At 39.1% G+C, this 71,351-nt stretch overlaps 5 protein-coding genes and 2 pseudogenes across 6 annotated transcripts in view; 3 read left to right on the forward strand and 4 right to left on the reverse strand.

Annotated features, from left to right (window-relative positions):
* Positions 1-2,210: 2,210 nt before the first annotated feature.
* On the reverse strand, positions 2,211-5,320 carry LOC143566522 (uncharacterized). The gene is made up of 3 exons (XM_077053201.1): positions 5,299-5,320; positions 3,059-3,676; positions 2,211-2,475 (listed from the first exon to the last, which is right to left on the reverse strand). The coding sequence occupies exons 2-3, from the start codon at positions 3,638-3,640 to the stop codon at positions 2,272-2,274; spliced, it is 786 nt and encodes a 261-aa protein (XP_076909316.1). The 5' UTR covers positions 3,641-3,676; positions 5,299-5,320; the 3' UTR covers positions 2,211-2,271.
* An 877-nt stretch (positions 5,321-6,197) lies between these two features.
* Positions 6,198-8,572, reverse strand: LOC143566523 (uncharacterized). The gene is made up of 4 exons (XM_077053202.1): positions 8,040-8,572; positions 6,817-7,057; positions 6,610-6,727; positions 6,198-6,528 (listed from the first exon to the last, which is right to left on the reverse strand). Exons 1-4 carry the CDS (start codon positions 8,570-8,572, stop codon positions 6,437-6,439), a joined length of 984 nt encoding a protein of 327 aa, XP_076909317.1. The 3' UTR covers positions 6,198-6,436.
* Positions 8,573-10,134: 1,562 nt separating this feature from the next.
* LOC143566524 (exocyst complex component EXO70C1 pseudogene) lies at positions 10,135-12,241 on the reverse strand (annotated as a pseudogene).
* Positions 12,242-23,232: 10,991 nt separating this feature from the next.
* Positions 23,233-26,613, forward strand: LOC143566543 (serine/threonine-protein kinase PBS1-like). Its single transcript, XM_077053219.1, has 5 exons — positions 23,233-23,497; positions 24,185-24,405; positions 24,492-24,681; positions 25,387-25,778; positions 25,996-26,613. Exons 1-5 carry the CDS (start codon positions 23,374-23,376, stop codon positions 26,380-26,382), a joined length of 1,314 nt encoding a protein of 437 aa, XP_076909334.1. The 5' UTR covers positions 23,233-23,373; the 3' UTR covers positions 26,383-26,613.
* Positions 26,614-27,632: 1,019 nt separating this feature from the next.
* LOC143566525 (bidirectional sugar transporter N3-like) lies at positions 27,633-29,370 on the reverse strand. Its single transcript, XM_077053203.1, has 5 exons — positions 29,074-29,370; positions 28,779-28,992; positions 28,480-28,638; positions 28,258-28,377; positions 27,633-28,149 (listed from the first exon to the last, which is right to left on the reverse strand). Exons 1-5 carry the CDS (start codon positions 29,160-29,162, stop codon positions 27,892-27,894), a joined length of 840 nt encoding a protein of 279 aa, XP_076909318.1. The 5' UTR covers positions 29,163-29,370; the 3' UTR covers positions 27,633-27,891.
* A 30,869-nt stretch (positions 29,371-60,239) lies between these two features.
* Positions 60,240-61,221, forward strand: LOC143566545 (NAC domain-containing protein 83-like). Its single transcript, XM_077053220.1, has 2 exons — positions 60,240-60,774; positions 60,871-61,221. Exons 1-2 carry the CDS (start codon positions 60,355-60,357, stop codon positions 61,138-61,140), a joined length of 690 nt encoding a protein of 229 aa, XP_076909335.1. The 5' UTR covers positions 60,240-60,354; the 3' UTR covers positions 61,141-61,221.
* An 8,997-nt stretch (positions 61,222-70,218) lies between these two features.
* Positions 70,219-71,351, forward strand: part of LOC143566544 (uncharacterized protein At2g33490-like) — a 2,836-nt pseudogene continuing 1,703 nt past the window's right edge. Inside the window, exons 1-5 of the transcript XR_013141251.1 lie at positions 70,219-70,412; positions 70,733-70,805; positions 70,886-71,022; positions 71,106-71,174; positions 71,286-71,314. The product of XR_013141251.1 is annotated as an uncharacterized protein At2g33490-like (transcript). The remainder of the gene's footprint in view (positions 70,413-70,732; positions 70,806-70,885; positions 71,023-71,105; positions 71,175-71,285; positions 71,315-71,351) is intronic.

Genomic DNA, 71,351 nt, shown 5'->3' on the forward strand with positions numbered 1-71,351 from the left:
TCGAGGCAATTATGATGACTTCGTGCATGGTGGATGCTTTGGAGGATTCGAAACAAAACGATTTTGACATAAATTTGCACACAATAGAGTAGGAGACTATATTCTGTTATATTGTTCAATATTTTTTAATTGGTATGGTAGTAGAAATGGAAAATCAATTATGAATTAGATAGATTGGCTAAGAAAACCTTTATTAGTAATGTAATTTCGTTGGTTCCCGTCTAGCTTGAATACATCCTTAATCCTGAGCTGCATACCAAGAAACATGTCAGGTAAGGACATCCCGATTAGATTAAATGGGATGACATGGGCTCATGATATTTGATATGATTAGTGGTTATATTTCACCTATTATTTCAAATCAATAGCATAATTAAAATATTTGATTTTATTAGTATTTATTAATTGTATTCTTGTAAATAATTTATCTATTGTATTCATTGCAATTAGTTTATCAATAATACACGATATCTTTTTGAACAGTTTTCTTTATTTTCAATAATAATAATAATAATATATAATGCATGATCCCAAGAACAATACATAGATAGATTAATAGGATTAGGCTTGTCACGTATATGCATGGTCCCATTCAACATAACATGTTATTGAAATTCAAACTGTCCAAGTACACTAGAGTAATGTGGCATTGATAGTGAAGGGTTGATGGGAAGGATGGGTATTTGTTTAGTAAATTAAGGAAATGAAAAAAAAAAAAAAGTGTTATTCCAATTGATTTGGTTGATGATTTAGAATAACCAAGACTTCGATGATTTGGTGAACTCTCTCATTCTTAAATGACGGCTTTCATCGTTATGATAAGTGGTTTTAAAAGAGAGAAGTAGAGAATTTTGAGATATGTTTGGTGTGAGATTGAAGTGTTTAGAAGTGTTATGTTATTTAGAATCATACTAGCTGTTAAAGCATTTATTATTATTCTTATGTATGCTATAAAACTTTTAAGCTAGCCATTAAAGGCTTTAAAGTATTTTTTTTAACTATCTATAATTTTTTAATGTTTGAAGGGTTTTTATCGATCTTTTCTAGCAAGACCTCACTCGTTGTCCGCGAGTTTTAAGCAAAATTTAAAGAGAGATGAATTTATAGATGAATAAAGAAATTCCAATATGAATAGTAAGCATAATGGTTTTCGAAAACTTTTATTTTGTTTTTGAATTGCGTTTGAAATTACTCATAATACACCTAACTAAGTGAAACTTTCTAAAAATGATGTTAACCTCTGCCTATTTTGACGCTTTAGACCGGACTAATCCTAAAAAACCAGGGGCGTAGCTTTAGTTGGGGCCAGGGGTAGCCCCAGCCCCCTCTGTTTTTTCACTCGGTAGTGTAAAGTTATTATTTTTCGGATGAAATTTTTTATCCAGTGTAAACTTACCCGTTTTTGACCGAAATTTTGACCCCGGCCCCCTCGATATTTTGCTCGGTAGTGTAAATTCATCACTTTTTGCCAGAAAATATTTATACATAGTGTAAATTTACCCGTTTCCGATCGAAATTTTGAGCCCGGCCTCCTTTTTCTCGCTCGGCAGTGTAAATTTATCCTTTTTCAGCTGAAAATTTTTATACACAGCATAAATTCACCCGTTTCCGATCGAAATTTTTTGAGCCCGCCCCCCTTTATGAAATTTTCATTATACATATTGAGTCTGGCCATCTCAGCGTATATGTCCAAGCTTCGCCACTGTGAAACATCAAATACGATATCTATCATTGTGATAAGACCCCTCATGTGAAATCTTTCACTGTGATAAGACCTGAAGGTAGACTCATGAATCATGATCCAAAGGCTGAATTCGGTTCAATCCAATTATTTGTACTGTTTAGTGGGCCATATTGGAATATCCATAGCCCATCATGTTCAGCTTAATGTTATAAGTAGTTTATATAAAAAAGAATCTACAGCTCGTTCTGTTCTCCATAGCCCATTCTGTTTCAACCACACTCCACTTAAGCCGAATGTTTTCGGTTTAAGGTTCGGGTTTAGTTTTAGTTTTTAGCTTATGAAGCATGGGATCTACCTATTGCTACGACGACACACTAAGCAAAAAAAACACTATTTGAAGCGACGCGTTATATATAACCTACCATATATGCTCAAAACTATCTAGGTTTACCAATCAAATACTATTCGCGATCATGTTTTAATTTAAACCCACCCTTCTACCTTCAAACTGTCAGTTTTTACAACCAGAAAAGCATGAAACAAACATCAGATACAAATTACCTTTTACTTCCCATACATACATTTATCTATATAGACTTTTTATCTAAAGGTGAAGTAGCATGTACTTGCTTGTCCTCCGCCACCTTTCTTTGGATCTCATTTTCCTCCCTAAAGTATTGATTAAACGCTTTCGGGAGGAACCTTGGAATTAGAAACCCGAACATATTGATCGAAAAATATGCTAGGTTTGATAACGCTAGAACCCTTCCGAACCAGAACCATGCCACATCCTACTCCCAACGTTTCACAAAACCAAAACATCATCAAGTAATCAGTCACAAACCTTTTAACACACAAATATGTTAATACGGGCGTGTACGGTTAGTTTTAGGCTAAAACCGAACCAAAAACCAAAATTTCATTTTTTAAATTTCTAAAAATTGTTCACTTTTGGTTTTTTGGTTTCTTCGGTTTTACAAATATATTACTAGGGGCGTGCACAATTTTAGGCTAGAAGCGAACCAAAAACTGAAATTCCATTTTTTAATTTCTAAAATTGGTTCAGTTTTGGTTTTTTTATTTTCGATTTTTGTTATTTAAGCTTGAAAATTTTGAACAATGAAAAAATATTGGCCAAAATAATGAACATGCGGCTAAATTATATATATTTTTAATAACTAGTTAAGTATACTAAAGTAATTTACATATTTATTAAACTTTTATAATTAACATAAAGAATATGAATTTATAAATTCTTTCGGTTTTATTTCTTGCAAAACCGAAACAAAACCATAAGTTTCGTTGTTTTTGTTTTCGGTTTAGCTTTTTCGGTTTTTTCAGTTTCATCCACATCCTTGTATTAATGTATATTACCTTGATTTCTGCTTGTGGAGCGAGTGACTTGTTGATCCAAACATCTTGAACCCAATCCAAGATAACAAAGATCCTCCTAACCGTATACAACATGGGTACTAAAGCTCTAACCGGAGGCGAAAACAACGACAGCCCACTTATGATGTTTTCCGTTAGTATCTGACACGACAACAAGAACAAATGCGGTGTTGCCGACTGCAATGCATGTTCATCTCCCCTCGCAAATCCACCTAGCACATAAGCCAACGGTAAAAACAATCCAACCGTCGTCCCAAATACCACATACGCTCGGAATATCCGGCTTCCTTGGTATATTTCCTTCGAAGCGGTGGTTCCACCGTGGCTAGGAAAAGCTAGCCGTGAGAGGATAAGGAGGTAACCGGTGGTGAAGACGGGGAATGCGAGGTCGAAAAGTGGGACGAGACCGCTGGCTGAGAAAACCATGATGAAGGCGACCAGTTGGAGTTCGATTACGCGTAGAGATCCCATTACACCGCCTACCGCCGTGCTTTCTTGCCGTTTGGTTGTTGCACTTGCGTCGGCGTCGGACCGGGGACCCACCGCAAGGGATACGCCTGACATTTCTTGTGTTATCAATTGAGGTGTTTAACTATCAACCTGTGAAGTTGAAAGAACATCATCAGTGTGTTTTAACGGAACCGCGAAACGTAGAAAATCGTTGTCGAAAAGGCTCATAACTAAAGTTTGAATCAAATTTATAGTTGTAATATAAGAACAGAAACAACAATATAACATGTCCTTTGTCAAGTGCAAGTCTAACGCCTAATACTAGGCGTCTAACAAAACATGAACGCTCGTTTTGTTCATCTAGTTTAATTAAATGAATAAACATGAACACCTGTTTTGTTCATTTAATTTTATTCTATCGAGGGTTCGAATCCCTCTCTCTCCTTTTTGCTTGTTGAATATATTTTTTTATTTTATATTTTTATTTATTTGGTCAAAGAAAAACAAAAGCTATATTTAATTATTTATATAAAAATATATAAAATAAATATAAAAGAGGCTTATTTACATAAATTTATGTATTATGCTAAGTCAAGTAAAAGCTATATTTGTATAAAAGTATATAAAATAAATATAAAAGACGCTTATTTAAATACTTATATAGTTATGGTTAGTCAAGTACTATCATTTTTATTCGTTTTATGAACCATACGCTTAGGTTTTAAAGGAACAAACATGAACGCGCATAACACTTATGTACAACGGGACCGCCGTCTCCTTAAATTTTTGGCCCAAAGGGCCAGGGGGGGAAAAATTGGGCCGTATTTGAGTTGAGTAATTGGGCCTTAAGAATACAATTTTTCTTTTTTCAAAATAAATATATATAACTAGAGGTGTAAAAAAAACCGGTTTGGGACCGGTTTTAGGCAAACCGAACCGAACCGGTTTAAGTTTAAAACCGGTTTCACTCAAACCGGTTTTCAAACCGACCCTAACCGTCAGTTTCAGGACCGGTCCCCTTCAAATAAATCAAACCGGTTTTAAAACCGAACCGGTTTGAGAAAAACCGGTTTAAAACCGGTGAAACCGGTTTATAAACCGGACGAACCGGTGTGACCAGGTCGGCCTATATTGCTTCGAAACCGGTTTATAAACCGAACCGGTTTGAGTCAAACCGGTTTTGACCAGCCGTTGACCAAACCGGTTCGGTTTATAAACCGTTTCGGTTTGGGTTTAAAACCGGTTTTGTACACCTCTATATATAACTAATATTAAAAAAAATCGAACCTATCAGGGTGTTCCGGCCTAAGGAACAAGGCGGGCCGTATATAAGTTGAGTAATTGGGCCTTAAGAATACAATTTTTTATTCGGAAATATATATATATAACTAATATCAAAAAAATCGAACCTATCGGGGTGTCCCAGCCCTGAGGGACAAGGCCGTTTTCAATAGGGACAAGGCCGTTATCATTGAAAACGGCATGATCACAAAAAATTGTTCGATTATATGGATTATATGCTCGTGTTCGGTTAAACTTTTTTGAACTAACACAGGCAAGCTCTTGTCCGTGTTCGTTCGGACAGGCCTGCCTAAAACCGACTTCATAACATCAGCATACCAAATGAACTACTAGCAGCTAAAGTTAAATCAATTTATGACATAAGGTATTGAAAATCTAGAATTCTACAAATGTAAGACAATACAAACATGAACAATAGAAGCTGTTGGATAAAAGTAAAGTGAAAGAGCAATGATGAGATATATCTTTACTTGTTCCAAGCAAAGCAAAAATAATTAATTGTGAGAGACATGAGGAGATAAAAGGTCAAGGAGTAACAACTAATAAGAAAGTGAGGGTGATGTTAACAAACATACGTGTCATTTGTATGCAATATATGTGTCCACGTGGTGAGCATACACGTGTAGTTCAAAGATTCTGTCTCTCTTTTGATACTTATCATCATCACCTCCGGTCAAACATGCATTGCTTGCTTGTACAATCAGCTTTGCTACGTGTGCTTTATTACTAGGGGCGAAGCTTGCGCTAAACACAGAGAAAGTCAAAAGTATTTAAAGGCGACCGCACTTAATACCTACTCAGCGAAAAAACAGAGGCAGTGCCCTTGCTATCGGATCAGTTGGGTCTGGTCGAGAATCAGGAATGGAACTGATCCGATCCGGTTAAGTCTATTTCAATAGACCGAGAGGCTGGACCCGATTTCCAGTTTTTGTTACTTTTTCTTTTTCTAAATATCGTTTTAAGTGTTCATATAATTTTCAAAGTTATGAATTCGCAACTACATGTATTAATAACTCCCAACTAATTGTATAGTGTTTGAAGTTATGTAATATGTTGCTTCAATGGTTTGGAGTTACATTTGATGTTGGTTCGATTCAAGACATTATTGAGCTTCATAAGCAACTTTCGGTTATGGGACACAAAAGAAGAATGGTAAAGTCGATAATAATGGTGTATTTGAAGAGCTCGAAACAAGTTAACGTATGAAGACAAAGCGATAAAGATCAACAAAGTGCTTGCGGATATAAGTTTACTTGATCCACATATGTACTAACATTTATGCCATTAAACTGCTTATTACGGTATTGAAAAACAAAAACACAAGTGACAACAAAATACCAATTGAAGTAGAAGCCATAAAACAGCAGCATATGGCTAGCATAGCAGTCGGTTACAAGACGAAGCAATAAGACCCAAACCGATACAAAAAACAACTACCAATTAATTCTATACCCCTGCTGAACAACAAAAACAGCCGCCCAATACTACACTTACAAAAATTCATTCAATCTTCAACTCTCTAATCAAAAAACAAAACTTTCAATCAGAAAGAATCATGCCTAAACACTAATCCCAAAACTGCATACCCCCCAACGAGCGAGCGTTCGTTCAAAGTACCATTGCAACTTTCTCATGGGATACCACAGAAGACGAATGAGCTATCAGGGGCTCATAGTGATCAGCCCCGGCTCCACACCACCCTGCAACAACATTAACAATTCTATAAGATTAACCTTAAAACAAATCTTATGTTCTTAGATAGATAATATAATATAATATACCTGTTCCTTTCATGAACAGGAAGAAAGGCGGTCCACAAATTTCACTTCTTGGACGATGCGGAAGGAAAAACACGCAGTTATCTTCATCAACCATTGCATCCGATCCATGCACTTGCAACTGCAAATCAAATCAAAATTAAGCACCAACATTGCAGGTTGTAAGTGAAGTAGTGAAAAACAGAAAGGTAAAAAATAATAAATGCGTACCACGTAAATTTCTCTCTTGAACTCAGTAGCAATGCATTCGATTGCTATATCATCGCCAAAAGCTGCAGCGTGGCCTTCTCGGTTCTCGTCTACAGTCAATAAACCTTCCTCTGTATATTGCAAAGTGATGATGTTATACTCGTCATCTGGAGATCCAGATATGGACATGTACTTGGCCCAGTTTTGACCATTGTCCACTGCAATACACCTCTCTTTATAAATAGACTCTGCAGCCAATTCTCTGCAATCATCACCCAACAAATTATTACATTAGGATTCTAGATCAACAGATTCAAAATAAAGATATATAACTTTTGTTTTCTTTAAGCTATCCAAATAAACATATTTTCATTGCTAAGGTATACAAAAATATGTTGTTCAGATTCATAGAATGCATGATTATATTAAGCTACAAAAAGTTGTTAAAATAAACAAAAGCAAGTAATATGTTTCATTTGAAACGACGACTCCATTAAAAAAAGATGACCCTTTGAAAGATTGATACCGTAAAAGGAAAACGACTTTGACATTGCTTTACAAAAGTATTACATATCTGTATATAATTTCCACTAGGGGTGCGCAAAAGAGTCAGACCCAACCCGGATCGTGGGTCTGATCCGGTTTATGCTCACCCCACAGCAAAACGTCTACTGCCACTAAAATGTTGATTTTAAATATTAACCAAATAATCGCATTAACATCTTTGTGTGTTACCCTAAACAGAAGCTGAATTTCAATATAACTCATCATTATACATAAATCAATCTAATATATTTTTCATGAAATAATGAACAATCTAATATATTTAGCTTTTGTATCAGTTCTAGTAACTCTAAATTATACAAATTTTGTTTTAAAAAATGTGTCAAACGGGTCATGTTCAGGTTGACCCGTATTTATGTGCGCGCGGATTAGCGTTGAAGTTTTTGACACAAATAATAATAACCCGACACGATTTAACACCCCTAATATAAAATCTTTGTGGGTTATACATACCCTAAACAGAAGATATATTTCATTTCAATACATTTAACATCTTCACAGTTCTAATCAAATATATATATTTCAAGAATGAACAATCAATCAGAAAACCCAGATCTAAAAACTATAAATTTAACATTTTCAAAGAAAACCCAGATCTAAAACTATAAATTTAACATTTTTAAAGAAAACCCAGATCAGATCTAAATCAAATTTTGACATTTTTATTATTATAATAATACCTTTGCATACCAAGACTAACAAGCTCATCAATGGCCACATCAAGACTCTGCCGATCTGATTTCTTGGCAAGCAATTTAACCTCTTGAACCACATGTATACCCCACCCAGATCTCAGATCCGGCGAATACATATGCTTAATCGCCTCATCAATATTCATATTCATATTCTCAGACCCACCACCAAGATCTTGTAAAAACCTATTCACCGTCCTCCGCCGTAGATCTTTCGCATTAATACTCAGATTCATCGCCCGTTGCGACGCCGTGAATAAACAGTTCCCGTCGGCGTCCACATCTCCGCCGTGACTCAGCCGGAAGACCACGGACTCGTCGGATTTGTTCTTCCAGAGGACGCCTTTGGTGTGGAGGCGCTGGAGGTTGCGCTTTTGTTGGTCTTCTAGGCCGGTGACGTCATCCCAGGCGGTGGTGACGTCAGCAGGCGTGAGGATGTTGTTGTCGACGGTGGTGGGGTGTTGCCATGGGATTATGACTGGTGATGACGTGGCGGTTGAATCACAAATGAGTTTGCCCATAATGAATTTGAATTTGAATTACAACAAGAAGTGTAATAATAATAATATGTTTTGCCCTAATTTGATTCGATTGGAACTGAGAGAGAGAATAGGGTTAACGGATAGATCGAGGGAGTGGACACGTGGAGGGATTGTAGTGGTTGATTGGGGGTAGGTGTGTAATGTGTTTTTGGAATATTCGTTGCACGGTTACAAGTAACAAAACAATGGCGTGATGACTATGGTCTATGTTACGCGGGTTCGATTGAATTGTCAAAATGGGTTTTCAATAAAATAGTTTCGGGTCAAATGGTATAAAAATAGAGTGGGTATAAAGTGTATCATTATTATAAAGAAAAAAAATTCAAACTAACGGTTCAACAACCACATTTTTCATTGGTGAATACTACCCTAAGGCATGCACTGGTAGTTTTTTGAATCATAGACCCGTGAAACCTGTGGCACATACTCGAGCTTCACCCTAAGTTCTGTAATTAAAGACAGAGGAAAATGGATTTAAAGCAACTAAAAGTGTCTTGAATATAATAAGATTGAACTTTTGTAGAATTAACTTTTATTTTAACTTCAATTTTGTTTGCTCAAATTGTCAAAGTTTGATGTTTTGAGTTACCAAATCTGATGCATAAACACTCTAAAGCCACCTAAAGTATTAGAGCCGGCTACCAACTAGCGTTGGCTTATGCTTTGAGATGTCATCTTAAATTCCATTTTTTTTAATTTTCAATTATGCATACTTTTAATAAATGCAATATTCTTGTTTTTTCACTTCCCAAATTCCCACCTTTGGTGTTCTATATAAATTTTTTTTTTCTTTAACAATCCTTTTATATATAACACAAACCGAACTACATCTGGATAATGGGTAAGCGAGCAACAAGCTGCGCCGCTATCCCCTTTTGAATCGCAAAGCCTATTCTACTAAATATAAATCCTTGGTTCCTCGGGCTCTGCGAGTCACTGTGGACCACCTTCTGCACCCGCTCCAAGAAGTGAACCGCCTCGGGAGCTAGGGATCCAAAAGTGTCGAAGGCAAATGGAATGAACACGTGCTGATTCTCCAAACACGATGTCTCATGCTTAGCAACCTTCCTAGACTCCGCTCTCAAAACCGCCTGTCCCGGTACGAAGCCACTGTCTCTCAGCCCCACCAACGGAGACACCCCAGTGATAAAAGAACTGAAGGTTGTAACTAATTGTAAAACTGAAACGATTATAACTTTTCATTTTCATATGAAAATTTTAAACCAAAATAGTACATATTATAAGGGGATTGGGGCACCTCATTACAAGTTTCGAAAACGTTTGTCACTTAATCAACCAGTGTTTAATGTTTAATTTAACTTAAATTAAAGAAAAAACAAAAAAGTTATAGAATACTTGTGTGTATATGATGCTAGTGATTTTATAGTTTGTAGGTGAATGATAAAAATGAGATGATAGTGAGATTGGTCGTTACATGGATAATGCCCATAAATAAATTTCACTCCTTTAAAATAAATTTTTCTTGTAGAAATGATTTGGAATCCATCACTAAGGAAAACCAAATGATAGCTAGCATTTTAGGACAAACCAAATTATGAATCTTTGTGTTGTTATTAAATAATTAACAACTTGAAGACATACAACATGTACACATGAACTTTCAAATACAATGTAGAACCAAACATATATAATGGTTTAGGTTTTTAGAATCTCTTCCTAGACAATGAAGGAGAAGGGTTCCCCTCAAACAATGTCTCAATCAATGCCTCAATATCTTCCGGTTGATACTTTATATACTTGTCCATATTTTTCCCCGCCACAAAATGCTGCTTATATCTCCCTACAAACGACCTATAAGCCGGAATCACCACCGCAGATATCGACGCCCTGAGCTCCGACTGCAACTGCTCCTCACTCACCACCCATGGGCTTTGTGTCTTGTGTATCTCATCAAACATTGTGTTGAAATTTTTAAACTTCTCTTTCAACAACTTTTTATTCACTTTCCCATTTACTTGCAACCCTTCTTGTGTAATGCATTGCAATAGCCTCCCCCATGTCTCCCTTTGGTAGCTCTTATGGTATTGCCTCACCTCCGACGACCGCCGCCGACACCAATTATCCCCCATTAATTTCTTTATCTCATTTGAGCCTTTCACCTTTTGTAAAATGTACCTTCCATTGTTCATTAAAAATATGTCACGTAACGATGGGTCCTTGTACAATGTGGACTTAACCGCTAGGTTCCCGTCTAGAAGACTCATAACCGAGGCTATCTGAGCTGCCAGCGGCGTCTTCTCCATGTCCACGTCCTCAGACGACGAAGAAGACCACGTCGGCTGGCTAAGTTTCGAGTTTTGTTGAAAGATTTGGTCCAATGTGTCCCCATAATCACATGCATATTTTAAGTAGTTTAAAACATAACGTGTGAGCGGATGCACGGCTCCTCCGGGTACGGGTGTCTTCGCGGCGTCCTGCCGGATTGACTTCTTGAGGTCACCAAACATGTTAACGACCCCCTCGCCTATTCGTTCTGCTACCAATGTTATTTCCATGTTCAGATCGTTGTATGGTTGATCTTCTTTGGTTTCACTCGAGCTTGAATCGTTCATTGCTTCCTTAAGAGCAGTAAGCGACTCATACATATCAAGGAACTTGAATAATCTTTCAGCAGAACGGTTCATCATTGCAACAGTGGCTGCGTATTCAAGTAGTGAGGTTACGAGGCTGCGAATGAGGTTTATGGACACGGATCTGTAAACCGAGAAGTGATGAGCGAAAACGGCTTCGCCTAGCTTCTGTTCGGCCGGAATTAGAAAATGCGAGAAATGTTTAATGATTCGGATCCATCGAGAGATGTCTGCTTCAAGCCAGTCCCAGTTTAGCTTCTGGACTTCTTCGGCATTCAGCTTTTCGAAATCTAGCCGTCTGAGTTGCTCGTACAAGGCGTTGCCTCTCGCGATGCTGTAAACGTTTGAGCATTCGTTTTTGTAGCCTGATGATATCATGGTGTTGACGAGTTTGTTCATTTTGTTGATGTTTCCTCTGTGAAGCCTGGGTAATCCTGTTCTTTGCTCGGTTCGGGTAATGGACAACGCTCGGTTTTGAAGGAGAAATGTTTTGAAGAAATGACTTTGAGTTTCGGTTCGGATGAAGCGTTTGAATCCACCAGAAGAACGTGGAGTTCTTCTCCCATGAAAACCATGACTCTGTGCACGAGTTTTCCAACTCTGTCATGTGCTGACGTGTCAGAAAACTCTGCTAAAGCGGTTTTCAGCCTTGACAACCGCTGAACGGAGTCAAACAAAAACATGTCTTCATGAGGAGATGGTTTTCTTGTCTTGTATTTAATGATCAAGGAAAAGGTTTCCACGACGTCCGGGAGGTCGGGTGGGGTGGTTTTTTCGTCGGTTATGGAAACTAGATCGCTAAAAGCGTCGAGCTCTGGCAATATTTGGTCATGATCGACGTCGGGTAATGGCTTAATGGGGTCGTTTTGGTCGTCGCTGGATTCGGAAAGGTGTGATTCGGGGAGGACGGGGGATTTCTGGGAGGCGCGGTGGGAGAAGGAGGAGCGGGGGCTTTCGAGGTTGGATCGCCAGCGGTGTCGGCCGATGAAGCTGCCGGATTTGGCAATGTGTCTGTCCATGGATCGAATGAAGAAGAGAAATGGGAGGAGAGGAAGGGGTTGATTATACCCTAATATTATGGAGGAGGGTACCTCCATATTGTTTGTTCAACCACCTCTCCTTTTGCATGCATGTTTTGGGTTGATTATATATATATTTGTTTAAAAATAGCTGTTTAGATGTGTTTAATAAGGGAAAAGTTGATGGTTATAAGTTTTTCTAATATGTGCAAGTGAGAAATTGTAAAAATAGAACTTGATTCATACCAAGATATATGTTGAAGTAATTTGGATTTGTGTTTGTATGTATGTTTATATTTTATTTATGTTTATAAGTTTGTTTATATATTATCATATATATATTAATTTTCAACTTTCTTCTGCTGCATTGCTGTTTGTAGCTTTTGATGTCTATGTTGTACCTAGAGGTGGCAACCTTGACCCAAACCATTCTAAATGGGTCAATTTGGGTTGTTTTAAAATTCAAATGGGTTGATTTGGGTCATAAGTTTTAATTAAATGGGTCAAAATGGGTCACTTGAAATTCCACATTCTTATTTTTGGGTCAAAATGGGTTGACAAATTTAACTACATGGGTTGATGTGGGTTAGTGTCTTAATGAAAAGTGACATGTTTGGGTTGAAACGGGTTTTAGATTGGAACGATATCGGTTTAGGTTTCGGCTCGGATCAGCTTTCGTGCCGACACGAGTTTTAGCACTGGACGGGTTGGGTTTCGGTTTCCTTCGAGTTTTCGCACTAGACAGGTCGATTAAGGTTTTTGATTCGTTTTCGTCGACATTTCGGTTTCGGTTAATTTGTCGTTTTTTTTTGATGAACGAGGTTAACAGCGAAAATATTTTGGTTTTTTTACTTTTTTCGTTATTCGTTTATATTTTGAGTTATGATTTTTTATTTGTTTTTTTTGAATTTTTTTTGAGGGATTTTGATCTTAATAGAAATCATCAAAAAATATTAAAAAAAATTAATAAAAAAATCATAACTCAAAAAATAAAACAAAAACAAAAAATGTAAAAAAACTAAAAAGTTTCGTCTGTTGTCCTCGTTCAAAAAAAAATCGACAAATTAACCGAAACTGAAAAGTCGACAACAACGAAACAAAAACATGCTGAAACAAGCTGTTAAGTGATGAAAGGAACTGAAAAATCGCTAAAGCAAGCTGTTAAGTGCTGAAACGAGATGAAAAATCGCTTAAACGAGCTATTAGATGCTAAAACGAACTGAAAAATCGCTTAAACGAGCTGTTACGTGCTGAAATGAACTGAAAAATCGCTTAAACGAGCTGTTACGTGCTGAAAAGAACTGAAAAATCGCTTAAACGAGCTGTTACGTGCTGAAAGGAACTGAAAAATCGCATAAACGAGCTGTTACGCGATGAAACAAACTGAAAAATCGCTTAAACGAGCTGTTACGTGATGAAACGAACTGAAAAATCGCTTAAACGAGCTGTTACGCGATGAAACGAACTGAAAAATCGCTTTAAACGAGCTGTTACGCGATGAAACAAACTAAAAAATCGCTTAAACGAGCTGTTACGCGATGAAACGAACTGAAAAAGCGCTTAAACGAGCCGTTACGCGATGAAACGAACTGAAAAAGCGCTTAAACGAGCTGTTATGCGCTAAAACGAACTGAAAAATCGCTTAACGAGCCGTTACGCGATGAAAAGAACTGAAAAATCGCTTAAACGAGCCGTTACACGATGAAACGAACTGAAAAATCGCTTAAACGAGCTGTTATGCGCTGAAACTTACTGACAAATCGCTTAAACGAGCTGTTTCGCGCTGAAACGAATTGAAAAATCGCTTAAACGAGCTGTTACGCGCTGAAACGAACTGAAAAATCGCTTAAACGAGCTGTTATGCGCTGAAACGAACTGAAAAATCGCTTAAACGAGCTGTTATGCGCTGAAACGAACTGAAAAATCGCTTAAACGGGTTTTGACCCAAACCCGTTTTGACCCGTTCCAACCTTGACCCGTTCTAACCCGAACCTGTTGACCCTAACCCGTTCCGACCCGAACCATAGCAACCCTTTTTTAGGTACCCTTTGTTTCGACCCTAACCCGTTCCGACCCATGACCCGTTCCGACCCTAACCCATTCCGACCCATGACCCGTTTCGACCCAACCCAACCCATTTGCCACCTCTAGTTGTAACCTATGTTCTTCATTACTTAAGGCTTAAGATGTTGTATTTGTTGCATCACATGTTGTGTGTTTTCAATTGTATTCAGAATTGTACACGTATCTTCCTTCTTTACACGTGCTTTTGCTGAAAAATGCACCATCACCATTAGTAGTTTATTAATCTAATACAAGTGTGTATACTTTTTCTATTTCTTTTTCTTGCTTTCCAGTTTTCACTTTTTCAGTCTCCATGCCTTTCATCCCACCGTTTCATTATTAGATCATGTGTAGTCATAAAGCTCCACTATTAGGGGTTATGTTTTACGTGGTGTCCAGTCAAAGTTATGGTTTTGTACAAAAATAGGCTGTAGTCATAACTCTCCACTACCAGGGGTTATGCGCTACGTGGCGCCAGTCATTATTAATTTTATTTGTTTTTTTAAATACTAAATCATTAAAATAAATTAACATAAAATTAAAAATTACATTAAACTTACAAATAAAAAATACATTAAACTAAATTAAAAAAAAATACATCAAATTAAAATAAAAAAACATAAATAATACTAATAAAACTAAAACTCATTTATATTTTTCTAAAATTTTCGCTCGACGATTGGGTTTTAGAGATTGGACTATCGGGTCGTCTTCGGATAGCTCGTTTGATAAAATCTCGATGTCTTTGTCCATCTCATTCCTTCGAAGTAGGTCGACGGCGTCCAAATTTACTTGAAGTCGTTGGGTTCCAAGTTGGTGTAAATCTTGGAGTCGAGAGTTCATTATATGGAATTGGCTTTCCAATGATTCGAACCCGTTGCCGACGACGAACCGGCCCCTTTCCCTTTTCCTTTGCCTTTGGTTATTCTACCCCCCGGCCGAGGTATGTCGGTAGTATTCACGGGGTCATTATCGCTTAAGTTGAAGTTTCGAGCGTCGGAACGGGGCGTGTCTGGATCAACCGAAGATGATGTTTTAGACATTTTTTTACGCGGATCACCTTCGCCTTCGGCTTCGGCTTCGGCATCCAACACCATGCCCCATTTTGGGTGATGCCTCAATAGGTCTTTCCAAATGTCAAAGTAGTTGAAGGTCCCGCCGACCTTATGTTGAAACTCAACCAACGCGTCATCCATGACTTCCGCGTCCGAGACACCGGGTACTCCTAGTTCGATTCATCTGAGAGAAAACCGTATGGAAAGCCATGCATTTGGTGTTTATGTCGCCCCATTTCGACAGTAACGAATCTTTTTCTCGACGCGAGTCCCCGCAAAGGTTGTGAAACCTCTCTATAATTTTGTGCCAAAATACCCCCTTTTTTTGATAGTTCGCTAAAAAAATAAAAACATTACAAGTTTAATGTTTGTTATAAGAAATTTAAAAAAAATATATATGCATTTTAAAAACCTACCGCATTTGGTATCTTCCGATATTTGGCACCAAGCACGAGCACATAGTACGCACTCGTCGATATTCCACGCTATCACCGTCTTTTTAACCCGAGGTTCACCGGCGGGCTTCTTTGCGTGTTTTTTCGAACGTCCGCGTTGGCTCGAACCGCCCTCGGGTTGTGTCTCCGGCACGAACTCGACCTCGGGTTGGGTCTCCGGGGCGGGTTGGGAACCCGAACCCGCAAAAATGTTTGTCATTGGGTTTTGGAAACCAGGCACCGAATTTGGCATAGAGCTTTGTAGAAGTGCAATGTATGCGGCCATTTGCGGGACGGGTACGGTTGGCGTCGGGGCGGTAGATTGGTTCGGTTGTGGATTTTGGTTGCCTTGACGGGCATATTGACCGAAACCGAGCATATTTTGGTTGTTGTTTGGAAACATTTTGGTAGAAATATTTGTGTAAAAGATATAAATTGGTATAGAAGTAGAAGGAGTGTGTTAAAAAAATGAGTTTGGTTTGTTTATATAGTATAAATATAATTAATATATATATTTAAATCTCAACGGCTCCAACGGCTAGTTTTTTTTATTTCTGTGCCACCATGTGCATTTTGTATACAACCCCCTGCGTTTTCACCCAAAACGCTAGCCACAACGCTAGCAGTACACATGGTCTTATTTCTCACATTTAACGACTGAGGCGATAAGCGACATCCGTTTCGATGGTGATGTTGGATGTGATTGTTGCTCCATATACTTCCTTCGATTTCTACTGTTACCGAAACCTAGGTGACTGTGGTGTCGCGGTCGCTGGCTGCGTACTCTACTCGGAGACTTGACTCCCTCCTACGCTTCTCCATCCACCGATCTCCGACCAAACGGACCGATTGTCAGTTCTTCATATAATACGAACTCTGTCGTTGCCGTCGGAACCCTTGGTGGCGGCGGAGTGGTGATTGTGAAAGGTCTGTGGCGGCGGTGTGGTGGTTCACTTGGTCGCCTTCGTCTTTGTGGTATAAGTTTTAAATCGCATGTGTTCGCCGTTGCCGGGTACCCTTGGTGGCTGCGGCATGGCGGTGGTGGATTTATCAGTGTTGTTGTTCAGGAACCTTAGGCTTTGTATGCCATTTGTTCAGGAAATCTTTAACGAAAGAACTCATGGTTTGATTTGGTCCCTATGGTTTCTTTTCACGCATGCAAGGTGTTTGATGAAATGCCTTATTTGGTTTTTCTGCTACATCTATAAATTGGTATTGAGTTATGTTTGATGGAAAATCAAGGTTTCTAATTGGGTTGAGTTTATAAGCACACATATCACTTAACAGTTATACTCTCGCATTTTTGGTGATGATTACTCTGTAATTCGGATTATTTTGATGGAGGACTATTGGTTAATGAATCTGTCATCTTCCCTATTGTTTATGGCTGTGATGATGTCCTGGTCTCACGCGTGGCAATCTATGTTGCAGCAGTGTGCCGGACCTAAGCCTTGGTTAACACCGCGTGAATTTTTTATTTTTTTGTGGGTTATTTTAATTCAGTTGTCAGATTCTTGAGTTTAGGTCATGATGTTCGTTTTTGAGCCACGATTTTTACAAAATTTAGTGTATATTTAATTTTTTATTTTTTGTGTTTAGCGTGTATTTAATTTTATTCTTTGTGTTGTTGGTTGACGTTTATTGTTTTGTTTTGTTTTGTCTCCTATGTGTGTTGTTGGTTAATGTCTATTGTTTCGAGGCACGGTTGTGCATAATTGGGGTGGGGGTTTCGGGGTTACTTTTGTATTTGAAAGCTTCTACGTTTTGCCTATATTGTTAAATACTATGAGCAATATACCAAAAGCCACATGTTTTGACTTAATTCACAGGTGTAGGTTAAAAATTTTCTTTCAAACTTGCTCTATTTTTCGTTGCGCCATCTCCTGTATAACTACATTTTCTTAAATCCCATCGGTCATTGTTTATGTTAGGTTGAAATCAACATGTTTTCTCTTTTAGTTTTCTTTTTAAGAGAATTTAAATATCACAAGAGTTACTGCTTCTAAATTGTTTGCAGATTGTTGAGATATGTGATCTGATTGAAGTGTAAATGTATGCATTCATGATAGTATGCCATTTTAACATTGAATTTACTTTTAAAAGTTTGGATCTTAAGATTAATGTGTTGCAGGGTTTACCATTGGAGGTGTATTGATTCAAGTTGAACTGAGTTGAGGAGGATTTACTATTGCTGTTTTAGGCCGTATTTGGTGGGGGTGGCTATGATAACTTCTTTAACCACTCCTGTTCAAACATGTGTGGGTCTTTTGGTTGTTTGTTGGAAATTGTTGACATGTGTCGACGGCTGTTTGTGACCCTTTGTATTGGTGGTTGTACTCTTTGTTACGAGAGTAATATGTTTGTAGCTATGGTTCCTTGTGTTCAATGAAATGTTTCATTTTTGTTATTGTATTCGGCAAATGGTTTCACAACCCCCCGCGTCGAAATACTAGTTTTTAATTTGCAACATCTTTTCAAGGAATAAATTTTTAGCAAGTTCATTAGGACACCTCAATGTATAATGAATAAGCCACATGGTATTACACTGTATTTTGGTTTTACCTCAATGTATAATTGTTGGAAGGTCGACTATATCATTAGTAGAAAACTTGCAAAGAAGAACCAAGCTAGTGTTTGATATACAAAAATAAAAAGTGTGTTTTGTTGGTTAATGAAATGAAATCATCTATTACCTTGTTCATTCCATTATCTGTAAAACACCTCAAATTTATTTCATCTATGTCCCTTGTTTTTTCATTATATTCTCCCTTTCATCCTACTGTAAGACCCCGTTACCGGTAGCCCTACTTTCGTGTTGGATTTACTCATAAACGCAGTTCTAAATATCAGAGTTAATTAAAACATTCGCGGAATATAAAAACTTTCGTAAAACATTTCATAGCAAAACACATCTTGTCTTAAAACAACATCTTGTCTTTCAAAATGAACAAAACATTAAACTTAAACGTCTTGAATCTTCCGATGCCAGCCTCTTATTCAGTGCCACGTGTCTCCTCAAGCGAGCTGCCTCATCCTACTCACCTGCGTGCATACTAAAAGTCAGCTACGCTGAGTGAGTTCTAGTTAATCATACATTATACAATACACATAAACTTATATTCTTTCATTCATTTCTTTCATTCATACTTTCATACTTTCATACTTTCTGTTGTATTAACTTGCTTTCATATCTTACGTTATAAAGAGCATTACGCCCTACATTCCTCGAGTATTATTAGGGCTCGGTACCCTCCTTCCTCGAGTATTATTAGGGCTCGGTACCCTCTTTCCTAGAGTATTATTAGGGCTCGGTACCCTCTTTCCTCGAATATTAGTAGGGTTCGGTTCCCTAGTTCTCGAATATTAGTAGGGTTCGATTCCCTCTTCGTTACCATACAACCATACATCATACCTCGAGTATTATTAGGGCTCGGTACCCTCTTCGTAACCATACAACCATACAACCATCCTTTCCTTCTTTTATTAACTTTATCACATTCATACACATAAGCATACATATCATACTTACCTTATACATAGTGTTACAACCTGACAGTACGTGCAATATCCGAAGATCGTTCACGTACCATCAAGCAATCATTCATACATTTCACATTATTCACATAAGGCATACACTTATCTCTTAGGATAAGCGTATTAACAAACATATTGAGTATGCACACAGCCCCGAAAACATAACACATAAATGGGGCTAGAAACTCACCTGAATCCTGTTACGTTCTCCGTTAATCGTTATTCCCTTCTTGAGTTGTGCACGGCTAACTGTATAATATTTACATGTATCAATTAACTACTACTACTCTTGTTGTATTTCTATCTTTATATAACCCACAACGAACGGGGGTCCGGGGGCAGCGCCCCTGGCAGCGGGGTCTAGGGGCGGCAGCCCCTAGCAGGGTCCAAGGGGCAGAGCCCCTGGCTGGGGTCGAGCTCCAACGAACTTATCATTAAGCGAACTTAACAATAAGCGAACTTAACATTAAGCGAACTTACTGTAAGCGAACTTGTATTAGGCGAAGTTAGTGTTCAGCGAAGTTATCAGTTAGGCGAACTTAGCCTTAGGCGAAGTTATCAATTAGGCGAACTTGCTTGCAAGCGAAGTTAAGCTTGCAGGCGAAGTTAAGCTTTGCAGGCGAAGTTATGGCTTTGCAGGCGAAGTTGTGCAGCAGCCGCCGCTGTTCATCTTTAATCCCCAAAATCCTTATCGTTTTACCGAGAAATCCATGGGTATGGTATTTGACTAACCCGAGATCATTCCTATGGTCGTTTTTGGATAAGGTTTGACCCGAAAACACGTAAAGTTTGGACCTTTAGGCTTAAAACGTTCAATAAGGTTTTCTTAAACGGGCCGCTCATAATCGCAGATTCGTTAGGTTCATTTTAACATCAAGTTTGCCACTTTAATACTAGTTTAGGCCCGATCTACTATGGGTTTAAGTCTCAAGACTAACCATTCATGAAAACGTAAACTTTAACATGGAGAACATCCCTTTAACGCGTTTGAAGGTTACGGTATAGCTTGGTTACGAAAGTTAGGCCTCGAATCTATCTTGTATCACGAGAATATATCCAGAATCGATGCTTGTGTGGCTCGGATCTCACCTTCACTCTCGGTCGAAGGTTTATGGTGTAGGGGTGTGTGTGTGTTTTTGAATGTGTAGGGATTTGGATGGAAGAATGAAGATTTAGGGTTTAAGGGTGGTTTAATGGAGTATTTATACTCCTTAAAGCCCATGGACCTAAGGCCCATTACCCTTAATCTATCTCAATTAAATCCAAGTCCATGATCATTTCTTGTTTAATATTAGCTAATATTATTAAATGCCCGACCATTCAACGAAATCTTTCATTATTTAATATTATAAAATTTAGGATGTTACACCTACATAATCACAACACCGACCACCACCCACGCCGCCACCCACCGTCACCAACCACCACCTACATCAACCTATCACTACGACCACCGCTAACCACCACCACCGACCCGCCATACCACCCACCCCCACTAGCAGCATGACAGCCACCACCACCACCCATCACCGTCGACAACCGCCACCACCACTACAGCCCAGAACCACCACCATGACCGCCACCACCAACCGCCCACCACTATCGCCACAACTGCCACCACCCTCACCACCAACGCACATGATCGCCACCACCACCAACGCAATGACCCCCAATTTTATTTAATTCCTTCGTCTCTTCCTATCTACCAAATAACATAAAGTATTGATCCATTTAATTTTTACATGGTTACCAAACAAGTAATACAATGATAATAATCTATTTTATTAATTTATCAATCCATTTTGTCGTTTATTTTATTACCATTGACCAAACATACTCTTAAGAATTACATACTACAAGATACAAAATACAAGAAACTACGAAAGATGAAGGAGGACACCATTTCTCCCAATTTGGATTGCACTTAACACATCTTGGTTCTTAATTTAATTTAATTAAAAAAATACACGATAGGCTGCATTTTTGGGATTTAGTTTGAAAAGTGCTTATGGCTTTTCAAAAAACCATTTTGAAAAGTCTGGATTTGAGACTTTAAAAAAACTGTTTTTTAACACTTTCAAAAGGCTAAAATAAAATGTTTTTTTTGTGATTGCCAACCACCATTTTAATTAATGACTTTTTGAAAAAACCAATAAGTCAATAAGATGTTTTCAAACTCAATCCCAAACATGTTGTTAATACTTATGTCCTCCGTCTCCTAAGTCACACATATTTTCCGCAACCTCTTATACCGTCTATATTATAAAAAAATAATGATAATTCATATTCAAATTAGAACGAACAATATATCCTATTAATAATCAAATAAATATGGTATTAAATTGTTTATACAAACAATCAAAGCCATTAATTAGTAGGAATACTTTTTATAGATAACAAATTATAATCATTAATTAAATGAAATAAATTATTTATACATAATAAATGATTTGATAAAAAAATAATTATCTTATACAAAAGGATTACAATCATGAATTTTAATTGCAAATTGAATTTTAATAATCACCCTTATTTTAACAATCTCACCTCTAACAATAGCTACTACCAGTCTCACATTTCACATTAATTGTTTTCATTATACCTCCGTTTAAAAAAACTTAACGGAGTTAAGTTTTTTCCAATTTTAAAACTAATACTTTAAGACTTTTGATCATGATAAGAATAAGGTCACCCAAAGGCGGAGCTCCACCAAGCCCTGTGGCGCGAAAGTAACTAATTTTACAAGTGGGTTTCATTAGAGAAGATGAAATTAATAACGTATCATCGATATAGACTCTTTTATAAAAATTGGACAACTAACCTTAATTGACTTGTTTTAGGTTGGTTTGAGCCCTAAAATATATTTATAGAATTTCTGCATTAAGTCCACTCTGGGGTAACTTACATGTTTTATATTTCATCTAGAACAACCATTTATGATTCATACGATACGAGGTAAAGGTGTTAGTGTAACATGTTTTCTCAAAACAAGTTTTATGTTGACAACTAAGAGTACCGCATAAAGCAATTTTTTGTAACAAACTAATAATTTAATATGAAAGAGAAAGATAGTAAAACGTTCACACCGTATCATGAATCACATTTAAAGTAAAAGAAAATAATAAAAAAAAAATACAAAAGCATTATTATAAAAACAATAACTCAAGATTACCTCTTTATATAAAAGATTATATTATTTAGGCAAATTGATTTTAATAATCTAACTTTTTTTCCGGTTGTATGATAATAATCATACCTTAAAAGAAAATATTGCCATCAGTCCCACCTTTCACCCTATTTTTTTTTCTCATTTGACCCCGTTAAAAAAGTTTAACTCCGTTAACTTTTTCTCAAACTTCAAACTGATATTTTAGGACTTTTGATCGTAAAGATGACACAAGTCTATTGATGAAAAATTTACATCGAAACTGTGCTCCAAACGACGAGACGATGTTTCAGTTAGGGCGTTTAAACTTCCTATTAACAAAATCGAACCGCTTGAAGCACCGTTTAGAGATAAATTTCACATCAATCGACTTGTATCCTCCTTTCGATCAAAAGTCTCAAAACATCATTTTGAAATTCAAAAATGTTTTTTTATTAGGGTCCCGTAAGAAAAAGTAGTGCGTAAAACGAAGAACAGATAGACAAAAATTTACAAAATGAAATTATTATCAGCCAACTATAAAAACTAACATTATTAACATTCAATTTCCCTATCATTCATGTTTTTTTTTAAATTATTTTTCAATATAATATTATTTTAAATTTTATAAAACAAAAGGAGTAAAAAAGTAGAAGAAAGACCAACAAAGCCGGCTTTCTTTGTAAGTTGTAAGTTGTAAACACACAAACACAAACACAAACACAAACACACGCTTTCTATCCATCAATCTATCTAATATCTATCTATCAATCAGTTAGTCCTAAACAAATCTTTTTACCTCTTGATTTGTCCCTACCTTAACCTTTGTACCCTCTTCTTCATCGAATCTATCATCAATTCCCTTTAACTTCTTATATTATTATTATTACCCCTTCATAATAATAATATTCTTATCCATATCCATCTTTGATCCATTCATGGGTTGTTTTCCTTGCTTTGATTCAAGAGAAGAAGACAAGTTTAATCATCAAAAAGTCTCTTCTGATCACCATGAGCTTCATCCTTCTGCTCCCAATTCCAATATCTCTAGATTATCTTCTGGTAATATTATTTTATTTGATCTGTTTATCTATATAGATTTGTATTTTGAATCTGGACCCATGATAAAGATTAACTTTATAATCTTATAACTGAATGATTGTGATGTCACTTTTGAAATTATTATTATTATTATTATTATTGGTTGTTAGTTGTTAAAGTGAGTTACTATAGGAAAAGTATTGAGATTCGGTTATGCGTAGTGGGATATCGGTAATTTTAATATCATGTAGTAAAACCCTGTAATCAATTTTGAGATATGTGTAGTGGAGGTGCTACAAAATGGGGCGATTTGCACCATGTGACGTCCAGTCAGCAAAGGGTAAGTTTTTGTTCTTGGGGTGTCGTCCCACAATGAGGCCGGGGGGGGGGGGGTGTTTGTGCCTCTATTTTCCGGATTTCGCCCCAATTAGTCGGCCATTACATATGGCCCTAAGGGAGATTGCAAATTGTAAAATTCGTGTATGTGTAGCAATTTAACACTAATAATTCAATATACTCGAGTTCCTACCATTAACAAATTAACCTTTTGCAACTTACAAAACACTAACAATCGTAGCATGCAGGAAATGATTAAGACTTAAAACACTGATGTCGGGAATATCAGTGATATATCGGTCAGATATTAGTAAACATCGCTGATATTATCGGTACCGATATTTGACACTGATATGTGATTTGTTATGGCAGGAGTTGATAGAATGAAAACTAGAAATAGTGCTAATGTTAGCTTAAGGAGGGAGTCATCCGGCCCGGGGTTGGGGCTCGGGCTGCCAGATGGTCAAATCGCGGCGCAAACGTTTACGTTTCGGGAACTTGCAGCTGCGACGAATAATTTCCGCCCTGATTGCTTCTTAGGGGAGGGTGGTTTCGGTTGTGTATATAGAGGGCGTCTTCAGAGTAGCGGTCAGGTAAGTTCATGTGTTTTTTATGTTTTCGATAGTCTTTTAAAGACTGTAAAGACTGTAAATTTTACATATCTTTAGCTAATGTATAGGTTGTAGCGGTTAAACAACTGGATAGAAACGGGCTTCAAGGTAACCGGGAATTTCTAGTCGAAGTTCTTATGCTCAGCCTTTTGCATCATCCGAACTTGGTGAATTTGATTGGTTATTGTGCGGATGGTGACCAAAGACTTCTTGTCTACGAGTTTATGGCCTTGGGTTCATTGGAAGATCACCTTCATGGTAACAAGTTTTGTGCTTTTTTTTTTCTGATTATATTAACCAACTTGAAATATGCTTAAAATAGAAACCAAGTTACACTTTATTATTACCGGTTTAACAACCAATTTATACTGATTGTAGAATCCCATTTGTCATTATAATGTATATGTATTAGCAATTATTCTTGACTAAAGGTTATACAAATAAAAAATATAATTTTTTTATCTTGTAAATAGTTTTATTATTATTAGTTCCACATGAGTACCTTTTTTTAGGGGTCTGCAAGAAACCGAAAAATATGGTTTTATGTTTTTGTAAAAACCGAATTTATGGTTCGGTTTGGTTTTGCATATAATAAAAACGAACCGAATTTCTAGATTTTTAATTTTTTAATTTTCTATGTTAAGTAATTTACAAGACTTTAATAATATGCAACTAAAATATTTTTTGCCAAATGTATAATAGTCACTTAGTTAAGAATCAACAAAAGTATTTATGGCTAAATTCATTATTTTTGCATTTTTTTTTTGGGCAAAAAATTTTCAAGCTCAAATGCCAAAAACCGAAAAAATCGAAACCAAAGTTTAAAGCTTTAGACAATTTAAAGATATGTAAATTTTGCATATCTTTAGAAAATTCATTATATTTTCTAAAAGATAAAGAAAGTGCAAATTTCATTGCGAGTTCATGCATTTTAAAGCTTGACACTTAATATACTGTTTGCAGATATTCCACCTGACAGAGAGCCGTTAGATTGGAACACGAGAATGAAGATAGCAGCCGGTGCAGCCAAAGGGTTAGAGTTTCTTCACGACAAAGCTAACCCGCCTGTCATTTACCGAGACTTCAAATCATCAAACATTTTACTAGATGAGGGGTTTCAACCAAAGTTGTCCGACTTCGGGCTCGCGAAACTGGGCCCCACTGGAGACAAATCACATGTCTCCACACGGGTCATGGGTACATACGGTTACTGTGCTCCTGAATATGCAATGACCGGTCAACTTACGGTCAAATCCGACGTCTATAGCTTTGGTGTCGTGTTTTTAGAGCTTATTACTGGTAGAAAAGCGATAGATAGCACTCAACCGCACGGACAACAGAATCTTGTGACATGGGTAGTTAAAAAATATGTTTTCTTTAAGACAATTACATTTTATTATTATTATTATTTTATTTTTTATTAAGACAATTACATTTTATTATTATTATATTTTTTATTTTTTATTAAGACAATTACATTTTATTATTATTATTATACTATTTTTTTTATTAAGACAATTACATTTTTTTTATTATTTTTTTATTTTTTGATGAATGTTTATGTGATTTCAGGCGCGCCCATTGTTTAACGACAGAAGGAAGTTTACATCATTGGTGGACCCGCGCTTAGAAGGCCGGTACCCGATGCGGGGTCTGTACCAGGCGCTCGCAGTGGCATCCATGTGCATTCAAGAGCAGGCTGCAGCGCGGCCTCTGATTGCTGACGTGGTGACTGCACTGTCGTATCTAGCAAACCAGGGGTATGACCCCACGACAGTGCCGGCTCATAATACGATGAGACCGAAAAACGGACGGGTTTCAAAGAACGATGAAGGGGGTTGCAGCAGATGGGATTTGGAAGGGTCGGATTCGCCTAAAGAGACGGTAAAGATGCTTGAAAGAGAGAGGGCTGTTGCGGAAGCGAAAATGTGGGTCGAAAAACGAAGACAGTCCGGGTAGTGTTGGAAAATTGAAGGCGTTTTTCGGGTGAGATGTGAAAGTTGAAAGCAACTTTTAAGCTGCAGTGGTATTTTGTATATTTTGATGACAGATTGAGAAGAGGGATGATTTTTATTATTTTTATTTTCCTTTTTCTTGTGCAACATATATATATATATTGATTGAATGGGGTTTTAGAATTATATATCATATATATTTGTAGAAATTGGAATTATGAGATTTGGTTGAATTCATTCCTAGGGATTTAAATGACTTCATTCTAATTTCCATCTTTTTTTTTGTGTGTAAATAGGTCTGTAAACGAACACGAACGAGGGTATGTTCGTGTTTGTTCATTTAACTTTAACTAACACACGGACATATAATCAAACTTTTCAGTTCGTGTTTGTTTGTTAAAAAAATTGGTATGTTCGCTTTCCTTTATGTTTGTTCGTTTAAAAGTTAAATGAACAGTACGGGAACATAAACAAATGTAATTCAACAAACATAATTCAATACTAATGATAAACTAATAAACTAAGCATATACATATAATGATATAATAATAAGCCTGTTTTATGTTTATATTTATATTAATATAACTACTTTAGTATTTGTAAAATTTGAATGAACAAACATGAACTAACATAAACGAACATAAATTGCATAAATCAACGAACATTATCAAATGTTCATGAACATAAAGAAAGAACAAAACATGTGTTCATGTCCGTTTGTTGGATTAAATGAACACAAATTTTTGTTCATATTCATTTGCTTATTAAATAAATGAACCTAAACGAAATTCCAACCGTCGGTTTACATGCCAACTGATTCTTACAGACCAAACACCAACCTAAGGAGGTGTTTGTTTATTAATATACGTTTATGTTATTTATTCGAAGTTCTGTTACATTCTCAATTAATACCCTTGCTGCAGCCAACCACAACATTCCAACTAACGTATTATTATTATTATTATTTGGATCATTAGGACATTTGTTGATCTTTCCATGATTATCTTGTAACTACTTAATATATTAAGGTGATTTTATTGATATATCATAAGAAAACCAAGAAATATTTCATTACCAAATCACATATTTGATAAAGTGTCATTTTAGTGAGGATGACAATTAACATATGTAACTATGTTACGACTAAAATAGCTCTAGGGTCTAGCTAGTTTGGTTAAATAGTATTGTCAGACGTCTAGTATTTAATAGTTAGTGATCATTGTTGTACTTAAACGGCGTAATGAATGAGAACATGTATCCGATTGATTTGAGTAAAACTTCCATCCTAACAAACTAATTACTAAAAACATATGTTTTTCTAAATCTTAAAGTATAAAAAAAATCTTCATTAAAGAATTAAAAGGTTGTTATTACAACTTACATTAGTTGAAAAGGCACTAACAAGCAAACAAAAATATGTTGGATTTTCCAATTTTCTTATTTTAGTTTTGGGGGTCTGGTTTCTAATGTTACACTACGTCAAAATCAACAACAAAACAAACAATCCTTAATCTTAATTCACATCACAACATGTTTTCTCTTCATCCACCACCGCCGCCGCAGCCACCTTTTCTCCTTCTCCACCACCACCACCACCATCGTCGTCGTTTTTTCGCCCTGAATCCACGGGGTGCACTTCTGAGTGTGACAACATATTTACGTTTATCATCACGTGCTCCTTGCAATTGGCTTGTTTTTTCTCCGGGTTTTTGTAATATGCATAGAGTCCCATTTGGAATATTCCTAACAAGAATCCTAGTACGTTTGGCACCTACAAACATTAATCCACCAAATTAGGTACAATATATATATTTAGTTAGAAGAAAGTTGTTGACACGTAAATAAAAGCTAGCAAGGGTATGTATAATGTATTCGTTACCGTAACGCATATATCTTTGAGGGACATCCCGTAAGCAAACCACATGGTCGCGCTTAGTGTAAGGAAACACGATAATGACAGTGGCATGAACTCGACACTTTTGGTTCTAACAACTTCGAACTGTATGTTAACAAATTTGTCACTAATAATATTCATAGACAAGGAATATTAACTTAATATTCATTTGAATTTAACTAATTTAACTATAGCTAGCTAGCTTACCACAATAGTAAGAGGCGCGGCAAACACACACACGGATATACCCACGCAAATCCACCCGACTACTAGCACCCGTGTTGGTCCTTGAAACGAGAAGAACGTCCCAAGCGAAATCGCAAGGCATAGGACCATCACACCGGTTAGACTCTTAATTGTTTGCTTCTACACACATAATAAATTAATTAGTCAAGTGGTCATCATGTACATATTTTTAAAAAATTAATATGCAAGTCTTAGGTCCTGAGTTCAAGTCCCAGGACGTAAAAGGAACTTGTTACAAGTTAACTAGTTATAAAACGTACCTTGGTGTCAGGTGTGGCGTAAATAAGAAAGATGGTGATGTAAATGGACTCAATAACGACGCCAAGGGTGTTAATGGAGATTAGGAGGAAGGTGTCGCCGCCTTTGATAAAGGCGTAGAACAACCAAAGCAACGCACTGAAGAGTGACACGACATATGGCAACGATTGGAACCCCATTGTCGATTTGCGCTTGCATATTTCAATAAATGTTGGCCTGAAATTCATAACATGATCATTAGCTTATATTAAAACACTTATATTGTTAATTAGGTAATACTTTGTGTTTATAACTTACAATGGAGCAAAGTATACCCCTGCGGATATAATGTTACCAAGAAGGCCGAAGACGAAAACGAGAGGGTGATGAACGTTAAAAAGTTCCATTTTTCGGGCTAACGATTCGAGTAGCTTGTGGAGTGATCTAAAAATGTTAAATTGTTGTGAAGTCTAAAGAGGATGAGGAGGGTGTATTTATATGTATATATATGTAGTGGATGGAGGTGTTATAAATAATCTAGTTGTTGTGGGACAAGTTACGGTAAAGAACGTGTCATAAATTAGTTCATTGGTAGCTTGTAATTACTGTTTTAACTTAACTAATTTGCGTCTTCATGTTACCTTCCAAAATAGTTACTAGACACCTCCCAACAACCTTGTCTACACATGTTTTCAAATTAACCTAGTTTCTGTTTCTATCTTATCAAATTTTATTTTTATTTTTACACTTCTTAAGTCGCTAAAGGTGATCAATTAACACGTAGAAAGTTATTAATAAAGGTTCATCAGGTAACCTCAAATAGTGAGACAAAAGGTACGATGAATGAACTATGATCTTTTGTAACGTGGGTTTTATGTTATTCAAAGGCGTATTGGTTTTTATTAATCTCAATTATCACCTGTTAGTCGTTGTCGGTCTTAACTAACGAATTTGCTAATAACGATCCCACATTGTAATTCACAACGGCCCACAACTAAAACAGCATTTTAATGTCGTTAGTTGCAGGTCTCCGGAAAATGTGTTTGGCCGGAAAACTCACATTTTGTCTGGAAATTAAGTTCAACATTTCCGTCTCAAACATCTTTGTAGTATTGTATAGGACCTTTAGGAACCTTTTTATAGTAGAGGCCCCAATTATTGAGGTTGTCAGAACCTTAGAACGATCGTCGGAATCGATTGGTTGGTAGTGAGTCAGTTGGTGTGGCGTTGTTCAGGTGATGTTCAGGTTGAGTTTTCGAGCAAAAAATGTGACTTTTCCAGCCAACACGTTTTCCGGCGATGTGACTTTTCCGGCCAAAACGTTTTTCCAGCGATTTGCAAGTAACGGCGTTAGGATTCGGTTAGTTGCGGCCTGTTGGAAACAAATACGTTAAAAGATGGGAACGTCAGCAACGAATTCGTTAATTGGGCACGACAATGACCAAAAAATGATATTCGGGATTAATAAAAACCAATATATCTTATTCGAAAGTACGAGTGAAAGAAATACAAAGTTGTTACTTCTTTTTAAACAAATGTCATTAAACCTCACATCGGCACGGTGCCTTCTATCTAGTATTCCTGCATAGATACATGTAGATGGTAAATGGTTGTGCATGATTAAGTTAGGTTCAATTCGGTTATTAGTCTAAGCTGAAACTAAAATCGAACTCATTTGTTAATCTATTTTATTAACTTATCAATTTTCAGTTATAGGTTCAGTTTATTCAGTTAATTTGTTAATCTATGCTAAGAGTTTTAAGCTATTTGTGTAAAACAATATCATTAAAATGCTAAGAATTATAAGTAATTTGTGCTTAACAATATCATTAAAATGCTATTATTTCAAGATATTACAAAAAGGTACACGCAAAGTACCATAAAGCCCAAGTTAAATATGTATATCTAGGATACATATATATCATCAAAAAGTAGTATTTTGTATATTAGAAAACATGATTTGGTGAAGAATAAATCAATTAAACGTGTTGTTATGTTGCATATATATTTGTTCACGTGACACTTGTCTCCTTTTATTCACAACACCTATGGCTTGCACTCATCTATGATCTATACTTTTTGTAGGTTTGGTTTTAAAAGATGAGTTTTGAACGTGTTTCATTGGCATCATGATCTACTAGTAACTTTTGCGGAAAATAACAACCGTGAAGATATGTCATGTAAAGTAAAAAGCCAACATTCTTTGTTCTCTTTGTGTGTTAACTTTTGCCTAAAATGCTTCCCTCATGATCATGTTCTAAAGTGGAGTGTAAGATATATGGGGAAGAAGTTAAGAACATGATTTGTGTTTTAACTTTTGTCTAAAATGCTTCGGGGGGAGCCCATATTTGTATTTCAGCTCGACCAGTGGCGAAACTTGGACAAAAACGATGTGAGACGGACTCACTACATATAAATCAGAAAGGAGGGGGGGGGGGGGGGGTTCTCTCTTATACAGCTTTACTTCACCCAAGCGCTCTACATCACCCTTTCTGTGTTTCCTCCATGTTTACCTAGACTAGTTGGTTTAAGTATAACTTAGCTAGCTCTTGGATCAACTCCATATCACTGGGTTTACAAGATCAAGCGTCACCTTACAGGATCAATTAATCGATATAAATCTTGACTTGTTGCCATGGGCTTTAACCAAACCGAGGGCGTTGATTATACAAAAACATTTAGTCTAAATATTAAACCAAAACATCGTCTTTGTCTTCTCTTCTTTTAATTTTTTTTACATCTACTGGTAAGTTACAGTTCCTAAGAGACATGCGCAAATAATCACGAAATTTGTTTGAAAGAAAACATTATGTTATTTTATATAATGTATACAGAAAACATACACACTTTTTAAAGAAAAAAAAGTTATTAAGTGTTAAGTTTGCAATCTTAGATATACTTAACTAATAGTTTGCAAAATTCCAAAATTTGATACAACAAATATATAAATGGATAGATTAATGTTAGGAACAAGTTGTCATATACCCTGTAAGAAGGGGTAAGGGGAAAGTTTCTCATCCTCTAGCAGGTAATGAAATGAATGGAGCCAAGTATTACGTGGTCTTCCATTGCTCATACAAATCACAAAATTTGGTACATTTATTATCAGCATTAACTGCTTATCTGTTTCATAAAGTTTGGATCGCACAAATGTTGTTGTAATGTTTATTTAATTTTTTTAGGTATATGAGTTGAGTTTTTGAGCCGGAGTCTCTCTGGAAGCAGTCTCTCTATTCTCTCGGATAGAGGAAAGACTTGCCTACATCCCACCCTCCCCTGACCCTACCGATAGCGTGCTATGCGGTGGGATATACATGGCTTGATTGATTGATTGATTGAGTTGAGTTTTTATACACTAGTATGCGATGGTGCATTCATTTTATTATCATGGTGTGTCTAACTTTTGAGGTTTATTTCAACGTCGTGACTAGTATTTAAAAAGATGTTTGTAAGGACGAGTCTAACTTCGTATGCTTGATTTAGTGTTCAAGTTAGCTTTGATATATTTTTAAATAGCTTTTATCGGGATTAACATTTAGATTTTATACTTGGTAATAAGGTTTGGTTATTAAAAATAATATGAGTGTTCGGGGTTTCTAGTACATCTTCTACTCATACTGAATCCTTATCTGATAAATAAAATAAGTGATAACATTAAATAACATGAATTATGTGATAGTTAGTATTCGAAGATTCTAGTATAATACTTAATTTTATACTTAGCTAATAAGTTTGATTATTAAGAATAAGAAAAGTATTCGATGTTTCTAGTAGATCTCGTGCTGATATTGAGTTCTTATCTGATAAATAAAATAACGATAACATTAAGTAGCATGAATTATGTGATAGTTACAACTTACGATGATCAAGTGTTCAAGTTCAAATGTTTTAACTTTATTTGAAAGGTTCACATTCAACAAGTAACTAATTTAATTCTAAGTTGATGTGCTAACCCAAATTGACCCCTTTGGAACAAAACACGTATATTTTTTTTAACGGTACCAACTTGATGACAACGATTTTCGAATCATTCTTAGTGGTTCTCACCTGTATTTGGATTGAACCAGGGACCTCGTACGTACATACATACATACATACATACATGTTATCATAGAAACAAATTATTAAGTGACAAGTGGTACTCGTTTACTTTTATAAGCATCAACAGTGTTGTGTGTCAAACAGTAAAACTGTATAGACAAAATAAAAATAAAAGAAAAAATCACGGTTTTGTTTTTAAGTTACATCGTATTGTATATAAGTGCCTAATGCAAATATTAGGAATCCAGATTCACCATAAACTTCTTAAAGGCCTACATTGTAATACAACTTTCATATATATGGATACACGGTTTTCTAACTGTCATCTCCAACAGCTAATCGTGCTCAGGTACTACAACCCGATTTTCGGTACCCTAATTAAGACAAACTTCAACAGCGGCAATGTACCCTAATTCGGGTACCCTATCCTATGGTGGTACCTGATGACGCCCCTATCCCTCTAAACTTAACTTTTGATGTGTTATTCGACTACATTCAATCATATCACTAGCAACCAAGATATAAACAAACAAGAGTGAAGAGGTATGTACCCGCCTCAACACCGAGCGAGGCGGGTCAACCCACAAGATATGGACAAGAGGCTTGAAATCAAGACATTATGAAGGCACAAAGCCAAAACCTACGCGCATGGCGCATATCACATATGCTCACGCATATCACATATGCTCATGCATCACATGCTCAGGCATCATATGCTCAGGCACCACAGATGCTCAGGCATCACATATGCTCAGGCATCACATATGCTCACGCATATCACATATGCGCGTGGCGCATCCGCGCGTGCATATCACATCTGCGCATGAAACATCTGCGCGTGAGAATAAAGAGAAGACCTCGCGCATCCTCAGGATAGGCGCGTATCACACATGCACATAATCAACCTCATCCTTATCCAAATCAGGATTAGGGCAACCTTGATTGTGCACGTCAGACAACCTTCCAGAAGGTATCTTTTTAAGGAATAAGAATATGCTGATGTTGACAGCTGCCAATGAAAGGTGGACAACTCAGCAAAACCTATGTGCTACCACGTGGTTATAACCAATGAAAAAGCACCAGGTGTCCCAAAGGACACGTGGCGCAAAGCAACTGGAAGAGGCCAACAAAGCCCTAATTGGGTCTGAGCCCAATCATTGGAAACCCTAGCACTATAAATACAGCATCAACTCCACAAGGAGAGGCATCATATCATAAAACAGAGTCACATCCAATTACAGGCAATTACACAGTATTCAGCTATTAAGCAATACATTCCAAATTCCTTACTCTCATATTATTATCTTCTCCTACAAACACTTATTCTCACACCGGAGGGTTACCCCAAAGAGGACCCCTCTGTCCCTTTCTGAGGGGTAAGTTTACGGTGCTGTTCATTTTGTAGGTGGAAGAATCCAGATCCAAGAGAAACCATCGGTGAAATAGCATAATCACACCCGAGGAAAGTAGATCGTCTACCAGTGAGTCGATCCACGTTTCTTCATTGGCGCCATCCACTATTACAACGGCAACAAGATCTCATCAGATCTCTAAACAAAAAACAAAATTTTCACCATGGTTTCTGGCGTTCGTAACGTTGATCAAGTTCTGGAGGATATTGAACGTGAGGATGTTAATGAGGGACAACAGTTTCTGAGGGTGCCGCGTGATTCTACGCGCGCCACCAGTAACCGTCCCTTCATCACAACTCCTCATGGCCAGACTGAAACTCCTCCAGACGATCTCACGTTACAAAATCTTGCTCAAAATCTTGCGCAAAACAAAAAGGACCAAAGGGTCCAGAAGATGAAACCAGTGACCCCAAAGAATGGCTCATAAACGAGCAACGACGTCTAATGGACAAGTACAATGAGATGGTCAAACACAAAAAGACAGCCGACTTAACGCAACGGCTAGCGTTTGACAAGCAAAACGTTCATGGAACAAAAAGGGCGCGCGCGCCGGAAGATGGTCATTCCGTTCACACGGCACACACTGAGTTTAGTGATGAAGAAGTGCACAGCATGAGGAAGACGCGAGATACTCATGCAGGAGGCTCACAGCTCCGCGCGCATGTGAACATGGCGCCTGGAGCCAGAGCCGATCTGGATCTGCACGCGCCATACAGCCCACCAGTAAGAGGGCAAGTGGACGTAACCACACCATACAGGCCAGCCATCTTGGTGAAACATTCAAAGTTCACTGAGCGCATCGCGAAGGCCCCCATTCAGCACAAAACCAAGATGCCAAGTGGTTTGGGCAAATATGACGGCACAACAGATCCAGACGATTTCTTACAAGGGTTTTACAACACAGGAAACCTAGAAAGCTGGACGATGCCAACATGGTGTCACATGTTTGCTCGCTGCCTCACGGGCGCGGCGCGTGTCTGGTTCGAGAGCTTGCCGACTGGGCAAATCGATGGGTTCGAGGAGCTATTGGAAAAGTTCCAAGCCCACTTCGTACAGCAGCGCAGACACACGCGCGACCCTGATGACATCATGCACTGCGTGCGCAAGAATGATGAAACGATTGAAGACTACATAACTCGTTTCAATCAGGAGTCTCTGGCAATCGGAGGTATCACTGAGCAACTCTTGCGCGTGGCCTTTATTCAAGGCGCGCGCAGTGATCAACTCCGCCGAGCTCTCGTAAGCAGAGATGGCATGCCAACCACTTGGGCCAAACTAATGGAAGCATCGCGAGTCTTCGCGAGAAATGAAAAACAAATTGCCCAAGATAGGGCAAGAGAACGAGCGCATCAAGCTGAGTCACCGCGCAGCAACGAAAGAAGGGGCAAACAGAACTCTGTATGGTCCAGGTTGCAACCAACCAGTTTTTCTTCCGCAGAAAAGCAGGCGCCACCAAGCTCACCCCAGCCCCAAAAAGACGTTCGTAATCGCGGGGAGGGTGACAAGAGGGAAGGCGGCAGAGATCCTAACAGACCTCTGCCAAGAATATGGACTCCCCTCACTAAAACGCCTTCACAGGTGTTAAGCACTGAGAATGTCCAATTCAAAAGCCCCAAGCCACTACACTACAAGGGACCATCAGACAGTGGCAAGTACTGTGAGTTTCACAAGTCCACAGGACACAACACTGATGCATGCCACCACTTGAAGGATGCAATTGAAAAAGATGTGAAATCAGGCAAGCTGGCTCACCTGGTAAAAAACTCAAGACCAGAAAATGAACAATCAGGAGCCTCAGCCAGCAAAAAGTACAAAAGAATCTGTGTAGCCGAGGGAGGAAGGCAAGGGCAAATATCAAGAAAGAGAAGAGCGCAAATCCAAGGAGATTGGCGCGAGCAACAAGTCATCTTCCCAAGAATCAGGGGAGGCCCTTCCATCAGCAGTCCTCTTGTCATCACTACACACATTGCTCATTATGAAGTATCAAAAGTCCTGGTGGACACTGGCAGCGAATCAGACATCATGTATGAGCAATGTTTCAGGAAACTGGATCCGGCAGACCAAGCAAGGCTTGAGATTGTGAATGCACCGATCTCTGGTGTCTCGAATGAAATCATTCATCCCCTAGGTCAAATACAATTTGAACTAACCATGGGGGATGAAAAACACAAGCGAGCCGAAGTTGTCAACTTCTTGGTCTTGCCCACCACTTCATGCCACAATATGATCCTGGGTAGGGAAACGATTGCCCAATTCAACGCCATACCTGTGACATCTGCCCTGATCCGACCCGACCCAGGTACCCGTTTCCCTTATCCGATCTCTTTCTTTTATGATTTAATATTTATTTATACTTATATTTTACTTTTAATAATAATATATATTTTCCTTCCCGCCTTTTTCTCTCTCTTTCTTTCCGCCGTCCCCTCCCTCTTCCTTCTCTCATTCCGCCTTCTTTTCCCTCTTGTCGCCGTCCCGCCCTTAAGCCTTGTTTCCCTCAAACTCTCTGCTTGTCCTTTGGTTCTTCCCGCCTAAGGATGTCTGCAGCTCCACGCGCCAGACTCCTTACATGGAAGCCTGCGTGAAGACATCTTGTTCCTGCGATGCGTGAAGAGAACTCTTCTCGCAGCGCGCTAAGAATGCATGTTCTTCCCGCAATGCGCTAAGAATGTATGTTCTTCCCGCGATGCGCTTAGAATTCTAGTTCACGCAGCACGCTAAGGATGCGATTCTTCCCGCAGTGCGCTAAGGGTTGTTGTGCCAGCCTTCGCGCTCGCGCACTCAGCCTTCCCGCGCTTAACCCTTGTATCTTCTGTTTAAATCTAGCCGTTTGCTTTTGTGTTGTCTTATCTTTTGAGCCGTTGACCTAACCCATCTAATGTCTGAATAGTTACTTTCGGCGCAGCATGCGCACCAACCCCATTGGTTGACAGATAAAGTGACTGACATAATCTTTTGAGATCTGCTTTTGCCATGCTTGACCAGTACCTTTATCTGATCCGCCCATGCTTTTTACTGTTCCCTGTCAGCTTTATCTTGCCCCCTGCAGCTGCCATATCTTTTGATATCTTTACTTTTCAGAACTTTTTACCGTTGATATCTTTTCTTTTACTTTTTGAGATCTTTTCCCCTTTTTCTAGGGTTTGTGTCTCCTAGGGTTTTCCTATAAATAATAATAATATTTTCATAACACATCACACACAAACACTTAATCTCTCCTGTTCTCTTGCTCCTTGCTCTCTCTGCCGTCTTCCTCTCCTGCCTCCGTCTTCCTCCCTGTTCTTCCCTGCTTTTCCGGTAATATATATATATTATATATAATAATTTACTTATTAATTATGCTAACTTATAATCAAGACTTAAAACAGATCATTAAAACAATAATCTTATTTATAGGTTAACTTGTGCTTGTTTAAAGTTGGTTCTTGCTTTATCTTACACCGCATCGTTTATCAAGTGAGTTATCTCGTATCTAATCCCTTTTTATTTTAAATGCTTTGGGATGTTCATGTGTTCATACAAAACTTGAGTCTTAAACTGTTTATGAACTTTAGTCGCGCAGTATCCCATGTGTTGAGGACGTAGACTTGGCTGTTTATTTGTATGTGTGGATCATTAACCGTATGGACGGTCTATTCCGCAGTTTTCATGGTACCATTAGATGAACACGGGAGAACATTCGTTTATGATTTTCTCTTTTGTTTACACATGCACAGTTAGTCTTGTTTGTGAGCTCAATTGTGAGCACTGGCAGTCTTGTCTCTTAGAGTTGGTCCCGATCAGATTACACCCTTGTTGAAAACCAGACATACACATGTTGCGCGCAGATTTATTGTTATCTATGTATTGTATTAAACTTGATTTCTCACCAACACGCAAGTGTTTGACGTTTATTTTAACACATGTTCAGGTTTGCAGTAGCTGTTTTGGAGCTTGTGGACACATAGGACGTTTTTACTTTTGGACCTAGATTAAAATGTATCAAGACAAGTTAATGTTGTTTGAATGTTATAATTTAAAATATATTGATTTATGTTTGATTTATGTTCTATATTTTCCCCGCTGCGCTGTGCGCGATAAAATGTGTATTAATAAATATTGACACCAATAGTGTCGCGAGTAATGAAGCAATATGTGGCGCCCCGATGTATAATCCGCCTTTGGTCGGGGTGTTACAGATTGGTATCAGAGCTCGTTGACTTTAGGATAGGTGGTTAGACGTAACGGCCTAGAATACCTAAGAGTCCCTTCTCGCGCATGAGAGAAATCTCGTGTTTGCGCGCTTATTGTTAATTACTCGTTATTTATGAATATGCTCGCACTTGCGCAGTATATGATTTTATGTTCTATTTCGCGATATTTCGATTTTGGTTGAATTTCGATTTTTATTGATTTTACTTACATATTCGTTTGTGGGATTTGAAAATCCGAAAAGTCATGGTGATACATGAATAGTTGATTTTCAATTTCCATTTACGATTATGTTCTGAGGTTGGAGACTTGAAAAGTCATGGTGATACATGAATTGTCAACCTCCAATACTCATTTTCTTGTATATTTTATATTGAAGATTGGAAAGTCATGGTGATACATGAATCGTCAATCTCCAATACTCGTTTACTCGTATATTTTAAATTGGGAATTCGGAAAGTCATGGTGATGCATGAATTGTCGATTTCTGATTCGAATTTGTTACCTTTATTAAGTCTGCATATTGGGTCATTTATTTTACTTTAACTTTTGATAGCATCTAACTCCGTGAAACCAAGCTTTATAAAGTTATACTTTGCGATAAAACCAAGATATTAACTAAAATTAAAACTTTTATAGAATGCCTCCGCTATCTCGCCGATTTCAGAGGAGAGAAGCCTCGCGCATGCGTAGACAGCAACGTTCCCAGGAAATGGCCGCCGCAATAGCCCAAGCTTTGAGCCAAAACAATACCAACACCTCGAGTTATAACATTAAGACATTTAATGCGGGTAACCCTCCAAAGTTCACAGGTCTCGAAGGAGCCACCGTGATGCTCCAGTGGCTCGAGAAGATAGAAAACACTTTCCTTCACACCCAATGCCCCTCAGACAGACGAACCCTATATGCTTCCAGTGTCCTGGAATCCAGAGCGCTTACATGGTGGAATGGAGTAGCCCATGCGCGTGGCGCAGAGGCTGCTTCTAGCATGACATGGGAGGAATTCAAGGAAATTCTTACGCGAGAATTCTGCCCTCCCAACGAAGTTAAGCGCCTGGAGGAAGAATTTTGGAACTTGAAGCAGTACAGCGGTGAAGCGCGCGAGTACGCGACGCGCTTCCACGAGCTAAGCTTACTAGTCCCTCACCTTGTTACCCCTTCACGCCGAGCAATCGAGAAATTCCTTGGGGGTCTCCCCATGGAAATTCAAGATTCTGTATGGGCCAGAAACCCAGTTACCCTCTCTGACGCCATCGAGTTGGCCGCTGTGCTTAGCGACAACCATGTCAGAGCAGGAACCCTGTTCCTGCGGGGAACTGAGAAGACCAAAACCACCAAAACTGTCCCTGAACCCGCAGAAACCAAACCAGAACCCTCAAACCGTAACAACCTCAAGCGCAGGCGCAAGGCCTATGCGCTTACCAACCCGCCCATTGTCCAGCAACCCGTTTACCAACCCCCAGTTTACGCGCCTAACCCACTGTCAACCTACCCAGCACCTCCTGTAGTCCATAACTATGCCTTAACCAATCCAGCACTCCCTGCCCCGCCAACTAAGAAACCTTACACAGGAAACCATCCCTTTTGCCCAACCTGTAGATTTCACCACCCAACCCAAACCCCGTGTCGACTTTGTAACCGATGTGGCCGTACTGGTCACACTGCTGAAAACTGTAGAGTCCTTCCCGCCAATCCAATTGCGCCAACACAACCAGTCTACCCGCAGAACCCACAATCAATCTACCAAAACCCACGACCCAGATCGTGCTTTAACTGCGGTGATCCCAGTCATTTCCGGAACGCGTGCCCAAGACTACAAGTTCAGATTACGCAAGCGAATCCGGTGAACCAGATTTCGAACCAAGTAACGCGTGGACGAGCTTTTAACATAACCGCGCACCAAGCGCAAGCGAATAATGACGTAGTTAATGGTACATTTTTACTTAACGGATTTTATGCTTCTGTACTTTTTGATACTGGCGCCGATCGAAGCTTTATCTCTCGCGCCTTCGAGCAGAAGCTTGCGCGACCGCGCAGCGATTTAAAAGAAGATTTTTCAGTTGAATTGGCTAATGGTGAAATTATTCTAATTAACTCAGTGATTAAAGATTGTACGCTTAATCTTAACGAAAACGATTTTCTGATCGACCTCATCCCTATGCCTCTTGGAAGCTTTGATGTTATTATTGGTATGGACTGGCTCTCGCATAATCGCGCCGAAGTTATTTGCGCCAAGAAATTGATTCGCCTACCTCGAGAAAATGGTGATCTTTACATTTACGGCGAAAAACCCTCCAGTGGTCTTAAACTTATGTCTTGCGCCGAAGCCCAAAGACTCATGCGGAAGAAGTGTATTGCATTTCTAGCCCATGTGGTTAAACCTGTTGAAGAGAAGAAGCTTCGCGATATCCCTGTTGTGCGTGATTTCCCTGAAGTTTTTCCTGATGATCTTCCTGGTATCCCTCCCGCTCGTGAAGTCGAGTTCCGTATTGATCTTGTCCCTGGTGCTTCCCCCGTAGCTAAATCTCCTTACCGTCTTGCACCCGCTGAGATGCAAGAATTGGCCAGCCAACTTCAAGAGTTGACTGCTAAAGGATTCATTCGCCCTAGCTCTTCGCCCTGGGGTGCTCCGGTGTTGTTCGTTAAAAAGAAAGATGGATCGTTTCGCATGTGTATTGATTACCGCGAGTTGAACAAACTCACCATTAAAAACCGGTATCCCTTACCGCGTATTGACGACCTCTTTGATCAACTCCAAGGTGCCTCTTGTTTCTCGAAGATTGATCTCCGCTCTGGCTATCACCAGTTGCGCATCCGCGATGAAGATGTTCCGAAGACTGCTTTTCGAACTCGTTATGGCCATTTTGAATTCTTGGTCATGTCCTTCGGTCTAACCAACGCACCCGCCGTTTTCATGGATCTAATGAATCGGGTGTGTAGGCCTTTCTTGGATAAATTCGTGATCGTGTTTATCGATGATGTTCTGGTGTATTCTAAGACCAAGGCCGAGCATGAGCAACATCTTCGGTTGGTGTTGCAGAAGCTTCGAACCGAGCAGCTCTATGCTAAGCTTTCCAAGTGTGAATTCTGGTCTGATGAAGTACAGTTTCTTGGTCATGTTGTAAACAAGATGGGTATTCATGTCGACCCATCCAAGATTGAAGCAATCAAGAACTGGATTACGCCATCCTCTCCTTCTGAGATCCGTTCCTTTCTAGGCTTAGCTGGTTATTACCGGCGCTTTATTTCGAACTTCTCGAAGATCGCTTTGCCTTTAACAGCTCTGACGCACAAAGGTAAACCGTATATTTGGGGCTCGAAGCAAGAAGAAGCCTTTCTAACGCTCAAGCGTTTGTTGTGTAAAGCTCCTGTTCTTGCGCTACCTGAGGGTAATGATGATTTTGTCGTGTATTGCGATGCATCCAACCAAGGTCTTGGTTGTGTTCTTATGCAACGAGGCAAGGTTATCGCTTACGCATCGAGGCAACTTAAGGTTCATGAAAAGAATTATACAACTCACGACCTCGAGCTTGGTGCAGTTGTTTTTGCCTTGAAGATCTGGAGACACTACCTTTATGGTACTAAGTGTATCCTTTACACTGACCATAAAAGCCTTCAGCACATCTTTGATCAGAAGGAACTTAACATGAGGCAACGCCGATGGAACGAACTCATCAGCGATTACGATTGTGAGATCCGGTATCATCCTGGTAAGGCTAATGTGGTAGCCGATGCGCTCAGCCGAAAACCCTGCCAACTTAACTGTATCTTTCCGCGCACCCAGCTTCACTTCGCGCCGATTCAAAGCAACCTTGAATCGCGTATTCGTGACGCGCAGCGCGCATCCATCAGTAATGGTAACCTTCGCGCCGAGTTAGCGTGTGGCGCGGAAGCGCACTTTGTCCCTAATCTGAGTGGAATTCTCTGCTATCTTAATCGCATCTGGATCCCCTTTGATGAGAATCTTCGCGCTGATATCCTGAGTGAAGCGCACAAATCTCGGTATTCTATTCATCCTGGCGCTGATAAGATGTACAAGGATTTGCGCATAACTTATTGGTGGCCCGGTATGAAAAAGGATATTGCTGTGTTCGTAGCTAAATGCCTGACTTGTTCTAAAGTGAAAGCTGAACACCAACGCCCATCTGGTTTGCTCGAACAACCAGAAATTCCTACGTGGAAATGGGAATGTGTAGCAATGGACTTTATTACCAAGTTACCTTTGACAGCAAGTAAGCATGATAGCATTTGGGTAATAGTGGATCGATTGACTAAGTCTGCTCACTTCCTGCCCATTCGTGAAAACTACCGTGTTGAGCAACTCGCGCAGCTTTATGTCAAGGAAATTGTCTGCCGCCATGGTACTCCTTTGAGCATCATATCTGATCGCGATGGCCGTTTTATATCTCGCTTTTGGAAATCTCTCCAATCTGCGCTAGGAACTCGCTTGGACATGAGTACGGCATATCATCCTTAGACTGACGGTCAGTCTGAGCGAACTATTCAAACTCTTGAGGACATGCTCCGATCTTGTGTTCTTGATTTTGGAGGTAATTGGGATTCGCACCTGCCTTTGATTGAGTTCTCTTATAATAACAGCTATCATTCCAGTATCGGTATGGCCCCATTTGAAGCACTTTACGGTCGTAAGTGCCGCTCCCCGATTTGTTGGAGCGAAGTGGGTGAAGCTCAAATCACAGGACCCGAACTTGTTCAAGAGACAACCGATAAAATCGCCAAGATCCGTGATCATCTGCTGACTGCCAGAAGCCGACAGAAGAGTTACGCAGATCGTAGGCGAAAGCCTCTCGAATTTCAAGTTGGTGATCTTGTTCTCCTCAAAGTGTCGCCCTGGAAAGGTGTTGTCCGCTTTGGGAAGAAGGGTAAGCTTGCTCCTCGTTATGTTGGTCCATTCAAGATTCTCGCGCGTGTGGGAAAAGTTGCCTACAGACTTGACCTGCCGCCCGCGCTCAGTAATGTGCATCCAACGTTCCATGTATCCAATCTCAAGAAGTGTTTAGCTGACGAGAACCTTCACATTTCACTCGATGAAGTTCAAGTTGATGAATCTATGCATTTCGTTGAGAAGCCTGTTGAGATTATGGATCGCGAGGTTAAGCAAACCAAGCGCAGTCGTATCCCTATCGTGAAAGTTCGTTGGGAGTCCAAGCGCGGAGCCGAGTTTACATGGGAAAGGGAAGATCAAATGAAGATCAAGTACCCGCACCTGTTCTCTGCGCAACCTACTTCGAGATAAATTTCGGGACGAAATTTCTTAAAGTAGGGGAGACTGTGACATCTGCCCTGATCCGACCCGACCCAGGTACCCGTTTCCCTTATCCGATCTCTTTCTTTTATGATTTAATATTTATTTATACTTATATTTTACTTTTAATAATAATATATATTTTCCTTCCCGCCTTTTTCTCTCTCTTTCTTTCCGCCGTCCCCTCCCTCTTCCTTCTCTCATTCCGCCTTCTTTTCCCTCTTGTCGCCGTCCCGCCCTTAAGCCTTGTTTCCCTCAAACTCTCTGCTTGTCCTTTGGTTCTTCCCGCCTAAGGATGTCTGCAGCTCCACGCGCCAGACTCCTTACATGGAAGCCTGCGTGAAGACATCTTGTTCCTGCGATGCGTGAAGAGAACTCTTCTCGCAGCGCGCTAAGAATGCATGTTCTTCCCGCAATGCGCTAAGAATGTATGTTCTTCCCGCGATGCGCTTAGAATTCTAGTTCACGCAGCACGCTAAGGATGCGATTCTTCCCGCAGTGCGCTAAGGGTTGTTGTGCCAGCCTTCGCGCTCGCGCACTCAGCCTTCCCGCGCTTAACCCTTGTATCTTCTGTTTAAATCTAGCCGTTTGCTTTTGTGTTGTCTTATCTTTTGAGCCGTTGACCTAACCCATCTAATGTCTGAATAGTTACTTTCGGCGCAGCATGCGCACCAACCCCATTGGTTGACAGATAAAGTGACTGACATAATCTTTTGAGATCTGCTTTTGCCATGCTTGACCAGTACCTTTATCTGATCCGCCCATGCTTTTTACTGTTCCCTGTCAGCTTTATCTTGCCCCCTGCAGCTGCCATATCTTTTGATATCTTTACTTTTCAGAACTTTTTACCGTTGATATCTTTTCTTTTACTTTTTGAGATCTTTTCCCCTTTTTCTAGGGTTTGTGTCTCCTAGGGTTTTCCTATAAATAATAATAATATTTTCATAACACATCACACACAAACACTTAATCTCTCCTGTTCTCTTGCTCCTTGCTCTCTCTGCCGTCTTCCTCTCCTGCCTCCGTCTTCCTCCCTGTTCTTCCCTGCTTTTCCGGTAATATATATATATTATATATAATAATTTACTTATTAATTATGCTAACTTATAATCAAGACTTAAAACAGATCATTAAAACAATAATCTTATTTATAGGTTAACTTGTGCTTGTTTAAAGTTGGTTCTTGCTTTATCTTACACCGCATCGTTTATCAAGTGAGTTATCTCGTATCTAATCCCTTTTTATTTTAAATGCTTTGGGATGTTCATGTGTTCATACAAAACTTGAGTCTTAAACTGTTTATGAACTTTAGTCGCGCAGTATCCCATGTGTTGAGGACGTAGACTTGGCTGTTTATTTGTATGTGTGGATCATTAACCGTATGGACGGTCTATTCCGCAGTTTTCATGGTACCATTAGATGAACACGGGAGAACATTCGTTTATGATTTTCTCTTTTGTTTACACATGCACAGTTAGTCTTGTTTGTGAGCTCAATTGTGAGCACTGGCAGTCTTGTCTCTTAGAGTTGGTCCCGATCAGATTACACCCTTGTTGAAAACCAGACATACACATGTTGCGCGCAGATTTATTGTTATCTATGTATTGTATTAAACTTGATTTCTCACCAACACGCAAGTGTTTGACGTTTATTTTAACACATGTTCAGGTTTGCAGTAGCTGTTTTGGAGCTTGTGGACACATAGGACGTTTTTACTTTTGGACCTAGATTAAAATGTATCAAGACAAGTTAATGTTGTTTGAATGTTATAATTTAAAATATATTGATTTATGTTTGATTTATGTTCTATATTTTCCCCGCTGCGCGTGCGCGATAAAATGTGTATTAATAAATATTGACACCAATAGTGTCGCGAGTAATGAAGCAATATGTGGCGCCCCGATGTATAATCCGCCTTTGGTCGGGGTGTTACAATACCGTCGCCAGCGCACGGCGCATTGGGGTTCCCAACACCAACAGGTGTAACTTTTGTATACCGAGATCATTTGTGTGCAGTGACAAGTACTCCGCGGGAAGGGAGGATGAAACTTCCAATGGCAGACAACGCGCCAGAGGAATGGATTCTCAACCCAAAATTCCCGGAGCAGACAATCACAATTGGCGCTACGATATCAGACGACACGAGGTTAAGAATGAAAAGATTGCTCACAGCATATATGTCGGTCTTCGCGTGGCAACACTCTGATATGACTGGGGTTCCGCTAGACCTGGCGCAACATTCTCTCAACACGTTCAAGTCTGTAGAGCCAATTGCTCAAAAGAAGAGAGTCATGGGGGATGAGAAGGCGAGGGCCATGAATGAGCAGGTTGAGGATCTATTGCGCGCAAACATCATCCGCCCGATACGATACCAGACATGGGTAGCCAATCCTGTGATGGTAAAGAAAGGTAACGGGTCGTGGAGGATGTGCATTGACTTCAAGGACCTCAATAAAGCGTGCCCAAAAGATTGTTACCCCCTCCCAAACATCGACGCAAAGGTGGACTCCGTGGCGCCATTCAAGCTCAAATGTTTCCTGGATGCCTACAAAGGCTATCACCAGATTCAAATGGCACCACAAGACGAGGACAAGACCGCCTTCAGAACCGACAAGGGTGTTTTTTGTTACACAAAAATGCCCTTTGGTTTGAAGAATGCGGGAGCCACCTACCAAAGACTTATGGATGCCGTTTTCAGCGAGCAGATTGGAAGAAACCTCGAAGTCTATGTGGATGATTTGGTGATCAAAAGCAGGGAGGAAAAGCAAATGCTCAAAGACATCGAAGAAACCCTTGGGCGCCTAAAGGAAGTTAACATGAAGCTCAATCCGAGCAAATGCACTTTCGGCGTACTAGAGGGAAAATTTCTAGGTGTAATGGTCACCAAGGATGGTTTCAAGGTGAACCCTGAGAAGGTGGAGGCCATCCTTGACATGCCATCGCCATCCACCATGAAAGAAGTCCAGAAGCTGAATGGTAGATTGGTTTCAATCAACAGGTTCCTAGCGAACCATGCAAGCAAATCTACCCCATTTGTCAACACATTGAGGAATTGCTTAAAGAAAAGCCAATTCAAATGGACTCCTGAGGCCGAGCAAGCTTTCAGTGAGATAAAAGAATGTTTGATAAATCTGCCCGCGCTCACAGCTCCACTTCCTGTTGAAACTTTGACATTGTACTTATCAGCAGGAGAGCGCGCCATCGGCGCAGTATTGTTGGTGGATCGCAAGGGAATCCAAACGCCAATATACTATGTGAGTCGGGTGCTGACAGATCCTGAGACGCGCTACTCCATCATGGAAAAGTTAGTTTTGTCACTAACACACGCGTCGCGCAAGCTTCATAGATATTTCAATGGTCATCCCATTGAAGTTCTGACTGGTTACAACATCCAGCAAGTCTTGCGGCGTCCCGCGCTCTCAGGAAGGCTGACAAAGTGGGCGCTGGAATTAGGTGAGCACACGATCGCCTATAAGCCCCGTCCAGCAATAAAGGGACAAGTCTTGGCTGATTTCGTTGCCGAAGTCCCCGAAGGAAAAATTGAAGAGGCTCAGCGCGAGGTAGACCCTCCGCGAGCCAATGATGAAGAAAATGTTTGGAGGTTATTCACCGACGGAGCGTCAAACAATGAAGGATCCGGCGCAGGCCTCAAGCTGCTGGATCCAGAGAATCAGGAATATACTTACGCCATCAGGTTGGACTTCAAGAGCACCAACAATGAAGCTGAGTATGAAGCCCTGCTGGCTGGCCTGCGCATCGCGCACAAATTCGGAGTTAAAAAGCTAGAGGCCCATGTTGATTCATACTTGGTAGCAGCACAGGTCAATGGCCTTTATGATGCCAAGGAGAACACCATGCCTCTGTATCTAGATCAGGCGAAAAAGCTCATCGAGCAATTTGACTGCTTCAGAATCATTCATATTCCGCGCAGTGAAAACAAATCTGCTGACGCGCTGAGCAAGATGGCATCAACCAGCTTCGATCACTTTGGCAAAGATGTCAGGATAGAAGTAATGAGCAACCCGTCGGTGGGAGCGAAGTCTGTCCTTGTAACTCATACAACCCCTTCATCATGGATAACTCCAGTAATGGAATTCTTGAAGGAGGGAAAAGTACCGGACGATCGCGCACAGGCGAGGAAGATAAGACACAAGTCGCAGAACTATGAACTGCTTGATGGTACATTATATCGACGCTCTTATCTTGGACCACTCATGAAATGCCTAGATGCTGAGGAAGCAAGCTATGTGATCAGAGAGATACACGAAGGAATCTGTGGAATACATGCTGGCCCGCGCATGGTGGTTGCCAAGGCAATGAGCGCAGGTTACTATTGGCCAGGCATGTACTTGGACGCTTTAAAAGAGATCCAAAAGTGCAAAGCATGTCAGAGCTATGCGCCAAACACCATGCGGCCAAAGAACAACTTGATTCCGGTGACCTCCGCATGGCCTTTCCACAAATGGGCAATCGATATTGTGGGTCCCCTACCGCAAGCGCAAGGGCGAGTAAAATTTTTGGTAGTGGCAGTAGACTATTTTACAAAATGGGTTGAAGCCAAGCCACTAGCAAAAATCACAGCCGAAGCGATGAAGCAGTTTATCTGGAGCCACATCATATGCCGTTTTGGCTTACCCATGGAAATTGTGAGCGATAATGGCAAACAATTCACTGACAGGAAGATATCCAACTGGCTCAAGGAATTGCGCATCAACCAAATCTTCACTTCGGTATACCACCCTCAGGGGAATGGCCAAGTGGAGCGCGCGAATCAAAGCTTGTTAAATGGGCTGAAGAAAAGGTTGGAGGGAGAATCTCATTCTTGGGTCGAAGAGCTACCTAATGTCCTGTGGGCACACAGGACATTAAGCAAAACCAGCAATGGCGAATCCCCGTTCAGCCTAACTTATGGAACGGAGGCAATGATTCCAGCAGAAATTGGATGCCCATCCCATAGAGTGCTCATGATGAGCAAGATTGACAACGAGCGCGAAAGAAGGTTGGATCTCAACTTACTTGAAGGGCGCAGAGAGGCGGCTATCATCAGTGAAGCCAAATACAAGAAAAAACTGGAAAAATATTACAACCAGCGTGTGAAAGAATGCCACTTCAAGAAAAATGATTTTGTCCTTCGAAACAATGAAGCTAGCCGCGCGATACCCCCGGAAAAAATGTCACCCAATTGGGAGGGACCTTATCAAGTCTCTGAAGAATTGGGAAAAGGCGCATACGCTTTAAAAGATTTGAATGGAAAGAAGATCCCGCGCGCATGGAACGCGGCACAGCTTAGAAAATGTTTCATGTAAAAAATGTCAAGTTTGTAATCAAGGCTTTTTAAGCCATTATGAAAAATGATACGCGCTATCTTCTCTTAATGTGGATTCTATTACCTTTTGCATACATGTTTCACACTTCCCTTTATTAATTTTGAGCAATATGACAACATTGTATTGACATCAAAACGAAATAAAAACGAAGTAAAACATACATGCGCGAGCTTCAAGCTCAAACGCGTTAACGAGTCTTAACTCTAAAACGTCAGGGCCTTAGCCCAATTCTATTACCTTTTGCATACATGTTTCACACTTCCCTTTATTAATTTTGAGCAATATGACAACATTGTATTGACATCAAAACGAAATAAAACGAAGTAAAACATACATGAGCGAGCTTCAAGCTCAAACGCGTTAACGAGTCTTAACTCTAAAACGTCAGGGCCTTAGCCCAATAATGTGAGCCTTAGCTCAAATCACTCACAACATCTATCCTACATACTGCGCGACCTGACCATAAAAATACCTAAACACAACTAAGGCAAAACAAATGCCAAAACATAGTTGTTAAGGTCTCAGGTCGAGGTCGCGCATGCAATTGTAATGGATATCTGAGCAACACATATTGATACGTAAAGACTAAAAACTCATAATTCCATATAATAAATGCGCGATAGCGTCGCGCAAAAGAGGAATAATGAAAAAGCCTAGGCACGTGTCAACATAATCAAGATATGGCAAAATCACTTACAATATGACAAGGATTAAGTATAATAATTTCCTTACAACCTTGTTCTTATTTCAACGTGCAAGCATATCTTATATTCAACAAGCAAAATAAAGAGATGAATGGGGAATGCGCAAGATGCGAAGAAGGGAAAAACAAAATTTCATTCCAAAGCATTGAAATTTACAAGTATACAAGATGAAAAGATACAAACTACAAATAAAAATACAAAAAACATGAAGGGCTTCTCAAGTCTCCATGTCGACGTCAGCCTCTTCATAATCCTCATCACCGCCCTCAGCATCTGGCGCAGCCCGCTCCTCGTCATCTCCAAACTGACCATAGTCAAGTTCTTCGTCCTGAATGGAGTCTTCTATCACAACAGTGTCAGGAGCGGATCCTTTGGCCACGCCAGAGCCGCTAGCAACGCCAGCATTCCCCGCGCCATCATCACCGCCACCAGCCCCTTCGCACTCGTCAAGTAATTTCTTTAGCGCGCCGAGATCGGGCTGGTCAGCAAGCGCGGATATCTGCAAATCATAAGGAAAAATATGAGTACAAAAAGACTTAGAAAATAAGTCAAGGTAATCTCATTAAGGTTAAAATACCTGCGCAAGGATGGGAATGGGAGTATTCATATACTTCTCCCCCATCGCGGCCATGTCCGCGCAGGCAACGTCGCTCTGATAAGGGTACTCGGATGGGTTCTTCTTCAACATGCCATATTCATAGCCATCCGTAAACCCTTCAGCTCGACCCACCAAGCGCGCGGCAGCGTTGCAGTCCATCACAAGGGCCTGAAACTCGTCTGAGTATTTCATCGCGTAAGCGCAACGAGTCATGCCCTGTGAGATTATCTAGTGGCGATCCTGCGCGAGGGAAGCAACAGACGTCTCGAGGGCAGGAATCTGAGAGTTTAATAACTCAACAGTTTCCTTAGTCTGTTTCAGCTCCTCTTTGTCGGACGCTGCTGCCGCCAAGGTTTCTTCCTTCTCCGCCCGCGCAGCATCAAGTGCTTCCTGGCTAGACGCTGCCGTCGCCAAGGCTTCATCTTTATCGGCCTGCGCGGCCGCCAGCTCCTTCTTCAGGCGGGCAACCTCACTCTCCAGTGATGATTTGTCAGTTATAGACTGGACAAGAGCTTGGTCACGCGCCTCCGCGTCCAGCTCTAAGTCGCGCACTTGGCGCGCGTACTTGGCAGCGTCCGCCTCTGCCGCCTGCAGCTTCTCCCGCGCAGCCTGTAGCTCATGCCCGCGCTTAACGAACGCGGTGTTGGCACTTGCTCTGTTCTCACTAAGCTCTGCTTGGAGCTTCTCAGCTCTCTCTCGAGCATCAGAAAGATGCCAAGCAGATACTTTAGCCTCTTGCTTGGCTTCCGCAAGAGCATCACGTACCTTGACGTAATCATAACGAAGCTCTTGGGAGGCAGCAAAGAAAGCCGACCCAGCAAACAGATGATCTTTAAGCAAGTCATCGCGAGCGCGGGCCTCCTGAAACCTCCTTTCAGCTGGAGGCACAGAATGAGCCCAGAAGTCCTCACACACACCCATGGACTGAAATGAGCTGTCCTCAGTAATGTTCCATCTCGGGCGGTAGATGTGATCGGCTTCCTGCAAACACAAAGTAATGCTCTAAGTCATCAAAACACTAATATGAAAGTCCGCGCAGCGGAGCAAAAACGAACTTATACCTGCGGGGACGAAGCAGAAAAGTCAGCGGCAGGCCCACGAGAAGACGGCGCCGCGAAACCTCGTGGCGCTGCAGGGCTGGCGCGGCCGCCGTCGGAGTCTTCAGCATGAACCTCCTCATCCTCCTCAGAAACAGGCCTTTTCTCCTGCGACCTAGAATCAAAATCAGTCTCGCGAGGAGGGCTGTGCGCAGGAGGAGGTGAGGGAGGTCGCGACGCCGCCAGATCGGCGCGTAAAACGGCCTCCTGCTCCTTAGTAATCCCGATGAGGGGAGATTCATCGCCTGCAGGAGCAGGAGCAGAGCCAACGGCGCTGGCACCAGCGCCAGGAGTGCCGCCAGCAGCTTGTACGCCAGCTACGACTCCTATGAAAAAATCAACAAAAAGAAATGGTTCATGACTTGGTCTAAAAGAAAAAAGTCAGAAAAAAAAAACCACAATACGTACCTTGGCGCAACTCCGTTCGCGAGGCAAACATCGCCATGAAGTCCATTCTACCCTTTTTCGAGGGTAAAACAGGGGACTTCGAAGCGACCTCCGGCGCAGCCTCGGCATCTTGTTGCGCTGTCGCCGGCTCTACAAACATTTGAGTGAGCAAAGATTCATTAGTAATTCTATCAGAATCGCGCTCATAGAACCATAAAAGATAAGCAAAGTATACCTGTCGAAGGCGCAACGCCGCTTCCCTTTTCCACCGCGCGAAGGGAGGAGGTAGTAGCACCATACCTCGTGTGGACAGGAGGTCTGCCCACTTTTTGAGGCAGGGAAGACAAGGAAAACTTGGGGGGAAATTCCTGGGTTTTCTCAAATCCCCCCGCCTGAGTAGGAGGATCCTGAGCAACAGGGGCAACATCTTTCTTCTGTTTCTTACTGGCCCCTCCGCCAGTTTTCCCCTTAGCTTTACGCTTCAGTTGGGGCGCCTCCTCCTCCTCCTCCTCTTCCGCGAGCTCCAGCTCGTAGTTTTCAAGCGCATCTACAATATGTGCAACAGAAATGTTAGCCAAATTTGGTATTATAAAGGAAAATGCATAAGTACAAAGGCTTACCAGGCGCATCGCTGTCAAAGACAAATCCCAGATCAACAGGGATGAACATGTCATCAAAGCGATCGGGGAAGCCAACCTCCCCAGCGCCCAGCGCGACGGAGCCACCCTCCATATGCTCATCATAGGCGGCGTGGACATACTCCTTGACGACTGCACAAAACAAGTCAAATGATATCAGCAAAAAGAATCATATTCGCGCAGAAGTAAGGCAATGAGATTAACTTACACAAGCCGTCAACTTGGATCACGGGCTCAGTCGCGCTGTCAGCCCACCTCCTGCTCATACCCACCCCCACCAGTGCCTCCTCACAAATTTTCTTGGCGGGGGATGGTTCGGCGGTCAACTTTTTAACCCAGGCGCCAGTTGGGTTCTTGAAGACACCCACATCCGCAGGCGCAGAAGAGATCGCGCGCATGGTCATGCGGATGGGGATCACACCAGCCCTGATGTAAAAAAATCTCTCAGACCAGTCATGAAGGCTCTTGAATGAAACAGTGCAGCACTTGACCTTCTGACTGCGAGGAATAAATGAGAACCAAGAATCTTGGATCTTGGGCTTGTAAAAAAATTGAAAGCGACGAGGGGTGGGCTCCTAGCGCTGGGATTTGCACAGGAACTCAAAATGAGTCATGCGCACAAGTCCAAACGGATGGACTTGGGATATATGAATCCCATAGAACCTAAGCACCGCACCCACAAACCTTGTCATCGGGAGACGAAGGTTGCAGTGGGTGAAAAAATGGCAGTAAAGGGAAATATAGCCGGTAGGCGGGACCGCCGCCGTCTGCCCGGCCGCCGGCAACATGCAGCCATACTCAGGGAGAAAACCCTGAGTATCGATAAGGCTGTCAAGATCGGCCTGCCTCAGTTTGCAGGGGATCTCGTCCCACTTCTTCACGGCCTTGGTCCTCCCTACCTCCTCCGATGAGGCCTCAGCAGCCCTCTTCCCCTTGCCGGTCTTCTTCAAGGTAGACATCACTAACGATTTCACACGGCAATGGATGGGGGAGATTGTGTTGTCTGAGCTATCAGACATACAACTGTGACAACGAACAAAGGATGCTTCTGAAGAACAGATATCTGGAAGCAGAACAAAGGTAATCGGAATACAAGGAAAGAAAGGAAAGCTCTGAATAATAAACAAGAAGATGAAGGATAAAAAACTCTAAGGGCTGGCTTTTATAGGCCCAGGAGAGAGAAATATTGGTGCTGATCGGACTTCACGCGCCCCCACTCGCAGGTGTAAGCCAACGCGAGCGCGACACGTGTCCCTGACACTGTGTGAGGGGACACGAAAAGAAACTCTACAGCTGCTGCCAGAATTCACGCGCCACCACTCGCAGGAACGGACCAACGCGAGCGCGACACGTGTCCCTGACACTATGTGAGGGGACACGAAAGGCAACTGTAGCACCTCGAGCACACGAAAGGTCTGACACGTCTCCATCACTGACGCATGTCAGCAACAACCAACCACGTACAGGGACGATTCGTTTTCAACAAAAACGAAAGAATTTCGCGCAGCGATGAATAATAAGAAGAAAAAGACAAACAACTACTAAAAGAGCTAACTATTTAGTCTAATATCTATCTTACCTCGCTCGCGCGAGACAAGACACACATTAGACTGGGGGGGCTTGAAGAGGTATGTACCCGCCTCAACACCGAGCGAGGCGGGTCAACCCACAAGATAAGGACAAGAGGCTTGAAATCAAGACATTATGAAGGCACAAAGCCAAAACCTACGCGCATGGCGCATATCACATATGCTCACGCATATCACATATGTTCATGCATCACATGCTCAGGCATCATATGCTCAGGCACCACAGATGCTCAGGCATCACATATGCTCAGGCATCACATATGCTCACGCATCACATATGCTCACGCATATCACATATGCGCGTGGCGCATCCGCGCGTGGCGCATATCACATGCTCGTGCATATCACATCTGCGCATGAAACATCTGCGCGTGAGAATAAAGAGAAGACCTCGCGCATCCTCAGGATAGGCGCGTATCACACATGCACATAATCAACCTCATCCTTATCCAAATCAGGATTAGGGCAACCTTGATTGTGCACGTCAGACAACCTTCCAGAAGGTATCTTTTTAAGGAATAAGAATATGCTGATGTTGACAGCTGCCAATGAAAGGTGGACAACTCAGCAAAACCTATGTGATACCACGTGGTTATAACCAATGAAAAAGCACCAGGTGTCCCAAAGGACACGTGGCGCAAAGCAACTGGAAGAGGCCAACAAAGCCCTAATTGGGTCTGAGCCCAATCATTGGAAACCCTAGCACTATAAATACAGCATCAACTCCACAAGGAGAGGCATCATATCATAAAACAGAGTCACATCCAATTACAGGCAATTACACAGTATTCAGCTATTAAGCAATACACTCCAATTTCCTTACTCTCATATTATTATCTTCTCCTACAAACACTTATTCTCACACCGGAGGGTTACCCCAAAGAGGACCCCTCTGTCCCTTTCTGAGGGGTAAGTTTACGGTGCTGTTCATTTTGTAGGTGGAAGAATCCAGATCCAAGAGAAACCATCGGTGAAATAGCATAATCACACCCGAGGAAAGTAGATCGTCTACCAGTGAGTCGATCCACGTTTCTTCAAAGAGCACCATTCAGTTGGACTCAAGCCGTTTAAATCTTGATGTGCGCATAGCATGACAGGAGTATCAATTCAAATCAAACACACACGGACACCCCGTTTGGAATGTTCAATTTGACTGAATGATTCAATAATGATTTTGGTCCAATGACAAACACAAAATATTATTGGTTCCTTTCATCAAAAAATAAATTCCGAATAAGGTTTAAAAAGTGAAGAACTTTTAAAGTATAAGTTGATCAACTTATTAACATTTTAATATCTATCAGTGCAAAATTCACGTAAACAAATCATTTTAACAAACGTATCACATAATCATTTTACACGAGTGTTGAACCGAAATCAAAGAAACGAAAGTGTAGAAAGACATGACGGCTAAACCAATAAAAAACAAATACCAGAGAAAATATAGAATAAAAAACAAGCCAAAGAAGTTTAAAGAAAAAAAATTCCAAGTGTTGCCACGTTGAATTCTATGCAGCCGCCCCATATCTTGAAATTTCTTCTCAGCCATCAAATTGCCGTGTTTTATTTGCCGACCCAAACTTCAGCCCACAGGCCTTGATGCTCAGCCCAAATACCCAAAACAGAAAAATAAATAAAGGTGCACGAAAGACCCAAACTGGAAGCCAGACCAGAAAATAATTCGGAACCAGGTTTTTACTACACGTACCCGTACTTGACCTTACCCGTAGGGTATGTATTTCAGTACCAAAACCTGTACCCGGAACTAGACCAAATTTGTACCGGTAATACCTAACTGATTCCATATCCGGAACCGGGTTTTTCCAATACCCGGTCTATACACGAAATTACCAAAAAAATATCTGAAAATACCCCCAAAAGTGCAGCCCATTAAAAGACCCAATCTATACGCGAAAATACCCGACAAATACCCCCAAAAACCCGAAAATAGGGCTTTTTCATTACCTAAAAATTGGGTATTCAAATATCCGATTTTAGGATGCCCAGTTCTATACCTGACCAAACCCTATGCACAAGATATGGTTTTTAGAAACAATACTCGAACTCGAACCCGGTTCCATAACCAAAACCGGATATTAGAAAAACCCGATTTATGCACCTCTACTTGGCTATGACTCTTTTAGTAGATCATATTTTCTTTCTTTTGGTCATTTCTTATCCACCTTAAATTTAAACCTTTATGTCATCTATATGCTTAATTATTATACCCTCTTTGTATGTATAGTATTTTGATAAATACAAATAACAAATTGAGTTGAATTGTGAGAATCGAAGAGAAAAAGAAAACTACGTGGTGGCAAAATTAATTTTTAAGAGAAAATAACGGGAAAAACGAGAATCACGCAAAAGGAATGACTTGTGATTCGCTTAATGCTTCTAAAATCTTATAAATCTTGGATTTTGGACATACTTGTTAATTTTTTTTTTTTGGTTAAATTGTAGTAGAAATATGTGAAAAAAGAAAAGGTTATGAAGAACACATAAATAGTTAGATTGTATCAATAGTTGGTGTCAATAGTTAAAATTACTAAAATCGTTAGTACGGGTATACGGCCCATGGACAATTGGTCCATGAAAAGACCCAAAAGGATAGTCCATCAGATAGAAACGACCGAAACAAGTGATCCACAAGCCCAACTGAGTTTAGGATTGAGCTTCAGATTTACGAGAAAACTAATCAAAAAAATTATTTTCCTTTTTTGGGAGATTCGCTATCTCGAATTGACCTTGTCATTTTGGTGCTTACATCTCGTTTCAAGGCCTCTCTGACTGACTTGAACCTGCCTTTAACCTTCAGGAACAACTACAGGCCTGTAATGTGGGCTTTGTTCTTTGCATTGGGTTAAATAAGGTCCAGTCCAGCTTTAAGCTTTGGGAGGTCCACCTGTCCAACTTTGTTTGTTGCATGTGTAGTGCACGTTTGCATGCACACGATTTACTTTTTCTTTGGCTTGTTCCGTACTTTATGGTTTGTTTCTAATTGATAGGAGTTTCATAGAAACATTCAAACGATTTACAATGAAGTGGCAGGTAAGCTATTTATAGCACTTTAGTTCATGGATAACATTACCAGAAATTTGAGTGATTCAATTGTGTTCTCTGGTATACCATTACAAGGCCATCAGTCATATCTACACGGTCGCACGCCTTGACACACTCGTATCACACATAGAACCCACAATTCTTTTGAATGTTAATGATACATGATTATTATTTGAATAAATTTGATCATAAGATCTTCACATTTATTTTCATTGGCCAGTCCAAACTCAGATGTTCCATTTATATTGGTAGATATGTTATTGATAAGAAACGTAACTATGGTCTTTTATAGTTTTGCAATGTGTTTTAGTTCATAAGTTTCAAACATGTGTTTAAGTTTATAAGTTTCAAACATGGTATTTGGCAAAGGACAATTTAACATTGATAACTAAACGTGACTATGGTGCTTTTAGTAATGTGTGCTTTTTCAGTTTCAAAGATTTAAACATGTTTTTTTTTTTCAAATTGATAGAGATAATAAAGGGGTTTTATTATTAAAACTAGTTTGCTTTTTAAAGCCATGTAAAGGACATATAATGGTTTAAAAGATAAAACCAATTCAAAAATGCCGTCATTATTAATCTTGACAACTAGTTAATATGATCAAAGGGTTGAAAAGCCTCCTATACATGTGTGTAAATATTAGAGCTCATTAAGAATAATTACGAACGATGCTATTCGACTAACCTAAAGCATATTGACGACGACAAGAGGTGCGTCGACAGAGCTACGATGACAGAAGTTAGCTGTGAAAATATTTAATCAAACAATATTAATTTGTATTCAAGTAATTTGATTAATCAAGACTTCCTAATCTATAACTACTAGAGACGATACATTTAACGGAATCTATAAATTTTCATGAGGTTATGATTAGGGGAGGCTCGGATGGTGTGCGAGCCGTACCATCGGCCAGGACACATAAGTTTCGGGGGGCACACACTTTTTATACGTATTACATATATATGCTTTTTTGGTTCTAAAAATAAGATTATTTGCAATGTTTTATGAGATAATTACATGCTTAGAATGATTTCCGCTTATAATAAATCTGTCGATAAAAATTTTATCCATGTACATTAGCGAATAAAAAAATTTCGCTAAGGCCTACGGGTCTTTTTATTTGGCTCGACCGAGGTATTTAAATTCTCGGACACGGTCCTGGTTATGATCAAAGTTAAGTTGTACCGTGTGTGAAAAACAAACAAATAAATAAATGGAAAATTCTTAACATGATCATTTTACTTCATTAAGTCACATTTTATCCATTTAACTGGTCAACTCTCAAGAGTGTCTACTAAAAAATAGTCTACCAACCCGGGTTTAAATCATCACCTCGAATGAATTTTAATAAAACCAGAAAATGCCAAGTGCCAAAAACTCCAATCGAACAGACCTATTTTTTCAAAATTTTGTTTTGAATGTTATATTAATATAATTAGTTTTACTTTTATTTGTTTTTTCTTTTATAATTTATAAAATTCCGAATATACCTTCCCGACGTGCTTATTTTATATACGTGCCGCCATAAACTTTACTCAAAACCGAGCCGTTTTGATATGCATTATTGCATTTGACCTCATATTTTCTATTTAGATTAAAATCCAGTCATGTGATAATTAGAATCCGGGCTGATAGGTTGTTTCTTGGTAGACATTCTTGAGAGTTAACTAATATAATAAACAAAGGGTCCTACTAGGAACATTCTCTATACGCCCCGTATAAGGCTATACAAGGTCCTATACAGGCGGGGGTACACCCCCCCCCCCCGTATAGCCCTATGCAGGCATATAGGAAGAGGGGTGGGGGTGGGGGTTGGTGTCCCTACAAAACCCTTAAAACAAATTTGTAACTTTAACAAAGTAAAACGGATATTGTAGATTTTCCCATAAATAAAACTCCAACAAATGATGGGATGTTTTTAGGTGTTGGTTGTGTCATAAAAGCTTCACCGTACGTACATAGCTGGATCCTTCCTTATCTAGTATTACACATACACCTACACGTACCTATGTACGTACGTCACACAATTATGTAAATGCTTAACCCAAACAAACTTATCCAATTTACGATGCACCAACATATATAGCTAGGTGTCTTCAACGTGAAGACATGCCAACATTAATTCAAATGTGAATGGAGCAACGAGTTGAGCAGAGTCTATTATCAGACTCGTTTGTCTAACTTATGAGGGCTCAGGCTCAACCTTGGCTAGTTTCAAGCTTTTTCTCTAAAGATTAAGTTCGGCTTATGAGTAGATTTTTCGAGCTCGAGCTTGGGTTGGGCTTGTCAGAGCTTATTAATCGTTTAACCTACTTGAGTTGTGAAAGCCCATCAAACAGTGAAAACAAATATAGATATTATTAAGTTCTCTTAAAAATATCAGTTAAAAGTATAATTTCACTAAATGTTGCTTGAGAAATGTTACACATATAACACATGACTAGCAACATTTGTTACATCGTGTATAACGTTAATTAAAAAAAACATAAATTGTTTCATTTTTATTAATATAATTATACAAACTAATGATTTAATTTCTTTTGAAATTAAGAACATAAGGGTAGCAAAAAAATAAAAACTAAAAACATAAAAAAAAAGTTCACTTTCTAAAAAAGTAAAAACTCATTAATAAAAAAATATATTACTTGAAGGAGTCTCTCTCTATATTATTTTGGAAAGTGGTTATCGAATTTACATATTCTCAACTTTCATTTATCGATCGGGAACAATCTTAACTAACAAAATGTGTACCACCTATTCCAACTTACTTTCTTCTACCACTTTTAAACTTAATAGACCCTATCCTTTTAGTTTTCTTGCTAAGTTAACATTTTTTTACTAACGTGACATGCATAGGTGACATCTTATAAAAAAATTTCCCGAACAACAAGTGAAAGTTAAATAACCCTTTGGAAAAAGGCTAGTTTAATTTATGTAATGATTTAAATAGTTGTTTATAAAGAGAAGTGTATATATGAAATAATCAAGTTATATGTTTTGCGTATATATTTGACTATTAACTTTGTTTGTTTATGGGTTTCGTACAAACCAGAACCTAAATAATAATATCTATCGTATGTCATATTCATATATATGTTTCGTGATAAGAGGATTGAGTCTTGTTTACGCCACACACTCACACTTGTCGGCCCAATTACTATAAATAACCCTCACACCCTTTTAATCTATTTCTTACGTACACATATTTCAATTCAACACATCAAATTCAAATGATCACCCTAACCATCTAAAAAACAAAAAAACATAAAACCAAACCGTCGATATGAATTTGAGACTCCCTCCCGGGTTTCGGTTCCACCCGACAGACGAGGAGCTTGTGGTTCAATACTTGAAGCGCAAGCTCCAGTCCTGTCCTCTACCTGCTTCCATAATCCCCGAGGCCGACGTTTGCAAGTCTGATCCTTGGGATTTACCTGGCCATTCCCACCAGGAGGAGAGGTTCTTTTTTAGCACCCGAGAGATCAAGTACCCGAATGGGAACCGATCCAATCGGGCCACCCAATCCGGTTACTGGAAAGCAACCGGACTGGATAAGCAAATTGTAGCCTCGGGGACCAAGCAAGTAGTTGGGATGAAGAAAACTTTAGTTTTCTATAAAGGAAAGCCGCCCACTGGCGCCAGAACTGATTGGATTATGCATGAGTATCGTCTTGTTACCCCCCAATCCAAAACCCCAACTCAGGTAGGTTTTTTTTAATTAAATGTCCTTAGGTTGGTGACCTAGTGACAGACCGGAAGTAACATATAAAGCTGACTAAAACCTTTTATTTTTATCTAGGGATTGGAAAAGTGGGTGTTGTGCAGAATCTTTTTAAAGAAAAGAGGAAGTAATGGTAACAAGGAGGACGAGAAAGAGACAATTGTGGTCGAAAACGAGAAAAACATTATCAAATCAAAGCCGATTTTCCACGAATTTTTGGCTACACCGAAAGTAAAGACGGGCGATTTGAATTTGGTACCCGCGTCGTCGTCGTCGGGTTCAAGTGGGGTCACGGAGGCTGATGGTTATGGTCATGAAGAGAGCAGCACTAATTGCTTGGACTCTTAGGAGAAATTAAGCTATAGCAGTGGCAGTAAATGAACAAGTTTTTAATTAGTTTTCTAGTACTAGTGTTATGAGGCTTTCTTTTTTCGGTTGAAATGTAGGTGTTAAAAGTGAAAAACATAAGGAAACCAAAGTTTGTTAACTGTCTTCTCATATATTATAATAATTATAATATTATTATTATTTTATTAGGTGTATTTTGTGGAAGTGTCTTTGCATTATTCATTAGTTGTGTACTTGTGTTGGCTTGACCTTAATTACATTAAAAACAAATCCTGGTGTTTTAGTTTACGTACATTTCATACATGCAAAGAGGGTTGACTTAGCCCCTTCCGAGTAACGTATTATATATATTGTTTTAGTTTTTATCAAAAGACGTCTATCGCAGTAGAAGTGGTGTCAGTAACTTCTTACCCAGTACCCGAGTCTGAATCCCCTTTAGGCTGAGGGGTGTGGGGGGCGCGAGAGGGGGCGCGAGTGGGGGCGCCAGCCAATAATATTGTGACGTGTGGCAGAGAGAGAAACTTGATAAGATGGGTGTTGGTTGTGGTGCTCGCGCCCCGGGCCATGGTGTGGAGGGGCGCGAGCGGTTTTTTTTTTTTTTTTATAAATGTATTAAAAAAATGTATTATTAAAAAAAAAAAACGTTTTTTTTTATGTTGGTTGCGTGATATGGACCTTGGTGGGCCACGTAATGTACACTGAACCTCGTTGCACTTGATCCAGCCCACTTTTAAAACCCTATTTCCCACCTTTATAAATACTCCCTTTCTTCTCCTCATGCTATCTTCATATTCATCATCATAAACTTCCGAGAACCGTTGCAGCTACAGAAATTTCATTTTTTGAGGTTATTAAAAAATACTCCATATTTCCCAACGGCTCTATTTACACACTCCGATGCCTCTCACGCGCGCTACCCCTCTTGCGCCTGCCTCTTTTTCCGCGCTCGCGCCCCTCTCGCGCCTCGGTGGTGTGGTGCTCGCGCCCCGGGGCGCGAGCGGCTGGCCTCTTGCGCCCATTCTCGCGCTCCACACCCCTCAGCCTTACACTGGTGCTGAGCGCGTACATGAGCATCATTCTCACCAAGGTGGTGATAGCAATTATTATTATTAATATTATTTTATATTAAGTGAGTCCTAAGCAAGTGGATGTTTTGTTAACGACAAGTTAAGAATAAACAATACTAAAATAAGGAGTTACGTGATGAAGAGGATGTCAATTAAGAATCGAAGCGTATCTTTGAGTTGGGCCTGTGATGTGATAAAAAGGTGGGCCGGCAATTATAAATCAAACACAAACAAACAAACGAAACTTGAGTATAAAAATGCCGACCAAAAGTTTCTTGTGAAATTGGTTATGAGATATAAATATATATAAGATTTGATGAATGAATTATTGAGGTTGGAGTTTAAGTTGTTCACGTCACGCTCTCTTTGCCCTCTGGCATATGATATTATTATTATGGATAATATTTATTTTCAATTTAAGAGACAATGATATGTGTTCTAAAACCTTACATTGTTTTTGCTAAGCCAAAGTAAATTAACTTTTAATCTTTAAGGTTTATTTATAGCATATTTCATTTTTCATTCTTAAGCTAAGAAATTAACATAAATCATTGTTTACGACAGTGTCATGTATACTGATTTGAAATAGTTTAGAGGAAGGTATATAGGATTTCACCCGGGGTATGTATTGCGTTTGTTTCTTTTTCTGGTCGTCTTGGCTAGTTATCAAAGTCGATTCAAGAGCCATTCTACAACGCGTGTTTTTTTAGCGGATGATATTGTGTTAGTTGTGACTAAACATGGTCTTATTGTGAGGCTAGAAGAATGGTGAGCAGCTTTATAGGATAAAGGACTAAAGATTAGTTCCTCGAAGATTGAGTACATATAGTGTGATCTCTGTGGTATAAGCGACGCCTAGGATATTCTAATAACAATTGGTAACCAAGTGGTTCTGCAGGAAACTAAGTTCAAGTATTTAGGACCATTTATAGTCATGGATGGGGAGATGGATAGTGAAGACGCCCATCACAACCAAGTTGGTCGTTGTAGATCAAGAGTAGCCACTAGGGTATTGTGTGACACAATATGTGAATTTGTAAATGGTTGTCTTCTTGTACTTATTTTTGTATGTTGTTATATATGCGTTATTGTTTTAATTTTCTCTTTTAACTACTTTTGTTAAGCTCTGTAACTCTGTTGCTCTAGCATTGTATGTTTGTATGATTTTGCATTTTTTAGTTATATTTTTTCTAAAAGCAGTATCTCTATTTCTATGAATTTCGTGAGTAAAATTGTTGTAGTTATGTTCATCGTAGTCACAATTTTCATTCTTTTCGCTAACAAACTTTACTTTTTTTTATTCCAACACACTCAACTCTCTTCAAAACCCGCTACCACAAAAACCATTCTAACGACACCTCGTTTTTTCAACACCACCAGCCTCTCTCTTCCTCCCCCTCGCTTTATTTCTTCATATCCCTTGATTTGGATCATATTTCAACGCAAATGACTAAACTTAACATTAAAAAATTAAAAAAAATAAAACCAAGACAAGATATAAAAATTGATTTTATTCCTAAATTATGGAAACTGTAGTTTTCTTCAATATTTATTTTTGGCTTTATAAAGTTAAAAAGTGTGTGTTAATAATCGTCAACTTTTACCTATTCAACTTATACCATAATTATTCATTGAAAGTCAATATGAGGTAGATGAAGGGACCAATTCTAAAACCAAAACCAACCACCTTAAATTTAATTAATAGCTTTTATTTTTTAGCAAAATGTAAGGTTGGTTACACTCTCTGCAACAGCGACCATTAATTCAAACCAACAACATGCTTATGTTTTTCAACTTTCTTAACATTAACTAATTGTTTCATCTTAATAATAATAATAATAATATTAATCAAGAAACAAACATCTACTCAAAACAATTACATACCCACTTCATGCAGCATGCTTCTTACATCATCTATCAAAAATAGAAAAAAAAATTACAATTATTAATCCACCACTTAGGTTTGGTAAGAAAAATAATCTAAGATTATTCTCTTTCCTCCAAAATCTAAGATGGGTCCTCATAATCTAATTTCAAGATTCAAAACGTATGGACATGATTCAAACATCCTTTTAAACGACTACGAATTGACTATTCAACCAACTGGATCCTATTATACGCCAAACCAAACACTAACAGAAACACATAATATTCATAACTAAGGTTTTTCCAATCATACTGACTGACTTTTACCAAAACTTTTGAAATTTTATGTTATGCAGGCTAAAGTCCATACAAAGGTTTAACAAATAAAAATAGTCCATACAAAAACAATTTCTTACTATTTTGCGCCTTCTTGCACCCTGGACGCTGCAGTGTTTGTCTTTGAAGATGGTGCCTCTGAGCATGCCCTCCTCGTTCTGCAAAATATAACAACTTTTAATCATTTTAAGTACCTATAATTTCAAAGAATAATTACCAAAATAGATAAAAACAGTTTACTCAACAGATAAATCATAATCATGCAACCACCGGTCTAGCTTTATAATATGCTATTCCTATGCTGACGTCAGAATCTGACTTATTACTGTTCTAAAGTTCACCGTTGTTACTGGTTTCTAAAAATTGTTCAAAATTTCTAATGCGATTTATCTCCATAAAGAACAAGCAGCATGCATCTCACAAACTTTCACAAGTATACAATCACAAGTATAACAACACCGTATGTTAAATTGATGTAATCCACATATTGATCAATCACAAATAAAAACTTTGGATAGTATAACTTTTTTTCAAAGATCAGTTCCCAGAATTCAGATTCTGTATCATAACTATGGCACTCAACTATCAGCTACACAAATGGTAGTACGGTTTATGACTTATAGGCTTTCAGGATATAGAAATGGTGTATCAGTTAAAGAATCAATAACTAGCATAAAAACAAAGGCATTCAATTAACATCATTATCCTAGAAAAACCCTTAAGTGAGAATTAAAAAGAAACCCATTAAAAGTAGTTAGGTGGTGCGTGTAGGCATGTTGGGCTTTGGGTAAGTAACGATGTTTCTCATTTGCCAGTAAAAGCCCGGGATGGCCCATGTATGGTGCTTTTTTCTTTTCATGTTATTACATATGTTTCTCCCCGACTACAGAAACCATATTGTTTATTAAATTCTAGTTACTACGCTCCATGGATGGATTTTCTCTCATGTTCCAGATAAATGGTACTCGATTTTTTGCACGATGGATGCTGCCCCGGTTTCTGATGATGCTTCAGTTTCTGGCATCCGACTGCTGACTGCATGTTTTTAATCTGCTGTCAGTTTTTGGAGGATGCTGCACTATTGCAGCTGCTGTTATGGGTCATTAAATGGACTCCCTATATGTTACCCTGCTGCTACCATGTGGTATCTAAAGACAAACCTAATAGACATTTGTTCCCGTGAATCTGCTGATTCTGTTAACCGTTTATTGCAATTCTGTGGCCTCCATTTTCGGTTTGATTATGGTCCAAGTGATAGTGCATCCTTCTGTGAGGAAAAGCCGAAACTTGAAGACCATTTGCACGGAGTTAGTGATGACAGTTTAGGCTGCCAGCAAGCCCACACAGTCCGCCTACCAAATCTGTTGAAGGCCCTTTGCGGGATGGCCATGGAGCTTTGTGAAAGCCCAGTTCTTGGGTGTTTTGCTATTTTGTTTGTCGTTTGTATAATGTCCTCGGTTTTTAGTTAATATTGCATGTCACACTGATATTATTAAGTTAGATGAGGTTAGTTTTTTGGGTCCCATAATCCGGTTACTAGCACCAATTTGGGTACCAATGTTTCTTGCTCGAACCGCCTTTTTTGATTTAGTTAGTGTTTTGTTTATTCTGTGTACTTGTATTATAACTGAGAACAATACTCCAATTATGTTTACTAGTTTTAGTGAAATCAGAAGTTGTATGGGCCTCTAAAGTAGTAACCTTTATTATTATTATTATTATTATTATTTTTAATAATTTCTGACTCAACAATGCCCCTGTCATGCTCTCTTGGGTGGTTTATGTTTTTAATAAATGCTTTGTCTTGCGTACCTTCCCGTGGTGGAGTTTTTGATTCTGGATACTAACGTCTAGTTGTGTGTATAGGCAGGTGTAATTAATGAATAGTTGTTAATAGCCAAGATAGCGCTCGTTAATAATAATAATAATAATATTAACGAACTTGCTTCCTAGTGGCAGGAGTATGATCGGGAATAATAATAATAATAATATTGTAAGAAATAAATAAAACCTACCTAACTAAGAAGAGGAAAGAATAATACACGGTGAATGCGTTGGCTTTGCGGGTGGTGGTGGGCTTGATCCTCTTCCACCGGAGTCACTATTTCCATCACTCGCCTCTCTCTATTTCTCTTTCTCTTTCTCTTTCTCTTTCTCTGTTTGTGTTTTCTCATACATACTGCCACCAGTAACAACACCACTTCAACCTAATGGACTGGACTGGACTGGACTGGACTGGGCTGGGCTCCTTTAAACACTACTTATTTTCTATTCCAATACCCGGTCATACCCGAACCCCCTTCCATACCCAAACTCGGGTATTTGAAAAACCCGATTTGTGCACCACTATATTGCACCTCTATATTATATGTTTTAGGATTATCATTTCATACTTCATACTTCATACTATTACATAGAGGTGCACAAATCGGGTTTTTTCTAGTGCCCGGGTTCGAGTATAGACTGGTTTCGGGTATAATCGGGTATTGAGAGAAATCGGGTAGGGTATTGAGGAGAAAAAGTCAACCCTATGTACCCGGGTAGGGTATGATCGGGTATTGGAACCGGGTATGTGTCCGGGTACGACCGGGTATTATACCTGGCTTTGAATTTGTAATTTTTTATACATTTTTTAATTTGTTTAAAATTTAAATTTGCTTTGTAATTTATGAAAATAATTAAACTATATTACAAAAACCATAAATCCACTTAATTACAAATTATTTACTTAGTAATATGCATTTTACAAAAAACTTAAACATAAAATTTGTGAAGCAAACATAAAAATATACTATAAAAACTCGTGTATTATTTCGGTTATTAGAAAATTGGTATCGGGTATCGGCTATAATCGGGTATGGGTATAGGGTTTGACCGGGTCTGGGTATTTACAGGTATAAATCGAGTACGGTTCCGGGTACGGGTATTGACATCAAAATGCATACCCTACGGGTAGGGTCGGTTCCGGTTTCGGGTATAGAATACCCGGGTATAAAAAAACCGGTTCCAGGTATTTTTTTTCGGGTACGGTTTCGTGTATGGATTTTTTGTGCACCTCTGCTATTACAGGTGCAAACAAACTGGCAACCTACTTGAGCTCCTCTTCTAAAAAACAGACGATTTTTTTTCAAGCCCGAGCTTCATATTAAGTAGGGCCGTCTTTGAGGCATGGCAGGGTAGTCGACGGCACATGCCCGACACCCCGCTAGGCCTGAATTTTTTTTTTTTTTCAAAAAAAATTATATGTATTTTTATCAAAAACATGTGTATAATCAATGTTTCAACACAATTACATAACCACTAGCTTGGTCTAATGGTAAAAGGGTATGACATCTAACCAAAAGTTTGTGTGTTCTAATCTTATTTGAGACAATTTTAAACTTATTTTTATACAAAAGTTTTTTACACAACTTAAATCATAATCAAATAAGCCAATTTATAATTAAATTGTTTAAACCCAATAAAATGTTTCTTTTACTTAAGGCCTAAAAAAATTCACCTTTGGCCCAAATTTTTTTCGTCTTTTCGGAGCCGACCCTGATATTAAGCTTGTTTAGTTATCAACTCTGACCCTGAGTCTTGTATGAGAAGCTCGTTTAGGCTCGTCAAACCTTAACAACCCTTGTGTATTTTTAAGTTTTGCCTGCTTTGGCTCGTTTATTGAACCACACAAACTCGAGCTGATCTTAGGTTGTTTTGTGTTTTTCTCAAGATAAATAAAAATAATTAGAAAAACATATGTACAAATTAATAAATATTAAACGAGCCAAACTTAAACTTGCTAAAATAACTCACGAGCCAAGCTCAAGCTCTAATAAATCAAAACAAGCCTCGACTTAGCTCGTTTGCACCCCTAAATAGTATTATTAGAACGACCGAAAACAAAATATTTGATGAGTTGTAAGTCTTGCCTTTGACTCTTTGGCCGGTTTGTACATAATATTATTATATAATTCAATTTCTTTTATTCAAAGTTTCAAGCTGGCAGCTAGTAATTAATTTGATTCATATATATGAAGAAAAAGAACGATATTGATGTTTGGAATATTGAGATGATTGTAGAAAGGTTGTGAAACTTGTGTTGTGTTACACGTTTTCCACCCCCAATTAATGACCTCTAATATTAATTTCATGCTATTTATTCTACCTTCAAAGTGATATTAGAATATAATCTTCCATTTCAATGTTTAGCTTTGTATTTTCATACATTAATTTCAATCTTTACTTACATGCTAGAATATATATCTAAAACATGTGCAACACATTTTATTAGAATGGGTGTTACAGTTGCTGGAGGCGTTATTCATAGTCATTTCGGCCAATTTTATTCACCTACATATGGTGCCAATGCCAATTGCCCCTTCAAGCGCCAATGACGTAACCACAACACACGACTCAATTCCATTTTGCTTGCAACACCCAATCAAATGGATCCTGGTGGATGGTGAGGGCGTCAAACCTACCTTCACAACACACTAAGACTAAACATGTTTGCTTTCTATGGGTAAAAATTTCAAAATTCAGGGTGTCCCATCACGCCCTTAATCTTCTGGTCAATGCTAATCTAATGCCCACCCGAGTGACACACTTAAAAAAGAACGCTTTAGCATAAGGCTGGTGAATACATTTGAATGACAGTTTAACCTAAAACATTAAGCTAACAAAAATATCTTGACCCTGTAGTTTATAGTGGTTAAAGGCATACAATCGAGCAGTTTAAATCCCGAGCTTCACTAAGTGTACACATCAATTTCCATAACATTTTTAAGTATGTGCAACCGGATGCCTACTTGCCATTATTTAACGTATCATGTGAAGAGTGTGACATCGTCCTCCATATACATATTGCTTGAATGTATTCGACATAAACCTCTATGATCACATCAAAATATGGTTTCATACAACATTAAATAAATAACGTGTATCTCAGTTTGTAAAGTAGTTAACGAATTCACTTGTAACAAGTCTCGGGTATTCAAGTTTACGTAACTTGCAAAACAATGGACAAAGTAAATCATTAATCGAGTTAATTGTCTACTATAGATTGGAACAAATTGTGTCAACTTATTTGTGTATTGTCTAGCTCTTTCCTAGTGTTTGATGATATACAATATCCTTTCGTTTGAAAAGACATTGAAGTTACTGAAAGATGCAATCTTCAAATAAAAGTAAAATGTATTAATTTCAATTTAAGACAGGAAACGCGGGTAAAATAATAATAATAATAATAATAATAATAATGTCACATCGTATGAAACCAAAGATCCCGTCAATGCCATCCTTCAACACATTAAATTTTGCAACTTTGACTCTTGACTCTCAAATTAATTTCAAACTCCTTGCTTATTTGTGCTCCACATTTAACAAAAAAAAAGAGTATCTCAAATTATTATTATTATTATTATATGAACGAACTTAAATGGACGTAAGCGAACATGTTATCGAACGTTCACGAGCATAATTGAACGAACATGACCGTTAATTTAGTTAATCTAACGAATTTCTTATTCATATTCATTATTACACAAACGAATATTAACGAACTTTCTAATCTGTCAAACGTTTATTTATTCCAAGACGAAAGGTACTTTTTCTTAGAGTCTTTTTCCTTATGTAACTATTACCAAAACAAAAATAAATTGGCTATAAATAAAAAGAAGAAAAAAATTAATATCTTATCGTGTGATGAAAATAAAGATACAATTGACAGTTGAACAAACTTTGACCATCTCTGCTTTTGACTTTGACCATTGAATTCATGTTCATAATAATGATATGATATAATCATCATCATCTTCTTCTTCTTTTTATTTACTTTAAATCAACAACTGTTCATTCAATATTATTCTTATTCATTCACAAATTCTCCTTGAACCAAATATTATGAAGTCTCCATTCAAAAAACTTCGTGGGCTTGGCCTCAATAATAATAATAATAAACATCATCATCATCATGCTCAACCTTCACTTGCTAAACTTGATGAACTCTCTCAAGCTTCCCAGGTTTCTATACTTTATTGTTTGTTTTTCTCGGGGCGCGTTTGGTTCACGGAATTTAATAAAACTGGAATATAATTTTTCTTTCTTTTCTTTAATTTTTTGTTAAGCGCGTCATGCACAGTAACTTATCGTCGGTGAAGAATCATGGCTTTGTTTTCAGTAATATCGGCCTTGCATTCAAAAGGGGTTGCGGCGCCGTTTTATTGTATTTGGATCATTTTTAAGTTTTAACTATTATAAAAAAAATTTCCGCGAACCGGACACAGTTTTAGATTATGAATTGTTTGTTAATAATAGTTGTGATTGGGTTTTAAACATCACAGGATATGCAAGACATGAAAGATTGCTATGACAGTTTACTTTCGTCCGCGGCTGCGACCGCAAACAGCGCATATGGTATGTGACTGAAACCAACATTTATAAAATCTTGACTAACGTAAATGTGTACTGATGCTAATATTTATGACATGTTTCAGAATTCTCCGAATCGTTACGGGAAATGGGAGACTGTCTTCTCGAGAAAACCTCGCTAAACGAAGACGAAGACAGTGGTAGAGTGTTGCTAATGCTAGGAAAGGTGCAGTTTCAAATGCAGAAGCTGGTTGATAATTATGTGAGTTAGCTAGTTAGTTAAATTTTCGTTATCCCGTTTTTGTATGCATACTGTTTTATGACACGTTTAAACTCGTTTTCCAGCGCAGCCATATTTCCCGGACGATTACAGTCCCTTCAGAGTCCCTTCTTAATGAATTGCTTGTAGTTGAGGTTTGTATATATATATATATATACACATTTTTTGTATTATCATAATTTTCACTTATTTCATAAGTGAGGTTGTGGCTAATGTTTATTTATTTTTTTATTTTTTTTTTGCAGGATATGAAAAGGCAGTGTGACGAGAAGAGGTACGCATTAGCTTTGTTTTTAATGAATTTATATTAG

This window comes from Bidens hawaiensis, unplaced genomic scaffold (genome assembly GCF_021521415.1).
Source record: "Bidens hawaiensis isolate Kalapana, Puna unplaced genomic scaffold, B.hawaiensis_p1.1 tig00022900_1, whole genome shotgun sequence".
NCBI classification, from domain to species: Eukaryota; Viridiplantae; Streptophyta; class Magnoliopsida; order Asterales; family Asteraceae; genus Bidens; species Bidens hawaiensis.

What these genes read in the sequence shown, in the direction of transcription:
- LOC143566522 (XM_077053201.1), bottom strand. Translation starts at nt 3,640, where the DNA reads ATGTCAGGCGTATCCCTTGCGGTGGGTCCCCGGTCCGACGCCGACGCA. An exon ending in CTCCACAAGCAGAAATCAAG is followed by an intron (nt 2,476 to 3,058) that starts GTAATATACATT and finishes CGTTGGGAGTAG; the next exon opens with GATGTGGCATGGTTCTGGTT.
- LOC143566523 (XM_077053202.1), bottom strand. Translation starts at nt 8,572, where the DNA reads ATGGGCAAACTCATTTGTGATTCAACCGCCACGTCATCACCAGTCATA. An exon ending in GTTAGTCTTGGTATGCAAAG is followed by an intron (nt 7,058 to 8,039) that starts GTATTATTATAA and finishes TGATGATTGCAG; the next exon opens with AGAATTGGCTGCAGAGTCTA. An exon ending in CCTGTTCATGAAAGGAACAG is followed by an intron (nt 6,529 to 6,609) that starts GTATATTATATT and finishes ATGTTGTTGCAG; the next exon opens with GGTGGTGTGGAGCCGGGGCT.
- LOC143566543 (XM_077053219.1), top strand. Translation starts at nt 23,374, where the DNA reads ATGGGTTGTTTTCCTTGCTTTGATTCAAGAGAAGAAGACAAGTTTAAT. An exon ending in GTCTTCAGAGTAGCGGTCAG is followed by an intron (nt 24,406 to 24,491) that starts GTAAGTTCATGT and finishes GCTAATGTATAG; the next exon opens with GTTGTAGCGGTTAAACAACT. An exon ending in AACAGAATCTTGTGACATGG is followed by an intron (nt 25,779 to 25,995) that starts GTAGTTAAAAAA and finishes ATGTGATTTCAG; the next exon opens with GCGCGCCCATTGTTTAACGA.
- LOC143566525 (XM_077053203.1), bottom strand. Translation starts at nt 29,162, where the DNA reads ATGGAACTTTTTAACGTTCATCACCCTCTCGTTTTCGTCTTCGGCCTT. An exon ending in GGGGTATACTTTGCTCCATT is followed by an intron (nt 28,993 to 29,073) that starts GTAAGTTATAAA and finishes TATGAATTTCAG; the next exon opens with GCCAACATTTATTGAAATAT. An exon ending in CCGCGCCTCTTACTATTGTG is followed by an intron (nt 28,378 to 28,479) that starts GTAAGCTAGCTA and finishes GTTAACATACAG; the next exon opens with TTCGAAGTTGTTAGAACCAA.
- LOC143566545 (XM_077053220.1), top strand. Translation starts at nt 60,355, where the DNA reads ATGAATTTGAGACTCCCTCCCGGGTTTCGGTTCCACCCGACAGACGAG. An exon ending in AATCCAAAACCCCAACTCAG is followed by an intron (nt 60,775 to 60,870) that starts GTAGGTTTTTTT and finishes ATTTTTATCTAG; the next exon opens with GGATTGGAAAAGTGGGTGTT.